The following is a 54,398-nucleotide window of genomic DNA, read 5'->3' as shown; positions in this document are numbered from 1 at the left end:
TAGTAGGTATCTCATCATCTACTAGTCTTTCATAAAATCAAACATGCCAGTAGGTATCTCGTCATCTACTAGTCTTACATCAAATCAATCTTTGCTAGTAGGTATTCATTCATCTACTAGTATTACACATATCATCATACAATTGAATCATAGGAGTTTATTCATCTATACCTTCATTTTGCATACTAAATACATATAATATATATATACACTCACCTTGAGCTAAGCAATTTATTGATATATGACTACTAGGCTCAATAACTTGCTCTTCACCACCTACACAATACATAATATATATATAACTATGAGTTCTACAAACTCATCAATTTTACAATCATTTAACTAAATTCTTCCTAACCTTTATTACTATGGAGTTTGGCTACACAAATGTTTTTCATTAATAATTCTCATATGAATTTCATAGCATCATTTAGCCAAACACCTGAAATATTTAGTTATTACTATGGGTTCATCATCAACTTGACTTTTTGCACAAACCCCTAATTCCCCCTTTTTAAATTTTATTAGGGTTCCTTAAGAAAAACCCCAATTCAAAGACTATGAACCGTAATTTCAACATAAAACCCTAATTTATAATTTCAACAATTATAGGAAAATCCTTACCTCAAAGGACAATCAAGAAATTATAAAATCTTTCACTTCCCCTTCCTTTCTTCTTGTAAATTTCGGCCACCACCAATCACTATCAACTCTCAATTTGTTTCTTTACCAATGGAATTAGTTGATTGAGTTTTAGAGAATGAATTTCTTACTTCAATCTTTGATGAATTAGATAAGAGATGGAAAATTTGTTAGATGAAGGTTGAGAATGGTTTTAGTGGTATTATGAATCACCAAAACTAAGTACATGGCTGGACACATTCATCATAAGCCACGTCCTTTTTAATTTTTAGTGGGTATTATACCCACTAACCACTAAAGTCCCAACTAAATTAACCCCCTTTTTCAAAACAAATTACTAGAAAATTAATTTAATGTTAAAACTATAATAAAGGTTAATTTTCTATTACCTTAAAAAAAAATATTGGGGTGTTACAGTGACTAAGAAGTTACGCTTTATGAAACAAAATAAAATAAATTATCGAAATTAATGATATATAATTTAGCTTGTAAATATGCGTGACTATTGTGATTACTGTTATAAAAGAATTTGAAAAAAAATAGCGTATTAACATACAACATACTATATTATCAATGTATCGTACATTTACCCAAACAAAAAAAACCATTTTTCCAACCTCTTTTTTTTTTCTATATATTAAAAATCAAAACAACTCAAAATTTTTACTCTACCAATAGATAAGTTTATCTTAAGACTAATGTTAGTGATGTACTTTCAAAGAAAAGACTTATGATAAAAAAGTCAACGTTTGTATGTATTCTTTATTTATTTATATTTTGTAGGAACGAAATTACAAATATGCCCTTGAAAAGTTTACATTGTACCAAAATTGGAGTCGGACTCCATCCATGGTTATATTTCATAAATTTTGCAAAGTTATTATAGAATAAAATCTAAACTCAATACTAATGTGTTGCCTATGATCGTTTCCAACTCGGCAATTCAAAGTATTTAGGATATATTATTTTTCTTTATTCGATTGATAAAGATCACAATTTCATCTTTTTTTTGCGTGGAAGGGGGAAGGGGGGTCGAACTCGAAAAACTGGGTGGTTTAGGTTTTGGTGTTTCGGATGCTCTTAATTTAGCATTGATATGTACAAATGGATATGACATATGGTACAAAACCTTGATGCCGTGAGGTTTAAAATCATTCATGTGATTCATGGTTATGAGTTTGTGTTCCTATATAAAACAAATGGTAATAATATTTGGGCAAATATATGTTCCTCATTCTCTGAGACACACTCGATTTGCTAGCCCGCTTAAGATGTTATTAAAGAATAGTTGAGATTGAAAATAAGACAAAATTCTAGAGTGATTATCGGCTTAATGGTGACAATCTTGCAACTCGGTTTAGAAGGTTGTATGCATTGACACCATCTAAAGAATGTGTCATGTGTGATATTTTTTTATGATATGACATGAAAATCCGAATGACATCGAGATATTTGTGTTGACATAAATAAGTAATAACTTTTGGCATTGAATCTATAAGACTTAATGAACAACAAAATAATTTTTTGTGAAATTATCAAGGTGAAAAAAACAAATGTTAATAAAGTGAAGTTGAATATTTTAATTCGTTAATTATTACTTAAGAAAATTGTATTTTTTGATATATATAAATATAAAAATATATTTACACGTGTATTATGCGAGACAATAATTTAGTTTATAGTATAACAAACTATAATATTAACTAGAAAATTTTGGACCCCGCAATTCCTTTGTTGAAACGGTTCGTTATTTAACGGGATGTGATATGACAAAATTATTAATATATTAATTCAGATATCAGGTGGATGCGATATAGCAAAATGCAAGTAGTGGTACGGGGTGTATCATAATAAGGTTGAATGACAATTAAAAAGTGTGAAAAAAACAAAAGAAGTAACCCGTAATAAAAAAATCCGAAAAGGAAAAACAAAACTAAAAAAGAAAAAGACGTAACAAAATCCGAACAGGATGCAATGTGGCAAAATCTAAACTATAGGAAACGTGCGATGTATCACTTTATAACCGATGCGACGTGTCAAGTTTTAATAAGCATGGTGTCTATTAATAACCATGCCAAAAAAAAAACCGAAAGAAAAAACTCAAAATGGGATCCGTAATGTCAGAATCTAAATAGTGATGTGGGGTATATGATGAACCAATAAAAGAGATCATATAAGCAAAAAAAAGGTATCGAAAAACCAAGAAAAACCAAAAGATGAATAACCTTAACGAAAATAGAAATAACAAAGGAAAAATTAAATATTGTGTAAAAGTTTCCAATATATTAATTCAAAACACAAAAGCCAAAAAACTATGATGAATACCAAGAAAAAACCCCAAACGGGATCCAAAATGGCAAAATCTAAATAGTGATGGGGGGTATACGATGAACCAATAGAAAGAAAACACAATAGCAAAAAAACTATGTAATAAACCAACAAAAACCGAAAGAAAAATAACCTTAACGGGATCCGATATAGCAAAATCCGAAAAAACGCGGGGTATAGGTGGACCAATAGAAAGAAAACACAAAAGCAAAAAAAAACTATGTAGGAAACCAAGAAAAACCGAACAAAAAATAACCTTAACGGAATCCGATATGGCAAAATTTGGGAAAAACGCGGGATACAGACGAGACAAATAGAACAACGCCACGTGACATGTGGCACTGTTCATTGGCCTCGCCTTTAATGAGATTACAATGTAATATTAAATATTGACACTTATGATATGTCTTTGAGGGCTTTTATAGAACGAAAGGGGAAAAAGGTTATAGCTCTTCTTTTTCATTTTTTCCATACTCTCATATGTCTTTTCATCAAATAAAACTTGTTGTGAAGTGTGTAGGGGAAAAAAAATCACTTTTTGATAAATTTTGGTAGAAAATTTAATCCAAATGATCATAAATTTTGTACATGACATAAATTGAAACAACAAATTGACATAAATTGAAACATCAAACTGTTTTTGAAACAACAAATTGAACTCATTTTGATTCCAACCCAACACACCAACATATTTAAATAGATACTAGTACATGACATAAAAATTACAAATACATTATAAAACATTAACACGTTATTAAAAACACACATATTTTAAAACATTCCTAAAATCAAAACATAAAAAACCAAATCCATACATTAAAAAGACACATTATTTATAAAAATTAAAGTTTAAAGGTTGTTAAAATGGTTGAATGATAGTGTATTTCTAGAGTTTTGAGTTGAAAAAGGCAAAAAATTTTGAAAAGTTGGCAGAGGAGGAGCGTATAAAATTTTTTCAAAATTTCTCAAACATTTTTTAAAATTTTAAAATGCTATTCAATATTAACCAAAATCTTTAAAAATAATAAAATAATTATAAAAACTAAAAAGAATTCCATGAAACAGTAACAAATTCTAGTGGAAAAGTTGTTATGACCCACTTCTTTTGATTGCTTTCGATATGCCCATATGCATTTTGGCCTAATAAATTGATCAACAAACTGAATGCTTCAATGGAAACAAATTGACTTTCACTTTGCTAATCTTTCAGTAAGTTGCCATGCCATCTCCATTGGAGATGGCCTAAGGGGTAGAGAAACTAGAGTGTCAAAAAATATTAACAAAAAAAAAAACCGATGCCTTTCACCCTTACAATTACAATAATACCAAAAATAAAAAAAATAAAAAAAACCAACTGGGTTGGATCAGTGGTTGGAACTCTTACCTCTGGAGACAGAGGTCAAGGGTTCGATCCTCATGCCCAGCAAGGCTGGAGAGCCTTTTCTACCTATGGTAGAACATGAAAGTAGTCTCTCTACCTTTGGTAAGGGTAAACGGCATTGGGAGTTATTTACTTACTTTTTTTTAGCACTAAGGAGTATTGTGAATAACTTATTATATTATTGTTATTTAATATTTAAAACGCATAAAAAAACGTTATCTAATACTCCGTAAATATTACTCGTAACCCCTAAAATTTTAACAAAATACAACTTCAGTACATTTAATTTAACAACTAAAGCATAAACCAAAAAAACAAAACATAAAAGTAGGGATTAATAGGCCGGCCGGTTTGTTTATCAAAAAAACCGTTAACCTTAAATGCATATAACAGCCAACCATATCTGAGCAGGCTACTATAGCTAGGTTCAAAGCTCACAAAATAAATGCAATATTGCCGCCCACACCGGCCTCTCCTTTCAACCAAATGCATTCCTTCTACTCAAATTCCAAACCGAAAGCAGATAAGCCCATGTGAAACCAAAGGACTATTAAAAATTTCTTATAAGTATTCTCATTTGGGCTCACTTTCCAAAAACTGATCAACCCATCCACCAATGGAGATAGAACCAGCCAGCTGCAGCAGTACTACTGGAGGCTACTATCGTGACTACGATGCTACGAACAATGACGGCGAGGGAGAAGTGAGTAGTCTAGGCGGAATAAAGAGCATGAGTATGAGGGAACGAGCAACGAATTTGGTTTGGCGAGATTTGACTGTGGTTTTGCCAAATTTTGGTCATGGACACACCAAGAGATTGCTACGTGGGATTAGTGGATACGCGGAACCAGGTCGAATCATGGCCATTATGGGCCCGTCTGGTTCTGGCAAATCCACCCTTCTTGATTCTTTAGCTGGTAACTATATATACATTTTGGGCACTTGAATCTTTACTACCGGCCCCTTTATTTTTGCACTTTTGCACGATAGAGTTTTAGTATTAGAAATAAATTTGTATTTTAATTGGTACTATAAATAGTATTATACAACTTATTAATTACTAATGTACATCACACACATTTTTATAGGTAGATTATCAAAGAACGTTGTAATGACCGGAGACATTCTGCTCAATGGCGAGAAGAAAAAACTTACCTATGGTGCTGTTGTAAGTGATTCTAAATTAATATATATGAGATATTTTGAGACCACCTCTTATTTTAGGACCAACTAGGACCATTGATTTTTGTACACCATCATCATCTACTACGATATACAAGACTTTTTTGTAAAAACGCTAAGACTTTCCAGCGACGGACCCACAGAAAAATCATGTGTAATACACATGATTTTTCTGTGGGTCCGTCGCTGGAAAGTCTTAGCGTTTTTACAAAAAAGTCTTGTATATCGTAGTAGATGATGATGGTGGTGTGTAAGTTATGAAAATCAATGGTCTTTTTTTGGACTTTTTTTAGTTGGTCTGAAATTATCTTTCCCCGGTGAGATAATTTGAGACCACCTCTTGTTTTAGGACCAACTAGGACCATTGATTTTTGTACACCATCATGATCTACTACGATATACAAGACTTTTTTGTAAAAACACTAAGACTTTCCGGCGATGGATCCATAGAAAAATCATGTGTAAGTTACTTACACATGTGTAACTGTGTAAGTTAACTTACACATGATTTTTATGTGGGCCCGTCGCTTGAAAGTCTTAGTGTTTTTACAAAAAAGTCTTGTATATCATAGTAGATCATGATGGTGGTGTGTAACTTACGAAAATCAATGGTCATTTTTTGGACTTTTTTTAGTTGGTCTCAAATTATCTTTCCCATATATATATATATATTCATATGCTATAAGTTTTCATCTATTCGTATATATGTTATTTGGGTCAGGTCAAATAATTGGTCAAACTTCATAATCTAGGTAACATCAACACTGTTGTTGACCTTTTTGTATTGGTCAAATGTAGCAAAATGGGTAATGATTGTTTTTGAAACGGATTATACTACACGACTAATGTTTATTTTGGAGCCCTCAACCCGGCCACGACTAATTTTTATTTTGGTTGGGACTTGGGAGAAAGATCCTGATATTAGTGGTCAAAGGCCACACAGAAAGCGATATCAACCTTTAAATGGACTTAAAAACTAATTAATCAAATGTTTGTACATGTATTGCAAAGTTTCCTCTCATCATCAGTTCCATTGATCTTGGCATGTTTATTTATCATATTTTTATAGGCCCATTTTTAAGCACACCAATTAGCCCATTCCCCTTCTCTAAAAGATGATTAGTTTGTTGCCAAATAGTTCATACAAGAAATGCCGGTATTTTCTGTCTGTATCCAAATGTAAAAGTTAACGTCGTATCGAAGAAGGAAATAGTTTTCTTTATCTTGAGGAAAATTGCTAACATTTGTTTGACCTCCAATATGTGTACATGAAAATTAGTTTGGTTTCTCGATATTAATTGTCAAAAACGGCAGGCTTATGTAACACAAGAAGATGTACTAATGGGGACACTAACAGTTCGAGAAACTATCACGTACTCTGCTTATTTGAGGCTTCCAAGTACATTGACAAACGAAGAAGTGAAGGATATAGTTGAGGCAACCATAATGGAGATGGGTTTGGAGGATTGTGGTGATACATTGATTGGAAATTGGCATCTAAGAGGCCTTAGCGGCGGGGAAAAGAAGAGATTAAGCATTGCTCTTGAAATCCTTGTACGCCCACGCCTCTTGTTTCTTGACGAACCAACGAGTGGCCTTGATAGTGCATCAGCCTTTTTTGTAGTTCAAGCTCTAAAAAGTATTGCCCGTGATGGAAGAACCGTGGTTTCATCAATTCACCAACCTAGTAGTGAAGTTTTTGCCTTGTTTGATGATCTTTTTCTTTTATCTGGAGGAGAAACTGTGTACTTTGGAGAAGCAAGAGATGCTATTACGGTGCGTGATACATGGATTCATATCTCACCCTATCATTTTTTTTAACCTTGTACTCATTCGATTATTGGTTTTTTAAAGTTCTTTGCAGACACGGGGTTTCCATGTCCGACCAAGAGAAATCCATCAGATCATTTTCTCCGCTGTATCAATTCAGATTTTGATGTCGTAACAGCCACTTTAAAAGGATCACAAAGACATTATGTAGGTTTAATTTTTCTGTGTAATTATTTGTTGAACACAATTCTTGAATTTTTAGAAGACTGATATTTGTTGTTTAGGAAGAACCAAAAGGACCAGACGCTTATATCAAGTTTTCAACATCTGAGATCAAAGCAACACTAGCCGAGAAATATAAATGGTCAAAATACGCCAAGAGAGTACAATCAAAAATGAAAGAACTGTCAGCATTAGTAAGTTTTTCCAAAATCAAATTTCTTTGAAAAACTTAACAGCTTAAAATTTTCCACTTAACTGGTTAGTTAAATACAGAGTGGGCCTCAGATGAGCACGATTAAACCAAGTCAAGCAGGCTGGTGGAAGCAACTCACCACACTGACTCGGAGATCTTTCATAAACATGTCAAGAGACATTGGATATTACTGGCTACGGTTAATTATCTACTCCATTGTGTCCATATGCGTTGGTACAATCTTTTATGATGTTGGTACAGGGTACACCGCGATCCTAGCACGAGGTGCTTGTGGTGGTTTTATAACAGGGTTCATGGTTTTCATGTCCATTGGAAGCTTCCCATCTTTCATTGAAGATATGAAGGTAGCTATTTCATTATATGCAATGTTCAGATCTTTTGACAATTCAAACTACATACAAATGAATGGGTCAATGATAAATTGATGTTTTTGGATGCAGATTTTTACAAGAGAAAGGCTCAATGGGTACTATGGGGCTGCTGTGTTCATACTATCCAACCTCCTTTCCTCTATACCATTTATGTTTGCGATTTCATTAATCACCGGGACTATAACATGGAACATGGTGAAATATCGACATGGGTTCTCTAGATACGTCTACTATTGTCTCAATCTCTTTGCCTCAATAGCAGTGGTTGAAAGTTGCATGATGGTTGTTGCATCACTAGTTCCCAATTTCTTGATGGGGATTGTAACTGGGGCCGGAATCATAGTAAGAAGTGAATTCTAAATATGAACACTTGCTATTAATAAAACGCTAATGCGATATCTGACTTATAATGCACATTATGTTACAGGGGATCATGATGATGACCTCTGGTTTCTTTCGGCTACTACCTGATCTTCCAAAACCTTTTTGGCGGTATCCAATTTCATACATAAACTATGGATCATGGTCACTACAGGTAAAAGCATTACTGTTACCAAAGGCAAACCATTTACACTTTTTGCTATATTTTGTGACAAATGAAATTACCAGTTGATGAGGTTATCCGGTCACATAATGACTATTTTTGTACAAAATTTGAAAGCTTAATGATCATCTTTGTACATAAAACCTACAATGTGCATCTGCATACATATTGAAATATACGTTCAAATATTACGGTTCAAACCCTTAATTTAATAATCCAGCTGACCTGACCCACTGCACCACTTTGGACATGTGCCCATTATTACACTTGTTATGCAGGGAGCGTACAAGAATGACATGTTAGGACTGGTGTTCGACGGCCTAGCACCAGGCGACCCAAAATTGACAGGAGAAGATGTTATCACAAAAATGTACCGACTACCTTTGAATCACTCAAAATGGTGGGATTTGACTGCGATATTTGCCATTCTGGTTGGTTATCGCATCGTATTCTATATGGTTCTTAGCTTTAAAGAGAGAGCATCACCATTTTTCCGATCCATGTATGCAAAAAGAACACTCTATCGTTTAAACAAGCGCCCATCGTTCAAGCGATTCCCATCTTCTAGACGATACCATAATCTTAGGCCTTTGTCTTCACAAGAGGGCCTTAGTTCCCCAATTCCATAGTAGTTTACACACTATCATTTCAAGATTGTGTAAGTCTAAATTTTGTTATCTTAATATGGTTTTTTTGCTTCTACATTTACATCTTTGATTCTCTTCATTAGTGTACTTTATTTTTTTCACATCCTTGCAGTATAAAGTAATCTGAATCTCATATGTTTTTCTTCTTGTTATTGTTAATTTGATGTTAGCTAGTAATTTCAATGACAAAAATTGACTAAAACTTAAAGAGAGTTTAGAGAAAGATATTATTCAAAAATGTATTCCCTCTTGCATAGATCAGATTCATAATGACAAAAAGCTTCACATACCAATTGATAGACCAAAAAACCATCAAAAAGGAGAGGAAAAAAAGCATATAAACAAGTTGAAGGGTGGATTGCTTCTGGTGTTTCGGTGGGTTGCGGGATGTCTTCGTGGCATTCAGAAATTCATACAAGACGGAGAGTGTCTTGATCCAAGATATAGTAGTGAGCAAGGGTAAAATTGTCCTCGAGCCGCTTTTAGGGAAAATAGAGCAGCTGCTGTTTAATCATGTTTTTCACATTACTAATAGTGTCACAGCTTATAACATCCAACCCTATAATATCTCCAGTGGCAACAATCTTCACATAAATTTTCATCTCATTCCTTGATGACGTCGTCCATGTATCCTCAACAAAACGAAGAAACGACCCCCCGGTTCCTTAAATGGTAGGATTGAAAATAATGATTGTCAACAAACTCCTGTCCAACTTCGACGTTGACAAGCCTCTGGTTGCATGTAGGAAAACCCTGTCTGCTTCTGAACCAACTCTTTTATTTGCCCGATGGTTTTATAATCGACAAGAAAATCCAAATGGATAGTCTCTACAGATATGGTCTCGACCTTCATATCTCCATGAAATACAAGCGCAGCATCAAGGGTTAGCCCCGGAGAAATCTTATAGTGGGTAAGGGGAAGGTCGTCGAGTGGAAGAAGCATTCCAGCAAAGAAAAGCAGTACTTCATAAGGGGCAACATTTACTTGAGAACCAATCTTGCTTATCAATCCAGAGACGGTGTTGCTGTATATTCCAAGAACAATGGTCTTTCCGGATGAAAAGCGGACCGGCCATTGTGAATTAGGATCGATGATCTTGGGTTCAATATCGCTGTGCCACTGCCAGCCAGATAGATCATATCCCCTGTCTTTGAGCATTTGCTCAATACTCTTAAATGTTTCCGAACCATTGACTTCTATAACCAAGTTTCTACGCCAGAGCTGCATCTTTGATTATCCGGTGTTTGAATTTGTAATGTATATGATATCAAGCAGTAAAAGGAATCGGGAGGGCTGCCAATATATATTAATTATTATTAGGTTAAAAAAGGATTTGAAATGGCTCTTAAATAAATTTAGGTCCTTATTTAAGAATTACATTTATCACCAGCTATAATTCAACACATCTTTTAAAATAAAAAAACTACAATTCAACACAAACATCTATGATTCCTAACAATGTATACGGGATTATATTCAATTCAATAGGTTGTGTTTATAGAGCTTTATTCACAAATTATTTCTTGCCCAAATTCCTCTGTAGCACAGTTGTAATCACAAATACCCTGTTCCAATCGATCCCCAAGCCAAACAGGTTTTCCATTAATACGTAGTCGTGTTTTCAGGCAAGGACTAATGGGTTTTTCTTGAAACATGCATGGAGCTGCTCTGCCTCTCGTGCGATGAGCATTAACAGGTGTCTTTGGGTCATCCTGGACGGAGTTAATTTGAATATATCAACGTATAGATCCACATTGTACATTTTCATGTACAAAGATGATCATTAAGTTAACGATCTGTCCTGACCCAACGCGTACATTTTCATGTACAAAGATGATCATTAAGTTAACGATCTGTCCTGACCCAACGCACCTCTTTTAACACGTACCCAATATTACACCTTGTATGCAAGCATGCGGCCCATTAATTCTGCTATCTTAAATGTTGATATATGCTCATGGTACTTTAACGGGTTTGGAAAGCAGGGAGCATACAAGAATGACATGTTAGGACCGGTGTTAGACGGCCTAGAACCAGGCGACCCAAAATGGACAGGGGAGGATGTTATCACAAAATGGTGGGATTTGACTGCGTGCGATATTTGCCATTCTGCTTGGTTATCGCATGGTATTCTTTATGGTTCTTAGTTTTAAAGAGTGAGCATCACCATTTTTCCGATCTGTAAATGCAAAAAAAGCACTCTATCGTTTAAACAAGCGCCCATCGTTCAAGCGATTCCCATCTTCTAGACGGTATCATAACCTTCGGCCGTTGTCTTCACAAGAGGGCCTTACATTCCATAGTTTACAAACTATCAATACAAGATTGTGTAAGTTTACATTTTGTTATCTTAAAAACGCTTTTTTTTTCCTTTCAAATTTACATATCTTCATTAGTGTGTATATATATATATTTTTTTTTACATCCTTACAGTTTAAACTAATCTTAATTGTTAAGTGCCCATATGTTTTCTTCTTGATATTATTAGTTCGATGTTACTGGTAGTTATAATGACAAAGAAAATACTATTACTTAAGGAGAGTATAAAGAAAGTTAGAAAGATATCGTCATCACAATAACAAAAGGTTCACAGAAAAGCATTCAGTGATCAGTATATATCTCAAAAAACCATAATACGGTAGGTCATTATATTCATTGCATAATCGATTCACAATGACAAAAAAATTCACAGACCAATAGACGGAAAAAACCGTATTAAAAGACAACCAAAAAAGGAAGAGCAAAAAGCATTATTTTCACGTTTTTCACATGCCAGTTGGATAGACTGTATCCATTCTCTTCCAGCATTTTCTCAAGATTTTTAAATGTATCAGTACCTTTGACTTCTAAAACGACATTGTCACGAACGAGTTGCATCTTTTCGGTCTATGAAATTAGGTTTAAGAGGATCCGGATTTTGAATGTTTGTATATCATCAAAGAGTAAAAGGAATTTGGAGAATGATATGACTGCCAATATATGTACGTGTATTAGGTTACGTGTGATTCAAAGGGTTTTCATTTTTAACTAATCACGGCTCTTGCAATTTTTAACATATTGGTGCATGTGGTATTAAACCATTTGCAAGTTTCATACAATTTGTATGCAAAGTGGTCTTTGTGGTATCACACCAGTTGCATCTTGGTTCAAAACTAATTAATGGTTTACTTTTCATCATTGGGTTGAATCAGTGGTTGGAACCCTTGCCTCTGGAGACAAAGGTCAAGGGTTCGATCTTCATGCCCAGCAAGGCTGGAAGGCCTTTTCTACCTATAGTAGAACATGGAAGCAGCCTCTCTACCTTAGGTAGGGGTAAGGCTGTCTACATCTCAACCTCCCCCATACACCGTCTAAGACGGTATTGGGACCCAAAACCCGTGGAAGACGGCATTGGAAGTTACTTACTTACTTACTTTTTTCATCATTAAGGCCTCTCCCTAAGCTAGAAGTTCATCCACCTCTTCCACACTGCCACATTAGCTTTTCTCTCTCATCATCCACTTCTTCCACAATCACTCCCTATAACCCCTCTTCCACAACTTTTATTTATTTTATTTTATATATGTAACACCCCAAAGATTTTAAGGTAAAAGAAATTAATCCTTTTTTATAATTTTGACATTAAATTAATTTCCTACTATTTATTTTTAGATATGGGGTTAATTTAGTTGGAACTTTAGCGGATAGTGGGTAAAATACCCACAATTGGAGAGATGGGTCATGGCATCCCCAGGAAGTGCCAACCATCTATTTTGGTTATGACTCTTGCTTCCACTCTTATTCTTTTCTTCCCCCATCATTTCCTTCATGCAATTCTTCTTGTTCTTTTCAAAATCAAGGCAATTCTCTCTTTAATTCAAGAATAAGAACATCCATAATAATCATCACCATCAAATAATCTTCATTCAAGAATTCAAAAGTTAGGGTTTGTGGGTTTTGTGGTGGTGGCCGAAAATTGAGAGAAAGGGGAAGAAATTGTGAATTGAAAACCCTAATCTATTGTCTTCTATTGTTGATGTATTGATTTCCCCTAATTTAGTTTTCGTTTTTTTTTTGAAATTAGGGTTCATGGAGTGAACCAATTTGGGGATTTTTGCTAGAATATGAATTATGGTTAATTTTCCCCAATTTCTTAGATAACCTAGTTGTCATTGAGTTATGTGTTGTGTTTGATTATGAAATTGATAAGTTCATGTGAAAATTTTAGTTAATGAGAAAATATGAATTTTACTAGTTATTGAAATATTGATGAAAATGGTAGGTTGAACTACCTAGTGTTATTGTTGAGAATGAAAGTAACTCAATGACAAATGGGTTGGGATTTGGGTTTAGAAAAGGCTAGTGATTGAGAATGGCTAGGTTGAGCTAGTCAAGTTATGAATATAAGCTTATGCACTTTTATGTTATGATCATAGGTTGAAGCTTGTTTGTGCATTATCGTTTTAGCGTTATTGTCCTTGTTGCGTAGGAGGTGAGTATATTTGCATACCTTTATGTATATGTTGGATCAATTGACCACATCATGTTGAAGTTTGTTTATCCATGTGTGGTATTTGACCACATCATGTTGATGTTTGTTTATCCACGTGTGGTAATTGATGCGACATAAGCCCATGTGGGGCATTGCGATTATGAGGCCTAAGAACCTCCGGGGCCTAAGAATCCCGATAGTTGATATGATATGAGGTCTAAGAACCTCCGGGGCCTAAGAATCCCGATAGTTGTGATTGATATGATTGTTTAGCTTATATGGATCCATGTATAGCATGTTAGTGTGCAAGGTGAGCATGTTAATGTGGCATGACGGTGTCATAGGTTACATGTGATAGTCCTTGTACTTTGCCCTCCTTCGTATTCGTAAATGTATGCAAGTATATTCACTAAGCCTTTCCTTATGTTTTAGTTGTTTACCATTTTATAGGTTGTTCCGGAAGAAGGAACTAGTTGTTGGTTGAAGCTTGAAGTATTAGAAGTAAAGATTTTGCAAGACTTGAAGGTATTAGGTTATTCATGGATGAATGACAATCTTTTGGTTTAGAGGCTTAGAAATCCCTCTCCTCATGGCTCTTGGTACATTCAGTTGATGGTCATACTTTTGTTAAATTTCTGTAAAAGATCAAATGCAAAGCTTTTGGGAAGTTTGTATAGTTGCATTTTGGGCGAAAATGGTGTCAAAATGGGTAAATGACCCATTGATGGTGTTCATGAGATTTTAAACAAGTTGATGTTGTAATTATGTTTAAAATTTATCTATATTGTTGTTGGTAATCTCTGAAATGTGTTTTAAGAAGTTCGTTTTGAAATTTGAAGGTTGTAAGTTTGATCAAGTGTTGAAATGTGTTTAGGGTTGCTATCTGATGACCACTGCGGCGTAGTGGGGGTGGTTTTGCTCACTGCCGCGCAGTGGGAACTCTCGGCACTCGGTTGAGTTTTCTCCCACTTCGGCGCAGTGGGGGTAAAAAAAAATTTTTTTTTTTGCGTTTTCGGTTTATCCAGTCCTTTCAATATATATCCCAAAATTAAGTAAAACTATTTTTTAATATATATATATATATATATATTATAAATATAAAACATCATATGAAGTTTAAACAAAAAAGTATATAAGTTTAAAAATAATCCTTTTTAATAAACAACTACAAGCCTAGGGGCTAAAATAAAAATTATATTAAATATAAATATTTTATTTGTCATTGTCTTCTTCATTAAATAGAATACCTGTAACTATGTATATACATATACATATATATATCGATACACTATATATATATATATACACATAAATAAACAAAATAAAACAATTATTTTATTGAAGCCTGACCCACCTCTTCCCTCCCCCCCCCTCTCTTCGTCAAGCCCCATCGATGGAACGAAACGGCTTGAAGGATGAACCCGTTGACGAGCTTGCTCCTTATGGAGTCCACGTGGAAGAGGTGTCGACGATCGGTCGAACACCCGCTTAAGGAGAGGCTTAAGTGTATCATGCGAGAGACACATAAGGGGTAAAATAATCATTTATACAAGAATGGACTACTCTTGCAACAAAATTTTTGTTTTATTATGTAAAATTTAAAAGTAAAAAAAAAAAAAATTTAACCAAAAATCCAATTTTGATTTTAGACTTCAAAATCAACAATACCACAAACCACCTCCTATCATCTTTCCCAAATTCTAATGTCTTCACATCCCTCCTATCACCGTCATCATTAAAATTTTTAAACTACCACAAACCACCAAAATTAATACATCAATCTCCAAATATCCACCTCTCCTTGTAAACAAAGTCCAATAAACAAAAACTGGTAACGAAGATCCAGCCAAGAAAATCATGCTACAAAGATCCGCCAAGAAGACCCGACTAAGATATGAAAACCTATATATATAGTTTGAAAGAGGGTTATTTGGGTATCAATAATGCGTTGTGGAAGATCTGAAGGTGGCCGTTGCGGTGGATTTGAAAGGTGATGGCGATGGCGAATCAAAACGGTGAACATAACGGTGGTGAACCAATTAGATCTGTTTCTTGATCTACTTCATCATCATCGTCATTATCCACACACACACTGGAGCTACCAACACCAACCTTCGTCGCCCATCTCTATCATTACCAATCACCGCTGCCTGTTTCTATCATCATCCACCATCACCGCTTGTATATATACAAATCTACTTCGAATGTGACTGGGATAAATATGTTGTCGATGATTGTGAGTGGCAGTCTCATGGATGATGATGATGATGATGATGATGATGATGATGATGATGATGATGATGATGATGATGGTGATGGTGATAACTGGATGATAGAAGATGTGTTTTAATTATTTATGAATGATGATGATGGTGATGATTGTGAGTGCAGAAAAGACAATATTGCCCCTCATATGATATCCTTAATGGTAGAAAATAGATGGATCTGTCTATGTGGACTGAGATCGCCACTATGTTGATATCATAGGGACCGAAAAAGCCACTTTGCATTATATAACCTTTATGTTATTAGTCTCGATTGGAAATTTCACAAAACGATTCTAACATATGAGTCACAGGTTAACTACTATTATCACAAGTATATTGATAAATGTACCCGGGCACGTAGATGTGTAGGTTGAAAAGACAAAAAATGTAACATTTTTCAACCACACAAACCAATTTCGTTAAAAATGTTAGGAGTACATATGTCGTCACTCGACACCTGCCAACTCGAAATCCTGGCTCCGCTCCTGCTTAAGAATACAAAGGGATAAACAAATACCCTGTAATAACAAATATCATGAATTCTTCATAGCAATGGCAACTTGCATATGATGTTAAGAATATCTTGATGCTGGTTTGAAATACATTTTACGATTGTGGCTATATAGTTGAAATCATGTGATGTTATAGTATAAGTAAATCATGAAATTTGTAGGCTCCATATGGATTATTTTTATATTATCTCTAAATATATATAAAAGAGAAACCTTAATTCCAAAATAAAGAAGTTTGGACCCTTGAATAAAGTTCAACTTTTAATTATATCCATTAGATCAAAACGATGATGTCATATACCTTTTTTACTTTTTTTAGATTTAATTTTAATTTAATAATTAAATAATTATTATTTTCTTATATAAATTTGTAGACATTATTTATTAATGTTATTTAATCATATAATTATGAAACTAATATTTTTAAAATTTTATATCATTTTTCATCTTTAAAGTCAATTATTGACTTTTTTTTTAATAAGATTTTCATTTTAATCGATACGATACACATATTGACATAACTTTTCAATAATTACTCAACAATTTTCGAGTTAACGAAGAACTGGAAAAAAAATACCAAATCTATAATAAGCTATCACAATTATGTATCAAAAAAATAGTTGTATGAAAATCGTAAAATATTATGCATAATTTTAAGTTAGATTAGCACAATATGTGATGTATAGATTGATAATTAAATTGGTTAGTAAATTTTGTAAATAATTAAATTATTCAAGCAAAACGTTAAATCTCAAACACGATGACAATACAGACATATCCGGATGCATGAAAGACATCCAATCAAACAGAAACATTACTTAGCGAGAACTCTAATACATGATATATCCATTTTCCAACCGGTTGGTCACCGTTAACCGGAATCTCAACGACCATTAATCTAACTTGACATTTTTTTAGTGATTCAATTTTTACCCAGTTTAACATGTCATTAATTATATATATATATATATATATTCCACGCGTATTACGCAGGGTTATAATCTAGTATATAATAAAGAAGGATTATAAGGATTGTCTTTTTAAACTATTTTTAGAAACAGTTATGATGTGCTATGTCTATAAACTTTTTCAAAGTGTTTTTATATTATTTAAGATGTCATATTTAATTAATAATATTTTTTAAAGAAAATAGTCTAAAAAATGTTTTTAAAATATTTTATTTTTTATGATGTCTACGGATTTAATTTTTATTAGAAACAAAATATATTTTTTTATATAATATTATGAAATGGCTTTTTGTGTCTTATTAATGCAAAAGGTACTAATATATATATATATATAATTTATTGTGTTAATCAATTTTAATATCTCTAAGCCGAGTTAAAACATGCCAATAAGAAAAATTATATACATTTTTTAAGGTTTTTTTTGCTTTTAAAAGATTTAGTTAAAATGTCCGGATTGAAAGAGGGTCAACAAGCTAGTTGTTTTATTACAATATTTGTTTTTATTATATGGTATGTAATGTAATTAAGTATTTAGTTATTTTTTTTTTTGAACAGTAGTAGTGATTGGACTCAGCGGCATGCCTCTTCACTGTCTGGTAGAAATCGACCACGTCAGCAGCACATTAAATCCGAAGGCATGACTGGCGGTGGAAGTCCCACTACCGTTTTGGAGGAAACTAGCTAAATGTTAAAGAAAACTCCCATGCCACACCTCATTGGCGAGGACTTTCCAATATACCTTTTAAAAATTTTGAACCGGTAATCAACATTTGACTGAAAGTTATAAGGGACATTAATTTTCTAGTGTGGATAGTTTGCAATATACTTAGAAATCATCATCATGTGTAATAAGTTAGAATAACTACTGAACAGTATCATGGCAATCATTCCTAAAATAGGGTGGTAATTACTAGCTAAAAAGAGGGAAATGATTTATACAGTTACTTCTTTTCAAATGAAATTTGTTACCATAAATCGCATTTGGAGCAAAATTGGATACCTGAGTTACTTCTTTTCAAATCATTATTCTTGGTCTTCTATCCTCACAAAAACGGTTCGCAAGAATGAATGATTTTGAACAAACTGTGAATGTGCATTTATAATCGAAGTTCATTTTACCTGTGGCTTTTGTGCAATATTGCAAACTACGATGATATCTTTTCTTTCTTTTTTGTAAAATAGGCTTCAAGTTTGAGAATTTTTTACCAAAGGCTACTTAGATAACCGTAACTTGTAAAGAGTTGTTTCATTTTTCTTGACACGCTCCATAATGGAAACTATTGTAGTTTTAGTGGATGTGGGGTGTGTTTACACAAACTATTGAAGTTTACAATTTCAAAAGCACATACTATAATTAGGGTGTTCATTTGTTTCAGGTGTCCATAGAATCTATCTATATTGCAATTCAAACTATTATCTATGTCTTCATTTTGTACCCACTAATCGGTTTCAAGTGGAAAACAACAAAAGTTTTGGGGTTCTACTTCTATATGTTGACGAGTAACATCTACTTTACCATGGTTGGCATGATAGTTTTGTCACTCACAAGAAGTCCCCAAATTTCAGCTGTTTTAGTCTACTTTTTTCTTTGCCTTTGGAACTTGTTTTCAGGTTTTATCATCCCTAGACCGGTATGTGATTTTTTTTTTTTTTTTGTCATTCTCTTTTTAATCTAATTAGAAGTGGCAAAATGGGTGGGTTGGGTATTAAGACAATGGGTTTGGGTCAACATGTTGTGTTTTAATGTGGCTCAAAAGAGAGTGTGGTCAGTGGGGGGTTGGGCCAAACCTTAAACACTTCCTATCCTTTTTTTAGAAAATATGTATGATCAAAAATATGTATATATGAATGACCAATAAAATTGTGAACTTTTATTAATAAGGTGATTGATGTTATTTTATTTAATTGAATACATATCGGATGAGTGAGTCTTTTATATTAATTCATTTGACCCGTTAAAGCTACACCATATCGACCCATTTGTATGTAAGATGGTTTTCTTAAGCATCTCTACTTCTCTAGTTAGCATCATTTTACATGCTATAATGTAACTTGGATATTGCAGCAAATACCAATCTGGAGTAGATGGTGTTACTGGGAAACTCCTATGAGCTGCGGTCTTCTAACGAGCCAATTTAACCAACCTTTTAAGGTGCCAAGATCTCTCGATATGATTGTAAAAAGGAAAAGTATGGGTTTGAGTCTTACTTTCTTTTCATTGCGAGTATAGCACATACTGGTTGGATCATTTTTTCTTCACCAACTTTACGTGCGGCATCAAGTACCTTAATTTTCAACACAGTTAGTTTTTGACACTCATGTCTGGGTTTACCTTCTCTTTTACAATGTCTTAGAACAAGAGCGAAATCTTGTCCACAGTTTGCTAAAGAAGCAAAACCAAAATGTATAATTTGGTATCAAAAAATATGAGAAGCAAAATCCAAAGATATCTTCCACTATCTTCTACAACCCGTTTTATCCCAGCTGAGATCCAAGATGTGAACTTCTCTTTCACTGTAACAGAGCCAACAGACAAGATTACACAAGTAAATTTTAAGGTTCATAATTAATCAAAAATATACAAGCTTGGAGTAAATTAACCAGATGTCATTAACCATTTAATTGATTGAAATTAACCGGCCAGATGTCATCGCTGAGCATTTTTTGTTGGTCAATCGAATTTAACAAACGTTGAATATCCATTCAAACAAGACATTTAAGGAGAAGCTGAGCAAGCATCATGAATAAATATAACGTCTTAACATAATTACAGAATCACAAAAAGGATATAATATTAAGTTTGAAGATCTTTTAACCAAATCATACTACATCTTTTCATAGGTATATACCCTTACAAGCTCGCACTAATGATATACAGTCAATGGATCTGCTTTAGCATCCACATATGTTATTATTAACTTTGGAAATAGACTGACGAGTTGAAATATCAAAAGTTGCATTACCTGTTTGAGTAACTCAGTGCAGACAAGTCGAGCAGCACCATGAATGGTATGTAACTGTATTAATGATCATCAAGTAAGGAAACTCCCCAACATTAGCAAAGAAAAAACACATATACAACAAAAAAGTTTTACCTTTACGGATGGTGGCTCCCACACAACCGTACCCACACCTGTTTATAGCATATAATTACAACATAAGTGACACAATGAAAACACTTACAAACTTAACCACACTAGAAGATAAAATGTAGCCAGCCACTTATCCTATAAATTGGATCAATTTTAGTTGTGTTCCGTCACAAGCAAGCAAGATATATATGAATAAGCAGAAAAAAATTAGCTAGAAGAAAATACGGTGAAAAACATTGTATTATAATAATGTCAATTCTATACAACAAATATTGAATATTTTATTAATAATGATTTTTGGTGTATAACATTAATGGATATTTTTACACTAGCAAGTTCTATTTAAGTTGTTAAATATAACTAAACTGAAAAATTAAAAAAGTAGTGGCATGAGACACACCAGGAGCGATTGCATGATTCTGACTTGGGCTACATCCAACGATATCATACATTTTGTCTGATACAGCCTGTTCAACATACCAACATCATATTCAATTGGTTGCATTCTCAACGAACAAAAATTAATATCAGAAAAGAAAAAAAGGCAAAACCTATAATCTCTTAAAGTCTCGGAAAAATAAATGCATTTTAAAAAATCTGACAAAAACCTACCTTAATTGCTTTAGCAAATGCATCTATAATTGGTTTTGAGTCTTCGCCTGCATTGTCTGCCTCTTCGTGTACATATTGGATTAGATTGTACAACAACAACAACAACAACAACAACAACATAATAATAATAATAATAATAATAATAATAATAATAATAATAATAATAATAATAATAATAATAATAATAATAATAATAATAATATAATAATAATAATAGTACAGAAAACATAATAATAATAATAAAAGAATCATTAAACCATAAACATAGCGAGTTTGTGATCACTTTCTAATAAGTACAGAAAACATACATATAATTTATTATGAGAAATACAAATAATAGTATTCTCTTTTTATGATCATTACAATACAGTAAACAAGATATATATATACACAAAAGGAAAATGAATGGGCAAAAGTAACCCACGTAGGGACTTGATCAGTCTATAAACAATATACATAATAAAGTGCTATCAATGAAGTGGTGAATTAATATCCCCCCGCAAGCGAGATGGCGGTGGTCCAAGACGAAGCAGACTACGGAAAAACTCAAACTGAGGTTTAGGAAGACTCTTCGTAAATATGTCCGCCACTTGAAGCTTGGTAGGAATGAAGCGAGTGTCAAGCTTCCCCGAAGCAACAAGCTCACGTATAAAATGATAATCCAACTCAATATGCTTGACCCTCTTATGTGAAATTGGGTTCTGAGTGAGGAACAACGCACTACGATTGTCACATAAAATGGTTGGCCACGTTGGAGGTAGTGCATGTAATTCACAAAGAAGGTGCGTGATCCAAATAATTTCGGCTGCTGTATTAGCCATTGCACGATATTCAGATTCACAACTAGACTGAGACACTGTGGGTTGCTTCTTTGCACTCCAAGAGACAAGATTACCACCAAAAAAGATCGAGTAGCCATATGTGGAGCGCTGAGTCTCAAGACATCGAGCCCAGTCAGCATCTGAATAACCAAGTAGAGATGGCATGGATGGCTTAGAAAAAGTGAGACCAAAAGTCAATGTGCCTTTAATGTATCGAAGAATACGTTTCACCTCCTGAAAATGATGAACCGTTGGCTTGTGAAGAAATTGACTCACTTGGTTGACAGCATAAGAGATGTCAGGTCGGGTGATTGTTAAGTATTGCAAGGCACCGACAATAGAACGGTAGTGAGTTGGATCACAATACGGCTCTCCGGTGGTAGAAAATGAGACATGTGTTGACAATGGTGTAGGAGCTGGTTTTGCATCTATCATGTGCGCCCGATCCAGGATTTCCTTAGCATATTTGGACTGATTAAGAAAAAGACCACCATTGGTGTAAGTGACCTCAAGCCCAAGAAAGTAATTCAGCTTCCCCAAATCTTTAATAGCAAACTCCTTGTTTAACCGAGCAATGAATGACTTGACCATAAGCTCATTGTTACCTGTGAGGATCAAATCATCCACATATACCAACAAATACATGATGCATGAGTCCCGTTTTAAAATGAACAAGGATGGGTCTGCATGACTGCAAGAGAACCCGTCACCTATTAAGAAGTTGCTCAACCGATGAAACCAAGCACGCGGTGCTTGTTTGAGACCATATAAGGCTTTGTTTAACTTGCACACATGGTTTGGAAATTGATGACTAATGAAACGAGGGGGTTGTTCCATATAAACACTCTCATGAAGATAGCCATGTAAAAATGCATTATTTACATCAAGTTGATGTAAGTTCCAACTATTAAGAACAGCCAATGATAAGATAATGCGAACAGTAGAAGCTTTAACAACCGAGCTAAGGGTGTAGAAGTAATCAATACCCGGTGTTTGGCTATAACCCTGAGCAACAAGGCGTGCTTTATGGCGCTCAATAGTGCCATCAGAATGAAACTTTGTCCGAAAAAACCATTTAGACCCAACGATAGGTTGGTTCATCAGACGAGGTACAAGAGTCCATGTGTGATTTTGATGTAACGCTTTAAGTTCATTATGCATGGCTATGACCCACTTAGGATCCTTAAGAGCAGATTTATAACCTTTAGGATCCGTTGAAGCATAAAGAGCAGCATGTAGAGCATGATCAGTAGCATGCGACAAGTCAGCAGAATGCTTAGGTTTGAATATTCCATCTTTAGAACGAGTAATCATTGGGTGAGACGGGTGAGGAGGTGGGGGAGGTGGAGTGTGGGTAGGGATAAATGATGAGACAGTAGAAGAGGATGGGGATGCAGGGGGTGAGGGGTCAGATATCGGATCAGGTGATGTTGCAGTAAGAGAGGGAGGTAAGTCAGAGGTAGAGGGGATGGTTGAAACCGATATGGGAGTGGTTTCTTGGCTTGGTTCTGGTGAGTCTGAACATAAGTGACATGGTGGGACAGTAGTAGTAGATGGGGTGTGTATCACGGGCGTGATGGTGGGCTGGATGCGGGAGGAGTTGCCATAGGCATTAGCAAGAGCCACCCATATTTCACGAGCGATGGTCAATCCAATGATTTCAGCGGCGGCTTCTTCGGTGAGAAAAGCTTGGAGGATTATGATAGCACGTTGGTCAGCAAGAATCCAGGCCAAGTAAGCGGGATTGGCTGTTCGTTTTTCAGACACAACATTTTCTTTATCGGGTTGAGGGGAGGTGCCATCAACATGTCTAACCAGATTTTGATATGTAAGGACTGGTAGGATCTAATTTCTCCAAAGAAGGTAGTTAGAGGAACATAATTTGTTGGTGATCATATGCATGATGGAGTTCATGGGGAAAGAGTCAGAGGAGGAAGAAGCCATGGAAGAAAGAAGAGAGGAATCGAGAATATGGGATGGGAAGGGAGGGATCAAAGAAGGCTATGATACCATATGAAAAATACAAATAATAGTATTCTCTTTTTATGATCATTACAATACAGTAAACAAGATATATATACACACAAAAGGAAAATGAATGGGCAAAAGTAACCCACGTAGGGACTTGATCAGTTTATAAACAATATACATAATAAAGTGCTATCAATGAAGTGGTGAATTAATATTTATGACCATCAACTAATGTGTGTTCCTTCATGACACTCCTCACTTCCGGGATCAGATCACGTACATACACCTCTGCTTCTTCAATATACTATTATAAAATCAAGATTACATAATCATTATTAATTCAACATTATTTTGGTTTAAAAGCTAAAACCTTTTGTACTCCAGTGTATACTCTAGATTAAATAACTTATGGAGAAGAACCTGGTCATTTCCATAAAGAACAATAGTTGCTACCTTGCCTCTAGGACATCCACTAAATATGCCAAACACTTCATTTCCATATATCTTTTGCTGAAAACTCTTGCAAGTCCCAATACGCTTTTCCAAGAATTTAAAGTACATTATATATTTTAGATAAGTTAAACATAAAAAAAAAACATGCAAATAACAAGGATATCAATATAAAAATAGTTTTATTTAAAGAGAGGTGTCCAACGTAGAAGAGAATTACTATTCTTTGTGGATAGTTATGGTTGTATGATATCATTGTAGCACAAGTTGCTTCTGTAACACGATTTAGATCATCTTCAGAAACTAGATCTGCAAAATACATACATCGCTTTGCCAATTCCTGATAATAAAAGAAAGTAACAAAAGTTAAAATATAAGAAATGGGTTTCATTGGCATGAAAGAATTGATGTTAACCACCTTTTTTGAATCCCTATCAATAGCTTGACTAGTCAAAATGATGTTGGGACCCCACTTCACAGGACTCTTTAGTATATATGTATCAATTAGGTCTACCTCAACGATGTTAATACAAAGGAATATAGTGTCAAAATCCCATGAAGAAATCTAATAAGCAAGACAAATTGATAAAAACTTTATCTACCTCATATCCTTTATTTGGGAATTGAATTTTGATCAGGCTTGGTGTTTAAGATCAGGATCTCTGGATTCTTAACCACAACCAGATTCTTAAAACCATTATGTGGTTTACACACGATGCTGATACCTTCTACAGAAAAGGAGTCATCCACACGACCACCCAAAACCTAGAGAAAAGACACTTAAATGATGCATATGAATTAAACAATAAAAAAACATTGCATTCTCATAACAGTTCTAATAGTTGCATTGTTTAAGTATTTTATATCAAATTTAACGAGAGAAAGTACCCATGCGTTGCGACGGTGAGATGGTGAGGGTGATAGGTCATAAAGTGTGATAGGTCATAATATGTGATAAGTCATTGAGTGTGATAACCAAATGCCTTAGGTGTACGGGTTCCACCCTCGGATTTAAAAATCCGTCGAAAGTATATCGAATGACCTCTCTAATGAAAGAGCTTGAAATTTTAAGAACACCCATATAATTTTTATAATTTATTAATGTACGGTTTTTGAGATAAAATATTTTGAATGACTTAGAGAAATAAAATGATTTAAGGAGAGAAATAAAATGATTTAAGGAGGAGAAGGAAAAAATGAGTTGTTGATATTTGAGGAGCAAGATAAAAATGAGTGGTTGAGATTTATGGATAATATAGATATATTAGGTGATAATATTCAAACTAAGGGATAAAAGAGGAGTAATTTAGACATATCAAGTTCTTAATTTTAAGGAGAGGAGGGGCAATTTGTTTTATATGGAGTATAGATATCATACAATTATACACCATAATTAATATTTTTAGAGTCCTAAATATCAAACTTACACTCACCATAAAAAATCAAAGAATGACAAAATATGCAAGCTAACGAATCACGCAAATTCTTATATATACTTATAAATATTAAAAATAAATTAAATCAAGAAGAAAAGTGTGGAAAACCAAGACTTGGTTAAACATGCATGTACCTTTTTTATTCCAATCAAATTGAACCCATCTTCAAAATCATCTTTATCATTCTCATAAGGACCAGCACCCTCAGAATCATATCCTGAAGCATAGACAGCAGCAACAATAATGTTTGCTATAGGTCTCCGAGAAGAATGAAACAGCTATATCGGGAGTCGTGTGGCATAATATTTGGATAGTACGGCTTTCATGTCAAAAGCCTCCATGCTTACAGTGTATTTGCCGATGACCTATAACATAATGCATTAGGAGCTTTACAATCAAATGATGATAATGATAGTGGATGTTAAGTAATAAAAAATAATAATTAATAAAATACAGATTTGCATGTACCTTATCACAAACATTTTCGAAAACTTTAGAAATTAATTGAGGTGGAACAACATTTTGAATCAAGCTTTAGGCCTCTCTTCTAAGCTCCATCTTGAGAAGAGGTGTTACAACATCCTGCCAACATATATATATATATATATATATATATATAATGAATATATGAATGAATAATAGTTTAGTGGTTAAATTGTAAAACAAGTATTAAAGTAAAACAAATAAGACAAGATCTTGACTCTTAGATCATGGTTAAATTGATGCACAAAGATTCACGAAACAATTGATGCACGATTATTTTCGTGATGCACGGTGATCTTCAGTGGAAAAAAACCTACTGTTTTATTTGCTTTACTACCGATTAATACTTGTTTTATTTTACCTAATATATATATAATAAATATGAATGACTAATAGTTTAGTGGAAACAGGGATATAAGAATGAAAAGTGTCATACGCACCTCATCACGAAGCAAATTGTAGCCTTCTGTTTTAGACTGATGGTACAGCCAAATTCAATAAAAAAATCAAACAAACTATTGTTAATTAGTAGTCAATAATAATAATACTAATAAACACTACCGACTGATAATGAGGATGCCGAATTACCATAATTATCGATCACCGATGAGTGGGGTTCCTTCCTGCTTTTGTATTGTAGAATTAATACACACAGATATTAATAAATAAAAATTATCAAATAAGCGAGACTAGCAAATCGCTCACAAACTATGTAATATATATATTATAGAATTAATGCATATTGAATGATGTTTGAACAATTGCTCGCTTTATATATAGTAAGTCTTTTATCTTAATTCATTTGACCCGTTAAAGCTACACCATATCGACCCATTCAATTGCTATGTAAGATGGTTCTCTTAAGCATCTCTAGTTAGCATCAATTTACTGTTATAGTGTAACTTGGATATTGCATCAGATACCGATCTGGAGTAGATGGTGGTACTGGGCAACTCCTATGAGCCGGAAAATGTACGGTCTTCAAATGAGCCAAGTTGATCAGCAAGTCCAACCTTTGGAGGTGCCAGGCTAGGATCTTTCAATATGACTGAAATGGTTCATCAAGGAAAAGTTTGGGTTCGAATATGATTTTCTTTTCATGGTGGCTATAGCACATATTGGTTGGATCAACCTTTTCTTCACCATCCTTGTGTGCGGCATCATGTACTTAATTTTGAACACCGTTAGTTTTTGACCCACCCGTGTCTAGGTTTACCTTCTCTGCTATAGTACTTTCCCGGAAACTGACTTACATGTGCTATATTATAATGTATCTGATTAGGTCTATCCAAATAAAAATATCAGCCAAACTGAACCACTTTAAGTAGCTCTATTACAGAATTTGAGAAACACTGAAACATCTAATTCACTTAATATTGCAAGTTCAAACATGAGAAGCAAAATCCAAAGATATCTTCCACTATCTTCTACAACCCATTTTATTTGAGCTGAGATCCAAGTTGTGAACTTCTCACACTGTATTCAGATAAAGATGACTACATAATAAAGGGCTTTGAGAGTATTACAAAAACAAATTGTGCTTAGAAGACCACAAGGAAGTGATTAAGTAGGTAATAAGTCAAAGTCAACATGATAAATACTGGTTAATAGTACACAAACATTGTCACGATAAACAGCTTGACATCTTTTCTCTTTCTTGTTTTATCTTCCATTGTGAGCTTGTCGCTCCCATGATCATCTGCACTTAAACAGCATTCAAACAATTAGTACCAAAACCCAAAGGTGGCTATAATAGACGAGTTGGATAACGGGCTTAGGTAAAAAACGAATACTTTTAAATATGAAAACAAAGCAATGCAAAACCTATGTATTCCCTTAGACAATGAATTCGACTTTTTTCTTTTTCAATTAAATCTTTTAACTAAATCATACATCATCTTTTCATAGGTATATACCCTTCCAAGCTCGTATTAATGATATACCATCAATGGATCTGCTTTAGCATCCGGATATGCATATTATTAAGTTTAGAAATAAACTGACAAGTTGAAATACCAAAGTTGCATTACCTATAAGGATTAATTAACTCAGCGCAGACTACTCGAGCAGCACCATAAATGGTATGAAACTGTATTAATGATCAAGTAAGGAAACTCCCCAACATTAGCAAAGAAAAACACATATACAACAAGCAAGTATTACCTTTACGGATGGTGGCTCCCACACAATGTTATGCCGACCTGTTTATAGCATATTACACAATGATAACATTTACAAAACCAAACTAGAAAACAAAATGTAGCCAGCCACTTATCCTATAAATTGGATCAATTTCAGCAAGTAAGATATGAATAAGAAGAAAAAAAATTAGCTAAAAAAATAAGGTGAAAAACATTGTATTATAACAATGATTAATACACTTTCTACAACTTTGGATAGGTTAAGACTCGCATTAAAAACTAAATTGATTTTTGATAAGTTACGAAATCTTAAACTCTAATTCTAGACAAAATATATTGAATATTTTATAAATAATGACTTTTGGTATATAATGGATATTTTTGGACTAGCAAGTTCTATTTAAGTTGTGGTTTCTCATTATAAATATTAACTAAACTAAAAAAATAGACTAGTAGTAGTGCATGAGACACACCAGTTGGATTTTCCTGACTTGGGTTACATCCATCATTATCACATGTTGAGTCTGATACAGCCTGTTCAACATACCAACATCATAATCAATTGGTTCCATACACAATGAAAAAAAAATTGGTATCACAAAAGAAAAAAAGGCAGAATGTATAATCTCTCAAGTCCCAGAAAAATGAAACAACTTAAAAAATTTGACCAAACCCTACCTGAATTGCATTAGCAAATGCATTTATAATTTGTTTTGAGTTAGTCTCTGCATAGTTTGCCTCTTCGCGTACATACTAGATAAAAAATTGTACTGCAACAGCAACAACCACAACAACACCACCAATAATAATAATTATAATAATACTGATACTGATAAAAGAATCATTATACCATAAACATAGCAGATTTGTGATCAGTTTCTACAGAAAACATACATATAAATTACGACCACCATCAACTAATTTGCGTGCTTTCATGACACTCCTCACTTCCGGGATCAGATCACGTACATACAGCTCAGCTTCATACATTTCTTCTTTTTTAATAAACTATTATAAAATCAATATCACATAATCAATATAAATTCAACATTATTTTTCTTTAAAGCTAAAACCTTTTATACTCATACTCTAGATCAACTAGTTTATGGGGAAAAACCTGGTCATCTCCATAAAGAACAATAGTGGCTGCCTTGCCTCTAGGACATCCACTAAATATGCCAAACACTTTATTTCCATATATCTTTTGCTGAAAACTCTGGCATGTCCCAATACGCTTTTCCAAGAATTTAAAAGTGCAAATACATATTTCAGATAATTTAAACATAAAAAAAAACATGCAAATAACAGGATATCAATAAACATATAGTTTTGTTTGAAGAGATTGGTTCAAAGTAGAAGAGGATTACAATTCTTTGTGGATAGTTATGGTTGAATGATATCTTTTCAGCGCAAGTAGCTTTTGCAACACGATTTAGATCATCTTCAGAAACCAGATCTGCAAAGTATATACATTGTGAAAGAATATATATTGCCAATTCCTGGTGATAAAAAAAAAAGAAACAAAAGTTAAAATATAAAATGGGTTTCATTGTGAAAGAATCGATGTTAACCACCTGTTTTAAATCCTCATCAAAAGCTTGACTTGTCAAAACAACATTGGGACCCCTCTTCAGTATATCAAGTTTAACCTCAATGCTGTCAATACAAAGGAACATAGAGTCAAATCCCATGAAGAAATCTAATAAGCTAGATAAACTGATAAGTGATAAACAATAGCTACCTCATATCCTTTAAGATCAGGATCTCTGGATTCTTAACCACACCCAGATTCTCAAAACCATCAACATGTGGTTTAAACGTGATGCCGATACCTTCTACAGAAAAGGAGTCATCCACACGACCACCCAAAACCTAGAGAAAAGAACACTTAAATAATGCATATAAATTAAATAATCAGAAAACGTTGCGTTCACATAACAGTTCTATTGGTTGTATGGTTAACAATCTAAGGCGATGTTTGTTGTTTATGAGTGAGGGGAGATATACAAGTCTTTTTGCAAACACAAGAATCATTTGTTTTCCAACTCTTCAATCTTTGACTACAATTATCACAAAACATTATACGATTAATCATATGCCTCTAATATATATACAAGTTTTACAGTACTTTATATCAAATTTAACATCATACAATCATACCCTAAGATTTTTAGAGTCTTTTATATCAAACTCACCATGATAAATCAAAGAATTTCTCAACAAAATATGCAAGCATACGAATCACGCAAATTCTTATATATATTTAGCAAAATTAAAAATAAATAAAACCTTTTTTATTCCAATCAGGTTGAACCCATCTTCAAAATCACTCATATCATTCTCATAAGGACCAGCACCCTCATAATCATATCTTGAAGCATAGACAGCATCAACAATGATGGTTGCTATATGGCTCCGAGATTCATGAAAGAGCTGCTTCGGAAGTTGAGTGGCATAATAATTAGATAGTACGGCTTTCATGTCAAAACCATGCATGCTTATAGCTAAACTGTTAATCTTCTTAACGACCTGTAACATAAATTATTAGAAGCTTTACAATCATATGATGATTATGCTAGTGGATGTTAAGTAATAAAAAGTAATAATAAATAAATACAGATTTGTATGTACCTTATGAAGAATATTTTCGAAAACTTGAGAGATTAATTCAGGTGTAACACCCCTATCAATCAAGCTTTGGGCCTCTTTTCTAAGCTCCGTCATAAGAAGAGGTATTACAACACCCTGGCACCAGATATATATATACACATATGAATGAATATAATCGTTAATGGGAACAGGGAAATAAAAATAAAAAATAACATACGTACCCAATCTTCATACAAACAGTAGCCTAGATCTGGATACTGATGGTACAACAAAATTCAATAATAAAAACAAACAAACAATTGTTAGTAGTCAATAATAAACACTACCGATTAATACTCGTTTACAACCCTACATATTAGAGAATCTGTACGAGATTTGAAATATACGACAATAGTTTGAAATAATTGGAGCATTTGGTGGAAAATGATTAGTGGCAAATTTACCTATTGTTAATTTTTTATTATAACATTTTACATTTGTAACTTTGTGTAGTGGCATATAAGAGTCTTCCAAAAAAATCAGTAGTAAATTTGGTCATTCATATATTTCAGAGTGCCAAATTTACTCTTTTTAAGGTTATGCATGGCAAATTTGAGCCATTGAAAAAATTAGTGGCAAATTTGCTCCTTTCACATATTTTAAATGGCAAATTTGGTCTTTTAACCTTGTTTTACTTTAGTGGAAACAGAGATATAAGAATGAAAAACGTCATACGCACCTCATCCACCTCATCTTGAGAACTGTAGCCTTCTTCTATAGACTGATGGTACAGCCAAATTCAATAATAAAATCAAACAAACTATTGTTAATTACTAGTCAATAATAATAATAATAATAAACACTACCGACTGATAATGAGGATGCCGAATTACCATAGTTATCGATCACCGATGAGAAGGATTCCTTCCTGCTTTTATATTGTAGAATTAATACACACAAATACATACAGATATATACATATATATAATAAAAATAAAAAATTGTGCCTAATTTTGCAAACTCTTCGATCCGGAAGAAAAACAAAGAGCAAGAAGAAATACATGCTTTTCGATTTTTAAAGATTTTCGTGTGTATATATATAAATCGATTAGAAGAAATACATGTCCAAATTTGTATAGAAATCGAAAACCCACTGATTTCTAACCTTAAGAAGAAGATGATGATGGCGATGATAGGCGCGGGAATGGGAGAAACGAGGAGGTGGAGTGAAATAAAAAAGGGGGTTTTGATGTCCACCCTTTGAATTGACTATCTTTGACTCTTATTGACTTTAGGCCTAATCTTTATTTTCTTTTTTTACTGGTTAATTTTATTATAGATAATTGAGATTTAACTCTTGTGTCATCTATTTTAGAGCCAAAATAATAATGATAAACGATGGATGGGTTTATTTTTTTTCTATAAATTGCAACAAACGAAAGAAAGGTATGAGTTTGATAAATTGTGTTTTTTACTTGCTTATTTTTGTTGATGTTCATAAAATATGGATGTACTTTCAGTTTTTTGTTTGTTAAAATATGTATGGGGATAAATGATATATTCACACTTAGTAAAGAACGGGTTTGTTAAGAATTTGTATATCGTAATTAGTATGTTAATCTGGGTTTATATATAGTTAATATGACAATATGGAAAGTGGACAGAAAGTTTTAGATTTGCTTGCTCCAATTTATATATATAGAATCCACAAGCACAAAACACTTTCTAACAAACGTCCCCCTGTATTTCATAGAATCCCCATGACAACCTATATACTTGTCAAAAAATAGGTTTAACCGACAACATATAAGATTTGCGAAACCCACAAAATGCTTCAAGAAGGCAAAATACAGCATATCCAGAACGATGACTAAGTACATAATAAGGGGCTTCGAGAGTATTACAAAACTAAATTGTGCTTAGACGACCACACGGAAGTGATAAAGTAGCTATTAAGTCAAAGTCAACATGATAAATACTAGTTATAAGCGCACAAACATTGTCACGATACTATCTTCAGAAACAGCTCGACATCTTTTCCTCTTTCTTGTTTTGTCTTCTATTATGAACTTGTCGCTCCCATCATCTGCGATTCAACGACATTCAAACAGTTGGTACCAAAACTTAGTGGTGACGATAAACGAGTTGGATAACGGGTTCAGGTAGAAAACGAATATTTTTAACTACGAATACAAAGCAATGTAGGACTAATGTATTCCCTTACACATTGAATTTGACTTCTTTCCTTATGGATCTGCTTTAGCATCCAGATATGCATATTATCAAGTTTGGAAATAAACTGACAAGTTGAAATACCAAGAGTTGCACTACCTTTTTTAAGTAACTGTCGTCGAGTAACTGACTGCAGACTACATCAGCAGCACGAAGAATGGCATGAAACTGTATTGATGATTATCAAGTAAGGAAACTCCCCAATATTAGCAAAGAAAAAACACATAAACAAATAAGTATTACCTTTACAGATGGTGGCTTCCACACAACGGTATCCACACCTGTTTATAGCATATTACAACATAAGTGACACAATGAAAACACTAAAAAAACCTCACTAGAAGATAAAATGTAGCCAGCCACTTATCCTATAGATTGGACCAATTTTAGTTGTGTTCCGTCACAAGCAAGCAAGAAAATAAGGTGAAAAACATTGTATTATAACAATGATTATAATGCATTTAATTTACACTTTTTACAACATTAGACCCACAATTAATATTAAATTGACTTTTGATGAGTTACGAAATATTAAATGCTAATTCTATACAACATATGTTGAATACTTATTAATAATGATTTTTGGTGTATAACATTAATGAATACTTTGCACTAGCAAGTTCTATTTAATTTGTGGGTTTCTGATTAAATACAACTGAACTGAAAAATTAGACAAGTAGTGCATGAGACACACCAGGAGCGATTGCATGAATCTGACTTGATTCTGATACAGCCTGTTCAACATACCAACATGGTATTCAATTGGTTTCATTCACAAGTCACGGAAAAATAAACACATCTTAAAAATTCTGACAAAAACCTACCTTAATTGCTTTAGCAAATGCATTTATAATTGGTTTTGAGTCTTCGTCTGCATTGTCTGCCTCCTCGTGTACATATTGGATTAGATTGTACTGCAATAATAATGATAATAATAAATAATAATAAAAGAATCATTAAACCATAAACATAACGAGTTTGTGATCACTTTCTAATAAGTACAGAAAACATACATAGAATTTACGACCATCAACTAATGTGTGTTCCTTCATGACACCCCTCACTTCAGGGATCAGATCACGTACATACATCTCTGCTTCTTCAATGTACTATTATAAAATCAAGATTACATAATCAATATTAATTCAACATTATTTTGGTTTAAAAGCTAAAACCTTTTGTACTCCAATGTATACTCTAGATCAAATAGTTTATGGGGAAGAACCTGGTCATTTCCATAAAGAACAATAGTGGCTGCCTTGCCTCTTGGACATCCACTAAATATGCCAAACACTTCATTTCCATAGATCTTTTGCTGAAAACTCTTGCAAGTCCCAAAACGCTTTTCCAAGAATTAAATAACAGGATATCAATAAGCGTATAGTTTTATTTGAAGGGAGGGGTTCAAAGTAGAAGAGGATTACTATTCTTAGTTGATATTTATGGTTGTAGAATATCGTTTTAGCCAAAGTTGCTTCTGCAATACGATCTAGATCATCTTCAGAAACTAGATCTGCAAAATATATACATCGCTTTGCCCAAACCTGATGATAAAAAAAGTAACAGAAGTTAAAAAAATAAGAAATGGGTTTCATTGGCATGAAAGAATCGATGTTAACCACCTTTTTTGTATCCTTGTCAATAGCTTGACTTGTCAAAACAACGTTGGGACGCTTCTTCACAAGATTCTTCAGTATATCAATTAGGATGAACTCAAGGCTGTGAATACAAAGGAATATAGTGTCAAAATCCCATGAAGAAACCTAATAAGCAAGACAAAGTGATAAAAAAATATATCTGACAAAGTGATAAATAAATATATCTACCTCATATCCTTTAGTTGGGAATTTAGATCAGGCTTCACGTTTATGATCAGGATCTCTGGATTCTCAACCACATCCAGCTTCTCAAAATCATCAACATATGGTTTAAACACGATGCCGATACCTTCTACAGAAAAAGAGTTATCCACACAACCACCCAAAACCTAGAGAAAAGAACACTTAAATGATGCATATGAATTAAATAATCAAATAACATTGCATTCTCATAACAGTTCTAATAGTTGCACCATGGAGTTGTATATATCAAACTGACCATAAAAAATCAAAGAATTTTTCAACAAAACATGCAAGCAAATTCTTATATATACTTAGAAAAATTAAAAGTAAATAAAACCAACAGGAAAAGAGTGGAAAACCAAGACTTGGTTAAATAGGCATGTACCTTTTTTATTCCAATCAGGTTGAACCCATCGTCAAAATCATCCATACCAATCTCATAAGGACCAGCACCCTCATACTCATATCCTGAAGCATAGACAACATCAACAATAATGTTTGCTATATGACTTCGAGAAGATTCAAACAGTTGTGTCGGAAGTTGAGTGGCAAAATATTTGGATAGTACGTCTTTCATGTCAAAATCCTCCATGCTTACAGTGTATTTGTTGATTTGTTTAACGACCTAGAACATAATGCATTGATAATGATGATGATGATGATGTTAAGTAAAAAATAATAATAATCAATAAAAACAAACTTGCATGTACCTTACGACTAACATTTTCGAAAACTTTAGCGATTAATTGAGGTGGAACGCCATTTAGAATCAAGCTTCGGGCCTCTTTTCCAAGCTCCATCCTGAGAAGAGGTGTTACAACATCCTGCCAACAGATCATATGTATATAAGAAATATGAACGAATAATAGTTTAGGGGATATAAGAATGAAAAATGTCATACGCACCTCATCACGAAGCAAACAGTAGTCTTCTGTGTTAGACTGATGGTACAGCCAAATTCAATAATAAAATCAAACAAACTATTGTTAATTACTAGTCAATAATAATAATAATAATAATAATAATAATAATAATAATAATAAAAACTACCGACTGATCGATAATGAGGATGCCGAATTACCATAATTATCGATCACCGATGAGAGGGCCGGGATTCCTTCCTGCTTTTATGGACACAACAGTTGGAGTATATTATACAATTAATACACACAAATATATAATAAATAAAAAATATATATTACACAAATACATACTGATCCATATATATATTATAAATAAAAATACAAAATTGTGCCTAATTTTGCAAAGTGGGATCCATTTCGTGTGTGTATATATACATATATAATATATATAATCCGACTTAACCCATTGATTTCTTACCTTGGATCTTTAAGAAGATGATGATGATGAGCGATAGGCGCGGGAAAGGGAGAAACGAGGAGGTGGAGTGAAAGAAATTAGGGGTTTTTGATGTCCCAGTTGAATTGACCATCTTTGACTCTCATTGTTTTAAATTTTATATGATTGTAAAACGTAACGATAATGAAAATTTATTACATATTAAAAACGTTATCTATATCTATATAAATATTAAAACAGTAGAAATCCTAGCATTTTAAGTCATTCTCTCTAAATCAAAGCTATGCTTAAATGTTGCCACATAAGATTTATCCTATGTGGCATCTCCATGTTTTTTTTTAATTATCAATCTTTTTTGTATAAAATATAGTATAAATTAGAATATAGAAACTATAAAATTGGATATATCGTATATGAAAAACAATATATTTATGGGATTGATTAACATTAATTTGGCAATAATATTACAAATCCACAAATTCTTACATACCTTTTATTATTATTATTATTATTATTATTATTATTATTATTATTATTATTATTATTATTATTATTATTATTATTATTTTTAATAAAATCGTCACTTTGTACGTACGATTACAAATTCATTTGTTATTGATTCCATTTATATGTATCTAATCACATTAGTAATCCTATAAAAAGGGTTTTTTTAAGCTTTATTTTGTATGTATATAATTGCTATTTAACAAATAGTTAAGCATTCATCAAGCTCTATGTAGTCAAAAGATTCAATCATCATGATGTGGAAATAATATACTTTATATGAACTAATAGACGATAATAGATGTATCAAAATAGGTTGGTTCAGAGTCCAGACATTTTCACCTAATTCTTGATCATATACTCTGGGCACTTCAATAAATCGAATTCGCGTGTTTCAACTTTAATTGTAGGTCTACACTACACTTCATTGTTTTGTTTTGTTGACCTAATTGTATGTTGCGGGTATTCGACCAACTATAACAATTCTTTAAAGTATAGCCAAAGTCCTCAATGCCAAATTTCAACCTGAATTTAGGTCTATTTGTATGTTAAAACATTATGCATGGAGTTCACATTACATGATCTATCATCCAAGGATTAGAGGTCACTATATTTTTCATGTTTCATAATATAGTTTATTATTATACTGCTTTAAAAAAAAATCCGCACGATCTATCATCCAAGGATTAGAGGTCACTATATTTTTCATGTTTCATAATATAGTTTATTATTATACTGCTTTAAAAAAAATCCGCACATCATGCGGGTAAAAGACCTAGTTTATATATAAAGATAGATGAAAATAGCAAAAACGAAATGTTTAGAAGTAAAACCGTAACTGTATGAAAGTTGTTTGATGAAAATTCAAAAGTTTAGTGTCAAGAAAATAAAAACAAAACTTTGATGTAGGGTAAAAATTAGAAAATAAAAACTTTAGGAGGTTCAAATGAGAATTGATAAAGAAAAAACTATTATGCGCTATAAGAACTTGTACATTTAATACATAAAGAACTTATAAGTTTGTACAGACTTTTTGTAAAATACTATAAACAATAACTATATATTAATGTTTTAAATGTTACATGAACGTAAAACGTAACGATAATGAAAAGTTATTACATATCGAAAACATTACATATATAAAAAGACGGATGAAAATAATCAAAATCAAATTCTAAAAGTAAAACCATAACCATCTGAAAGTTATTCGATGAAAACATGATAACTCAAAAATTTAGTCTCAAGAAAATGAAAACAAAACTTTGATGTGAGACAAAAGTTAAAAGATAGAAACTTTAAGATGTTAAAATGAATATTGATAAAAGTTAATATGTGCTATAAGAATTTATACATTTTATGCATAAAACACTTATATCATCACATAGGTTTTTAGTAAGAAAAAAATTTGCTCCATTGGTCCATTAAAGGACTAAACTAGTAAACTCAAAACAGGCCCAACGTTTACAAAATTTGACTCGTTGGCTATTGTGGCTATTGGCCCATAAACTCAAAGCCGGTGGGCGGTGGCTATAGCCCCAGAAACTTAAAGCAGGCCCAATTTTTAAAAAAATCTGAAAAACATATTTTTACATATGCAAATTGACAACATGCGGACTTTTTGCTCTCAGGAAGCGCGGCTGAAAGTGTCATATGTAAAGTAGTTTTTTGTTCTTGTGGTCACATACCAGAAAAAAAAAAATCCTTTTACTGGAGCAATTGGTTTTAACACTTTTCAATGGCTTCTATTTTATAGTTTTTTTTTTTTTTTTTTTACCTTCTCGCAAGTAGTTTTAATAAAATACCGTTGTTAAAAAAATAGTATCTTTTAATGACACACGCATATAACGACCTTCCTGTTTGTAGCCCAAGTTGTACTCACATGAACTTGTTGAAGGGAAAACAACCTCTATAAAATTGTGTTTATAAAGATAAAATGTGCAATACAATCTATATATATATAGATAACATAGAAACAAACTTACCTTTATCTTCCTTGAAGAATCCAGTCTCCATTTTTGATCTAATTTGGAACCTTAAGTTAAATGTCAATTTTTTGTTTGTCTTATACATCATAGACTACAAACCAATTAGGCAAGTTAATACTATCTTCATAAAAGCATGATTCTATTCATATCTCATGGGATCTTTAGCATGTTTATTGTTTATTTGTTTTGTAGGAATTTACACCGATGTTGCATTTTGAATTGGATCTACCAATATATATATAACAAGGTGCTAAATTTATTCCTAAACAATCAAGAATTCTTAGATGAATTCCATCTTTGACTTAGAATCATTAGATCAAATTTAATTATTTCATCTTTATTAAATGACAATATTAATACTTATACTTTTTATAACTATACAAAAAAATCCCTCTTTATATTTAATTTACACTTTTTGATTTTCCATCACAAATTTACACTTTTTACCCAATAATTCTAATACAATATATTCAATAAATTAATAACTAATATATATCCTAATAATAAAATAATACTATCTATCTTATATCTTTTCCAATAAAATAATAGTTATAGTTAATATCATATAAAAAAATCAATCAAATTTTAATTTGAAATATTTAAAATATGTTTCATATAAAATATATAGATTAATTTTTTTATTAATAAAAATATAGTAAGCTATATTTTAAACCATAATAAAATAAAACTGAATATTAATAATGTCGTAACACCATGTATTAGGGATGGCAAATGAACCCATACCCGATGGGTAAATCCGAATCCCGACAATTTTGGTCCGGGTTCGGGTCCCGGTATGCGGGTCTAGGGCCGGGTATGAGGATTGTTTTAATACTTTAACCGGGTTTGGTTCCGGGGTTGGTTTTGATTGAAAACCCGCACACCCAACCCGTATACCCAAAACTGCCCCGAACCCGTATACCCGACTCGTATATATTAATTACATAATAATAGTATGTTTACATCTTAAAGCATATTCCTTAATGGTTCTCCAAATACAATTAGTTAGAATCATCAAAATATCAAATTCAATACTTCAGCCCCTCGAAATCACATACAAATATTTTAGTTAGCATTTTTTTCTTTATCGAAGTCGATGTTACATTGTAACCAGAAGTTCATAAATCATAATGCATTTATTAAGTTTGCTCCGAAGTCACCCAGTAACATTTTGCATCATCTAAATCTTTAGACGAATCTTTAATTTGAAAATAATAAAAATAATAACAAATCCCTAATTACTCGCGGGAAAACCCGTTACCCGACAGTTAGTAATTAAACGGGGACCCGTCGGGTCCGGTCTGGGACGGTGGATTTTAATCGGGTCCGGTTATGGGATTACCTAAACCCGACCCATACCCGGTCTGTTGCCATCCCTACCCTGTATCTACATTATATATATAAAATAATGTCGGGCTTAGAAATTATCAACGACAGTGTTGAGAAGGTGAAGTTTAGCTTAGGTGAGTGACAACTTTGGGAATGTCAACCTTTAACATTGATCTGCAATTTTGGAGCATGTGGTGACGTAAAAGTTGCGCTCTATTAAACAACATAAAATAAATTATCGAAATTAATGATATATAATTTAGCTTCTAAATATACATGACTATTGTGATTACTATTATAAAGGAATTTGAAAAAAAAATATAACGTTTTTACATACAACTATATTATCAATGTACTGTACATTTACCCAAACAAAAATAAAACCCTTTTTCCAACCCTTTTTTTTCTATTCTATTAAAAATAAAACAACTTAAAATTTTTACTCTACCAATAGAGAGGTTTATCTCAAAAATAATGCTTCCAACCAAGCGATGTACCTCTAAAGAAGAGGCATATGACATCAAAGTCAAAGTTTGTATGTATTCTTTATTTATTAATATTTTGTAGGAACAAAATTACCATTAAAAAACTTTACACTGTACCAAAATTGGAGTGAGGAATCCATGGTTATATTTCATAAATTTTACAAAGTTATTATAAAATAAAATCTAAACTTAATACTAATGCGTTGTCTATGATAGATTCTAACTCGGTAATTCAAAGTATTAGGATATCTTATTTTTTTCGATTTCTATTGATAAAGATCACAACTTTTTGTGTGTGTGTGTGGAAGGGGTTAGGGAGGGGGGGGGTCGAACTCGGAAAATGAAATGTAATGGATCTATTGGAAGACAATTGTCAGGTAAAAAAGTGAGCGGTTTAGGTTTTGGCGGTTTAGATACTCTTAATTAAGCATTGACATGTACAATGGATATAACATGTGGTTCAAAATCTGAATAACATTAGGTTTACAATCATCAATGTGATTCATGGTTCTGAGTCTGCGTTCCTGTGTAAAACAAATGGTAATGGAAAAATATATGTTCCTCATTCTCTTAGGCACACTCGATTGCTAGCCCCCTTAAGATGTTATTAAAGAACAGTTGGAAGTGAAAATAAGACAAGATTCACTAAATTAGAGTTCGGACTTCATCCATGGTTATATTTCATAAATTTTGCAAAGTTTTTATAGAATAAAATCTAATACTAATGTGTTGTCTATGATGGATTCTAACTCGGCAATTCAAAGTATTTAGGATATATTATTTTTCTCTATTTCGATTGATAAAGATCACATCTTCTATTTTTTGGTGGAAGGAGTAAGGGAGGAAGGGGGTCAAACTTGGAAAATGAAATGTAATGCAGCTACTGATAGGAAATTGTCAGGTAAAAAAGTGGATGGTTTAGGTTTGGTGGTCTGGATACTCTTTATTTAGCATTGATATGTACAAATGGATATGACATGTGGTACAAAATCCAATCTACGTTAGGTTTAAAATCATCAATGTGATTCATGGTTCTGAGTCTGCGTTCCTGTGTAAACAAATGATAATAAATATATGGAAAACATATATTTTCCTCATTCTCTAAGACAAACTCGATTGCTAGCCCTTTAAGATGTTATTAAAGAACAGTTAGGAGTGAAAATAAGACAAGATTTTGGAATGATCATTGGCTTGATGGTGGCAATCTCGCAACTCGGTTTAGAAGGTTGTATGTCTTGGCACCATCTAAAGAATGTGTCATGTCACACCTCGACTAAGGCGGAAAACTCGGGGTGTAAGATAAGCACACGCGCATATGGATGTTACATTGGATTATAACTAAATGAGTGCATAGATTAAACATAAAGAGTCGAATACATAGTTCAAATAAGCAAAACATAGGTCATAACACATAGATTCAATAACATTCTAATAAACCATAAGATGAGTTCCTACGCAGGGGAAACGATTAGGCATAATGCCAACTAGCACATAGAAAAGCATGCAAAACTCCAAATCCTAAGCCTGAAGTCTGCTACGAATCCCATGCTACCATTCCTAGCTACGATTTGCTCGATTACCTGAAAGGATACTTAAAAGCGTCAACACAATGGTTGGTGAGTTCGTAAGATTAATAGTAAGCATTTCGCATCAAAACATGCTTTTAAGAGTACACATAGCAACCTTCGATTATAGACTTACTTTAGATACAATAAGTATACACAACTTGAATTCCAATACGTCTCAAGGCCATTTGGTTAACCAGGAAATGGTTGAACACACAGGGATATGCACAAAGCACTATCGACCACATAAAGCACACACAGGGATAGGCACACGGCACTATCGATAAAGCACACATGGGATAAGCACACGACATTATCGATAAAGCACACACAAGGTATCATGCAGTAATCTATAATCGTCAAAGTAAAAGAGTATCCGTAATGTAATCGTAAATGTAATCCAATGTATGAAATCATAAGTGTATCTGAAAAATGTAACCACAAGTATATCCAAAATAGATAGTCATAAAGCACCATATACGTTTTATCAGAAAAGCATTTTGCATCCTTTCAACCCTATGAAAACATTTAAAAAGGGGGACCACGAAGCTCACCAGATTGCCAGCAATAAGATCAAGCTACACAAGATATTCAGAAGCAAGTAATCGGCAAGCAATCAATCTGTTTCAAGTTATCGCAATTAAGTAATGTATGCATTATAGGAAAGTGTGTTCATATCGTGCCACCAAGTGTTAACTAAGTTGTCCAAAAGCGCTCAAGTTTTACTTTGACCCAAATTTGTAAATTTGACTAACGTTGACCAATTTACGAGTTTGACTAAGTTGACCAAATCGACTAAAGTTGACCAAACCGAACAAAGTTGACTAAACCGAGGTAGTAATCAAAATCCGAGGTCTCAAATGAAAGTTGGGGTCTTAAATTATTATTGGGGTCTTAATTGAGAATTTAGGGTAGTATTTCACTAAAGGACAAAATTGAAATTGAGAGGCTAGTAAATCTGGGGTAGTATTTCCAAATACGAGGTCACATTTAAAATACGAGGTCACAAACTGAAATACGAGGTCACATTTGAAATACGAGGTCGTAATTTGGAAATACGAGGTCACATTTGAAATACGAGGTCGTAATTGGAAATACGAGGTCACAAAATGACGGAGTCGCAAACTGGGTTGTTCTTCCCCAAAATTCATTCTAGAAAACCCTAGTCGTATCTTTCGATCTGGAAGGTGTTTTTAACATCAGATTGTACTTTTAGACACCCTAATATGATGAGAAAACAATCCTAAAGTCAGAAACTCGAAACCGGTCTTAAACCCGTAAACCCATTTGAACAAAGTTTATAAAAAGGTGTACAAAAATTCTTATATCTTAAGAGTTTGTTAACAAAATCACACGAAACTTTGACAAAAGATGTACTATATGATTCCAAACGTTTTGGACCTAAAACGTTCGATACTTGGTGGGTGTAGTGTGTGTATTAAAAGAAAAACCGAAAAATACCAAAAGAAGAGCATAAAAAGGGGTTTTGATTTTATATGTTAAATCTGTAAAATAGATGTTTGTGATGATGTTTAGGACGTAAAAACACTGTTATTGAAGCTAAATATAAACAAAACAAGGTTTAATTTTCATAAAACTTGTTGATTTTGGGGTAGTAAATTAAGTTAGTAAAGATGGGGTAGTAAAGGTGTGTGTATTTTTGCTAGGAGGCTAAGGTAGTGAAAATGAGGGTTTGTGAAAGAATAAGAAGTATTTATATGTAGGGTAAAATGGGAGGGTTTCATGTCACGCGACCTTACAAGTCTGAAATACGATGCCGAAGTTGAAATACGAGGCAAGACCGAAATAAGAGGCTAAATAAGAAATACGATGCCGATGACTAAATTATGAGGTCGCATTTTCAAATTAAAATTTTATTTTGACTTAAAAGTTTTCGTGGTCAACTCACGGGTGTTACATGTCACGTGTGATATTTTTATGATTTGACATGAAAATCCGAATGACATCGAGATATTTCTGATGATATGGATAAGCAATAACTTTTGGCATTGAATAGTTTATTTAATCAGTAAGACTTAATGAGCAACACAATAAGTGTTTGTGAAATTATCAAGGTTAAAAAACAAATATTAATAAAGTGAAAATGAATATTTTAATATGTTAACTATTAATTAAGAAAATAGTATTTTAGATATGTATGTATGTATATATATATATATATATTTACCCGCGTATTACGCGTGACAATAATCTAGTTTATGTACGTAGTAATCTAGTTTTAATCACTTGTTAATGAAAGGATGGTGGGTGTTGTAATTTGCCTACCTTCGCCACTCGCTAATAGTATGATGCCAACTCAAATCTCATATGAAATACTATAAAGTAAAACTAGCATGTTACCCGCTCAATGCAGCGGTGGTGTCGGCGATGACGGTCTGGTGGTAGCGGCAACTAGTGGTGATGGCGACAACGATTGGTTGCGGTGGTGACGTGAAATGGTGTAGATTGATGTAAATGTAATTAATGTAAAAGTGACAATGTAGATATTTAAAAGATAGGGTTTGGGATGTAAATTGATAAGATAAGAGTTTAAGATGTAAATTAATTCATTAAGAACAAAATAAGTAATTTCATATAACCCACCCCCGAAAAAGGAGGTTCATTAAAAGTAGAATGGTTATCCTTAATTGAGACATTTTCTAACTTTTCAACATGAGAGGATAAGTTTTATATGAGAAATGATAAATCATCTTAAAATAATAATCTAATAATCCTATTAATTATTAGATTAAGACATGTAAAAAAACCAGGGTGTAAAATTAAAAAGAAATAATAAGTAAAATCCACATGTCCCTATCTAATACTTTTAGAAAGATGTTTAAGCTGACAAATCATTAAATGGTGTATGTGGTGTTGGAATAAACATGGTTTGATTCAAGGGAAAAAACTCACCTGATGATCCTGTGGAACTTGTAAAGGCATTAAACATATTTGTCATTGATTTCGGGTTCCCAAAACAAGGTGATTGATTAATAATGGGATGAGTAATTCGGTTGTAAGTAATGCACGAATTTGAAAGAGGAGAGGCTCACGAATTTAGGGTTTTATGTGTGATTAAATTAACCTTAACTTAGGGTTAATGACTCTCTATATATGATGTGTGAAAATCGAGTTAAATTTAAATACTAGAAATACTCCGAATCAAATACCACACACAATCGAGCAGTGGACCCGTCCGTATGCAATATAGACTAAAGTAAGTCCAGGTTCGTTCCACATAGACTACAAAGAGCTAGCGAGTTTTAAGTAGCTAAAAAGAGTTTGGTTTTTAAAGACACCACGTCATCTTGATTTTTATTTTAAAAAGTTAGTTGATTGAAAGAGTTAGAAATTCCGCAGAATTTATTGAAAAGGGAATTGTCTTATTATCAAATAGAATTAAAAGATCATCCACTTCGACTCCATAACACACATTATTTAGGTTGCATCTATGTTAAAACCAATTCAACATGTTGATTTTATAACGAGGTTAAATAAAGAACTCACTAGTAGCGATCCTAGCTTATTACCCTATCCGACCCATTAACCAATCTTTCGACCCCTAAGTTCCGGTGACCACCTTCCCTATAAGGACCTAATAAATTGACGAATTTGTATTGTTATTGTAAACAATCTTGTCTATTGATTTTACCAAACCGTTAACACTTTAAATTCTATTATCTATTGTTGTTTATTGTCTTGTTACCACAAGTCAACACATATTAATTGTACCCAATTAACTAGAACAATGTACTCCTAAACTTAGATACCTCTAAATCATTCATACATTATCAACAAAACAGTAGATAAGAGCATAAGAACTCAAAACATTAAGATTACGACAAAACGTTTAACAATCAACTTGAATTCAAAAGATTATGCAACCATTATTCAATGTGTGACTTCATCTCAGTGGATGATGAAGTTATTTAGCTAGACATAATCATATATAAGTCACAAATAGTAAAAGAAAGAGTAAACATCTTGTACCAAAGTGCGAAAAGAATGAAAAGCTAAGAAAATCAACGTTTGAATGCCTTGAAACTCACGAGCAACCCTTAGATCTTGGTGGACAAAAAAGCTGCTGAATATTGCCTCAAAGAACCCTAAAATTGACTGGAAGTGAAAGTATCGAATGGGAGGGTTTTGGTCTTGTATTTATAGTGTTTCGCAAAAGTCTTCACAAACCGACCTATAGGTGCGGCGCACCTAACCTTGTTTCCAAAAATATATATGCCCGATACGCGACACACCAAAGGAATGGTGCGCCGCACCTCCTTCCTTGCTCAATTCTTCCAAGTTTCTGATCAAAATATGCTCCGCACCAACCTTCCAGGTGCGACGCACCAACTATGTTTTCAGCCAAAACTTGTAATTTTCATTCCGTCTTCACTCATACACGTCCACGAACCATCCTTATGCATCTTTTAGTCATCCAAAAGCCGTTTCTAACCATTTCATCTGTTCTAAGCCTGCAATCACTAACAATACCATCAAAGCATTGAATATACATGTAATTTGCACATAATTAAGCTTAAAACGTCTTAGAAACGATATGGGAATGTATAGATAAATGGACATATCAAATTACCCCATACTTAAGCCTTGCTTGTTCTCAAGCAAATTCAGATTTCAAAAATTCATTCCCTTGGTTCTCACTTGCAAAACATGACAATAATAAAAAAGAAGCAAAACCAGAAGAATAGTTAAGCATTTTTAATCTTAAATGAAAAAATCGAAATGTTTGACAATATTTGAATGATCTACAAGCCTCGAGAATACGACTAAGCACTTTAATCAAATGAAAGAAGAACATCTCAACTAACTTTCTCCAACTAACATGCTATTGTGGTTCAAATATTGTATCAATCACTCGAAGCCTAGTCGTGATGCATATATTTTAACCATAGGCTTGTAATAGAATCATCCCTACGTCGCCATGGCGCTAGCACCATATAACGTCTATCAAAAGAGGTAAATAACAAGGTTGTAACATACAAATCTGAAGGCTTACAAGGGTAATTAACAATGTGTATGGAAATTTATGGATATAATTGGTGATGTTCTCCCTACTCTACTCCCCCAATAGACCGATTAAAACTGACACCATTGTGGTGTATTACCTTCAAATTACTTCTAACCACCATTACATACCACCATCAACTTTCCGCACATACCATCTTCAAATGAAAAGTATAATCAATCTAAGAACCTTTTAGTTGGTTTAAATAAATGTACCAACTCAAACACCAATCTTTAAACAATTGTTGGTTTAATTTAACTTACCAACTTCCTTTGATTTGACAAAAATGAGGGAAATACCAAATGACAGTCTCAGTTCGTTTTTTCTTCTTTTCTCTTTTTTTTTCATTTCATCTGTTTTTCATTCTTTTTATTCTTTCTCCTTTTTAATGAACTACTTTTACCCTGTTTAATTGATACCCCTTTTATAACTTTGAAATTTGGAGACAAATCATAACTCTCACTAACTTAGAATAATCTAGACTTGATCCATAATCATGACGACATCAATCTATCCCCAATAGAGAATACACCAACCCGACACAACCAAGACAACCCCAAACCATCCAACTAGCGTACGCAACTAATGATCAACCAAGGATTTCAACTATCGGTTTGGTGAGGATAGGTTACATATTTAAGTGGATTTAAAACAAACACAAGGTTAGGCTCAACATGTTTTCTACATTTATCTTGCACTAAAAATGAGTGCAAACAAGGGTTAAACAAAAGATATTCACTAACCAATATGATTAGCTACTAAAACACATGCATACGAACATGGTTAAACAATGATAAACATAATAAAGGGTGAATAAACAAAGAAAACGGGTTTAATCCTAAATTTACCTCTTTATCATCTAGCAAACTACGGGACGATCAACTAAGACAAGTTCTAGAATCAACGCAATCACCGGTATACTCATATCAAAGAAAGAAATAAACGGAAATGGAAAATCACCCTCAAACTTGCACATCATAGTTCAGAGCTCTAAAAGAGACCCTTACTTCTGGATAAATCCAAAAGCCTAAGACAGGGACAAATTTACAAGGCTAATAGTTCCAAAACTGTACACCTATCATGCTAAAAATGAATCAAGATCTCACATATTTGGTGTTTTGGGATATAAGTGTGCTAGTCATATAATAATCCAGAAAGGATTTGCTTATCTAATCATTCAAAACACATTTCACAATTTAAAAGTATTTACCAAAGGGAACATAGTTTAATTACTAATATGATTAAATCCTATGCGAAAAAGCAATTAAACTACAAGGACAAGCAATCAAAAGTTCAAAAAATCTCAAAAATCACCCGGCTTCTTCCTATTTACCTCTCCCCCCATACTTGAGTTGTACAATGCCCCCATGGCACAATGAACTAAAGACAATCTATGAGAAATAGGTAAAAGCAAAAATAAAAGAAATAAAAGATCTCAAGAACTTTCCGGATGTTGGTAAATGTTTGTGTGCTCGGTAGAATCGTCAAAAATGAATGGGCGCTAAACTTACTGCCAGCATATGAACATGAATTGCTCCTTTCTAAATGCATAAAACACAACCAAAACTAAACTAAAACATAATTATTAAGCATTAAAACATAATCAAACTAAATTGACAACCCCCCTATTTATCGTTCACCATACACAACTAAACAACTAATTAAGTACAGAAAAAGGAAAATGTTTAAGTGCCAATAAAGGCATTACAAACCAAATGAAAGAAAAACTAAAAGGAAACATGCAAGCCAACAAGTCCGAAGCTCCAACAAGCTGAAACCAATATAACCAAGATGACTCAATGCCTACGGAATCTGGCACCGCCATCAACCACAATCACAAGCATATCAAAACTCAGGAGGAGGGAAAATAGAATCCACACCATCTCCTCCAGCACGATCATCACCCTCAGAAAAGAAATCTCCACTCGGAACAATGTTTGGAGTACCCATAGTGGATCGCTGTAACACCCCGAGCTAGGCTCGAAATACTACTGAAAAGATATAGCGTATGCATGGGATTATCGTAGGACATAAACTATATGAAATAAAGGGGATTCGGTGAATCCAACATCAACAAGCAAGTACATAATGCATAATGCAAAATAGGGGCAAATGAATCTTGGATCCATGTAAGGCCAAGCCCAAGCTCTAACACAAGCATCAATCAACCGACACATCTTGAATTCATTTGATTACCTGAAAAGTGTACTAAACAAAGTCAACACTAGGTTGGTGAGTTCGTAGGAGCAAATGACAAGGAACTAATGCAAAAGCCATTCACAATATGAACAAGGGAAATGAGCAAGGAACATACTTACAAAAAGTCCTTAAAAGGCACAAGTACACAAGTTAGGTTGGCTCGTGGCACAACCAATCAAACATGAATCCCTTAAACGAACTATACAATAGCCAGAATGCGTATAAGGAGTAAGGGTAAATAATGTTGATAACAATAAGCATCAACAAGTTATATGACATCAAACATGTCCATCCATGTCTCACAAATGTTCTCATGCTATCCAATTGTCATCAAGTACGTATAGTACCCGTATAATGTCATCAAGTACTTAATGTACCCATTTATATGTCATCATGCATATCATGTCCATCAATGTTCCTCAACTAACCACAAATGTCCACTAATGACCCACAATGTCAATCCATGACCATCAATGTCCATCACACATGTATACACAAAATGAGCTAATCACGGTAGTTGGAATATGCATAATAAAGAAGAACAAGTAATGACAATAGCAATAAGTAGCATGCAGTTCCATAATGTCAAGCAGGTCCATCAATGTCCCGCCAATGTCCTCATGTCATCCAAATATCATCAAGTACGTATAGTACCCGTATAATGTCATCAAGTGCGTGAGCACCTGTATAATGTCATCAAGTACTTAGAGTACCCGTTCGTATGTAATCATGTACGTCGTGAACATCATTGTCCTCAATACATCACCAAAACGCATGTGCATATACTTCATATGGTACCACTTTTGAAAGGCCTTTGATGCTTATATATAGGGTCACCCGCAGCCTTCCCACCACATCTCCAACCTTTCAAAGGCATTACCGTCCTCCATATATGCACAACTAACCTATAACATTTTAACATACATATACAATAACCATACAACAAATCACTTAATTGCACATCTACAAAACCGTTACACAATAGGTAAAACCGTAAATCAAACAAACCATACATCAATCAATGTCTCCATATCAACCATGTCCATCAATGACCCTCACACGTGTATTCACATAATGAACTACTCAAGGTAATTAGGGTACGCAAAGTAAGCAAGGAAAATAATATTGACATCCACTAATATCCCAACAAGTTCTATGTTCTCATGCTTACACACATTGTCCCTCAATTGTCCTATTGTCTTCCATAATGTCATCACCCAAGACACTCAAACATATGCATAATCAAATCATGTCATCAATCGAGAAAATCAAGTGTGTGCACAATTTAACTATGTCATAAATCAAGGCAAACATATAATTGCACACTCAAACAAGTCAACAAACATGAGTTGTACACTTTTCAGCCCGAATCTCAATTGAGTAGGGAGCTACAAAACTCACCTTGATTTCCAAGCGAAACGACAAGTTAATGTCGAGCTATAAGAGTCCAACAACCGCCACGTGCCCACAACCTATCAATGTATATCATAGTATCATCAAAGTCAACTCTATAACCCTACACAAGTTGGTTAAGTAAGGTTGAGTAACGCCAAAATCCCACAAACGCCTAAATGACCCTCTCGAGCATGAACTAGAACACTTTGACCCAACATTTTTAAAATAGAAAAGGACTCAGACCAAAAGGGATATACCATGAGAAAGTAGACTCTCTCACGATTCCACCGATAGGTCATATGACTCGATTGGACTTACGGATCAAAAGTTATAAGCATTTGAAGTTGACATAAGAAATCTCACTTCCGCAACATTTCACTGCGCTGCAGTGGGAACTAACACTCCCCACTGCGCCGCAGTCAACCCCATCTGCACCCAAACAACAGCATATTTCGGGCCAAAACACCCCAAAACCCCATTTTTGACCCAATGATCGATCCAAGGACCTCTCCAACTCGTTTTTAAGCATAGATACACATATATAAACATAATTAGACTCAACCCACTTCACAAATTCGTTTCATTACATCAATTTCATGCCAAAATCGTTTTTAACCCTAATTGAACCATCAAGAACCCTAATTCGCGTTTTGACTCGATTTGTGACCCGAATTTACTTGGAATCAACTAGAAACATGAAAGTAAACATAAAATGATGAATATAGATGAGTTTAGCTTACCAACATCTTCTCGTAGTCTCCAAACCCAAATTTGACCTAAAATGGGTAGAAATCTTGCACTTTGAAACCAAAATTTTTGATATGACAAAGTTATAATGATGGTGATGAGGATTCTTGAACAAATCTAATTTGAACAACAATAATTGGTAAGAATTTTCTAGAGAGAGTAAGAAAGAGAGAAGGTGTGTGTGTGTGTGGTTCTTGCAAGAAGAAAGAAAGAAAAGAGAAGAAATGAAGAGAGGGGAGAAGGGAAAGAATAGGGTTGGGTGAAACCCACGGAGGATCCCTTTCATATTTCTAACTAGATTTAATGTCGTCAATCACTGTAAAGCCAAACAATCTAAATGTCATCTCAAGATGTAAATTCGATTAGCACAACTAATGACCTCGACTAGCACATATGTCCCAATTTAAACGATAAAATAATCTATATGAACACAATGCACTTAAATGAACTCCAAATTGCACTTGAACTATTTTGGCCAACTCGAAAATTAGTTAAATTGTACATATGGTCAAAGGGTCAAGAATCACGATTGTTACAATCGCCCTCCAACCTCGTCTCCTACCGGTGTAGAGTAACTAAAGAAATCTCCCCCATAACGTGTTTTGGTCAAAAATTATCCAAGATAATCAACCTTGAAGACTTAGATCAATTATGTAACCAAACTTTCGTTCGTGAGGTTAAAGGCTTGTAAAATTGGTTTAGATTCAAAGATGCGTTTAAAATAAGTATGATAAAAAAAGATTATGTCGACTTAAACAAAAGAAGGTAGTCAAAAGATTTCGCAAATAACTATATAATCAAATATAAGATAGATTAAGCAAGATAAAGAAAGATAAACGTAAATAAATGCGGAAAATAAAGAGAAAGGAACAAAGAACACCGAGATTTGTTATCGAGGAAAAGCCCTTAATCCTTTATGGATTGCCGGCATAAAAACCCTGGGAGGAAGCAATCGTCCCTGCCTTGTTCTTTTATTAATGGTGTAAATTGGTTACAATGATAGAGCGACTTGATCGATCTTTCTAAGTAAAGAAAACTGTGTTGGTTGTTTACAAGTATGAGCAGAGAAAATAAGCAAGTAGATATGTGAGTGTGTGTAACGCTGTATTTCCTATGATCGATCAGGTCCTTGTTTATATAGAGCAGCGTAGTAACTAATTTTACGAAATGACAGGGATCTTCCTGGTCTTCATCTGGTGAACGTTGGAGAATATCTTGACTGATATTGTAGTCGTTTGAAGATATTCTCCTCATGCTGAATTCCTCTTGAAGTCCGATTATGATGCTGGACTAAGTCTTCTTTGCGTGTTGATCAAATAAGACATGTGTTGAATCTCTTTTGCACCGTTAGAGATATTTCCCTTGTGATAAATATCAAGTTACCTGCATAATATTCTCATAGAAACAATACTTGAAGTTTATCGTTAGTAATTCGTCAAGGCGTGTCAAGATCCTGAAGGTCCATGATCTTGAGGTCCCAAGATAATGAAACCTGAAATTTCACCCATAACAGTAAGGGATTTTCCAGATTTTCAGGGCCCACTAGAATCACAACCCAATCCTTAAAGTCAATAAGTCAAAAGGTCAATGCCTGGTCAACACAAGGTGGTGCGGCGCACCTCCCACATGGTGCGACGCATTTTTTGCTCAGGAGATTTGCACTTTTCGAATTACTATCAGGTGTGGCTCACCCCCATACTTGTGTGCGGCGCACCAACTCCTGAACTCACCTTTAAAACTTACCTTGGCTCGTTTTGACTTACCGTAACACCTCGGGACACTTCGGAACCTGCACATCTCAACAAAAAGCTATAAAAACGAAAAATAAACATATCTAAACTAAGAACACAAAAATCTTTTTGGGTGTTTCGATTTTTCAAATGTTTTTTTGGGTTTTTTCAATATAAGAAACGAAAAATGAAGTAAAATGAAAATAAAAAACACACGGGTTGCCTCCCGAGAATCGCTTAATTTATTAAGGAGTCGTTAGCTAGACTCACATCACCAATCACTTATCAATTGCATAAAATGGGAGTTGATCAACCACAAATCCTTCATCACAAGCTTCTTCATTAAAAACCTTCAATCTATGGCTATTGACTATAAATGTTTCCCATTTCCCTTATACAATTCCACATACCCCGAAGGATAAATATGTTTAACGACATAGGGTCCCATCCATCTTGAAGTCAATTTAGGTTGTTTCAACTTAAAATTTGAAATGAACAACAAAACTTTATCACCTACTTTGAAATCTTTCTTTCTCAACCTACGATCATGCCAAACCTTTGTTCTTTCTGTATAGAGCTTCGAATTTTCATAAGCATGCAATCTTAACTCATCTAACTCATTTAATTGTAACATTCTTAACTCGCCACTTTCAATTAAGTCCATATTACAATTTCTAAGAGCCCAATAAGCTTTATGCTCTATCTCTAAAGGCAAATGACATGTCTTTCCATACAATAACCGATAAGGTGTAGTCCCAAGTGGAGTCTTAAATGCGGTCCTAAAAGCCCACAATGCATCATCCAATTTCTTTGACAAATTTTTAGGATTATCCCCTATGGTTTTCTCTAAAATTCGTTTTAAAGCCCTATTTGTATTTTCTACTTGGCCACTCGTTTGCGGGTGATAAGAAGTAGAGAAACGATGATG

General features: G+C 33.5%; 3 protein-coding genes and 3 long non-coding RNA genes across 6 annotated transcripts; 1 reads left to right on the top strand and 5 right to left on the bottom strand.

Moving 5' to 3' along the window:
• The first annotated feature begins 4,829 nt into the window (after nt 1-4,829).
• On the top strand, nt 4,830-9,404 carry LOC122604006 (ABC transporter G family member 15-like). The gene is made up of 9 exons (XM_043776886.1): nt 4,830-5,268; nt 5,440-5,519; nt 6,848-7,309; nt 7,388-7,510; nt 7,588-7,719; nt 7,799-8,083; nt 8,180-8,452; nt 8,538-8,645; nt 8,933-9,404. The coding sequence occupies exons 1-9, from the start codon at nt 4,968-4,970 to the stop codon at nt 9,281-9,283; spliced, it is 2,115 nt and encodes a 704-aa protein (XP_043632821.1). The 5' UTR covers nt 4,830-4,967; the 3' UTR covers nt 9,284-9,404.
• Nucleotides 9,405-19,765: 10,361 nt separating this feature from the next.
• LOC122602728 lies at nt 19,766-20,654 on the bottom strand. Its single transcript, XR_006324378.1, has 3 exons — nt 20,616-20,654; nt 20,484-20,537; nt 19,766-20,034 (listed from the first exon to the last, which is right to left on the bottom strand). It is a non-coding gene; the product is annotated as an uncharacterized LOC122602728 (long non-coding RNA).
• A 3,570-nt stretch (nt 20,655-24,224) lies between these two features.
• LOC122604247 (T-complex protein 1 subunit eta-like) lies at nt 24,225-31,423 on the bottom strand. The gene is made up of 8 exons (XM_043777138.1): nt 31,358-31,423; nt 31,158-31,271; nt 30,816-31,055; nt 30,268-30,398; nt 30,101-30,182; nt 24,687-24,806; nt 24,437-24,553; nt 24,225-24,320 (listed from the first exon to the last, which is right to left on the bottom strand). Exons 2-8 carry the CDS (start codon nt 31,248-31,250, stop codon nt 24,225-24,227), a joined length of 879 nt encoding a protein of 292 aa, XP_043633073.1. The 5' UTR covers nt 31,251-31,271; nt 31,358-31,423.
• Nucleotides 27,900-28,676, bottom strand: LOC122605621. Its single transcript, XR_006324660.1, has 3 exons — nt 28,549-28,676; nt 28,416-28,474; nt 27,900-28,084 (listed from the first exon to the last, which is right to left on the bottom strand). It is a non-coding gene; the product is annotated as an uncharacterized LOC122605621 (long non-coding RNA).
• Nucleotides 28,926-29,754, bottom strand: LOC122605622. Its single transcript, XR_006324661.1, has 4 exons — nt 29,644-29,754; nt 29,421-29,534; nt 29,205-29,296; nt 28,926-29,060 (listed from the first exon to the last, which is right to left on the bottom strand). It is a non-coding gene; the product is annotated as an uncharacterized LOC122605622 (long non-coding RNA).
• Nucleotides 31,424-33,068: 1,645 nt separating the features above from the next.
• Nucleotides 33,069-36,296, bottom strand: LOC122605620 (T-complex protein 1 subunit eta-like). The gene is made up of 14 exons (XM_043778580.1): nt 36,270-36,296; nt 36,094-36,129; nt 35,899-36,012; nt 35,574-35,813; nt 35,174-35,334; nt 34,970-35,066; nt 34,772-34,891; nt 34,573-34,689; nt 34,361-34,456; nt 34,172-34,261; nt 34,042-34,081; nt 33,591-33,628; nt 33,447-33,515; nt 33,069-33,201 (listed from the first exon to the last, which is right to left on the bottom strand). The coding sequence occupies exons 1-14, from the start codon at nt 36,270-36,272 to the stop codon at nt 33,178-33,180; spliced, it is 1,245 nt and encodes a 414-aa protein (XP_043634515.1). The 5' UTR covers nt 36,273-36,296; the 3' UTR covers nt 33,069-33,177.
• Between the last annotated feature and the right edge of the window lie 18,102 nt (nt 36,297-54,398).

The sequence above is a fragment of the Erigeron canadensis genome, chromosome 6 (genome assembly GCF_010389155.1).
Source record: "Erigeron canadensis isolate Cc75 chromosome 6, C_canadensis_v1, whole genome shotgun sequence".
Classification (NCBI taxonomy): Eukaryota; Viridiplantae; Streptophyta; class Magnoliopsida; order Asterales; family Asteraceae; genus Erigeron; species Erigeron canadensis.
The sequence above is the reverse complement of the archived record's forward strand: the minus strand, read 5'-3'. Positions and strand labels throughout refer to the sequence as shown.

What these genes read in the sequence shown, in the direction of transcription:
- LOC122604006 (XM_043776886.1), top strand. Translation starts at nt 4,968, where the DNA reads ATGGAGATAGAACCAGCCAGCTGCAGCAGTACTACTGGAGGCTACTAT. An exon ending in CCTTCTTGATTCTTTAGCTG is followed by an intron (nt 5,269 to 5,439) that starts GTAACTATATAT and finishes ACATTTTTATAG; the next exon opens with GTAGATTATCAAAGAACGTT. An exon ending in CTTTCATTGAAGATATGAAG is followed by an intron (nt 8,084 to 8,179) that starts GTAGCTATTTCA and finishes TTTTGGATGCAG; the next exon opens with ATTTTTACAAGAGAAAGGCT.
- LOC122604247 (XM_043777138.1), bottom strand. Translation starts at nt 31,250, where the DNA reads ATGACGGAGCTTAGAAAAGAGGCCCAAAGCTTGATTGATAGGGGTGTT. An exon ending in ACCTGATTGGAATAAAAAAG is followed by an intron (nt 30,399 to 30,815) that starts GTTTTATTTATT and finishes TCTTTTCTCTAG; the next exon opens with GTTTTGGGTGGTCGTGTGGA. An exon ending in ATAACTATCCACAAAGAATA is followed by an intron (nt 24,554 to 24,686) that starts GTAATTCTCTTC and finishes TTCTTGGAAAAG; the next exon opens with CGTATTGGGACTTGCAAGAG.
- LOC122605620 (XM_043778580.1), bottom strand. An exon ending in TTGACAAGGATACAAAAAAG is followed by an intron (nt 34,892 to 34,969) that starts GTGGTTAACATC and finishes TTTTATCATCAG; the next exon opens with GTTTGGGCAAAGCGATGTAT. An exon ending in ATAAATATCAACTAAGAATA is followed by an intron (nt 34,690 to 34,771) that starts GTAATCCTCTTC and finishes TTCTTGGAAAAG; the next exon opens with CGTTTTGGGACTTGCAAGAG.